The sequence below is a fragment of the Equus asinus genome, chromosome 25 (genome assembly GCF_041296235.1).
Source record: "Equus asinus isolate D_3611 breed Donkey chromosome 25, EquAss-T2T_v2, whole genome shotgun sequence".
NCBI classification, from domain to species: domain Eukaryota; kingdom Metazoa; phylum Chordata; class Mammalia; order Perissodactyla; family Equidae; genus Equus; species Equus asinus.
In genome coordinates, this window is record NC_091814.1 from 24,492,459 (window position 1) to 24,563,743 (window position 71,285).

At 47.4% G+C, this 71,285-nt stretch overlaps 1 protein-coding gene, 1 long non-coding RNA gene and 1 pseudogene across 4 annotated transcripts; 2 read left to right on the plus strand and 1 right to left on the minus strand.

The window, feature by feature from the left end:
• Window positions 1–1,395: 1,395 nt before the first annotated feature.
• On the minus strand, window positions 1,396–37,546 carry OLFML2B (olfactomedin like 2B). 3 transcript variants are annotated; one of them, XM_014841143.3, is made up of 8 exons: window positions 36,913–37,546; window positions 34,160–34,423; window positions 32,006–32,113; window positions 20,800–20,976; window positions 15,666–15,897; window positions 13,342–13,866; window positions 3,064–3,240; window positions 1,396–2,493 (listed from the first exon to the last, which is right to left on the minus strand). In XM_014841143.3, the coding sequence occupies exons 1-8, from the start codon at window positions 37,084–37,086 to the stop codon at window positions 1,892–1,894; spliced, it is 2,259 nt and encodes a 752-aa protein (XP_014696629.2). In that variant the 5' UTR covers window positions 37,087–37,546; the 3' UTR covers window positions 1,396–1,891. The 3 variants fall into 3 exon arrangements, with proteins under 3 accessions (XP_014696629.2, XP_014696632.2, XP_014696630.2); XM_014841146.3 differs by having other exon boundaries at window positions 15,666–15,891; window positions 36,913–37,533; XM_014841144.3 differs by having other exon boundaries at window positions 15,666–15,894; window positions 36,913–37,524.
• Window positions 11,146–13,355, plus strand: LOC139042019 (uncharacterized). Its single transcript, XR_011498210.1, has 3 exons — window positions 11,146–11,267; window positions 12,823–12,901; window positions 13,236–13,355. It is a non-coding gene; the product is annotated as an uncharacterized lncRNA (long non-coding RNA).
• A 30,168-nt stretch (window positions 37,547–67,714) lies between the features above and the next one.
• On the plus strand, window positions 67,715–69,544 carry LOC123280766 (voltage-dependent anion-selective channel protein 2 pseudogene; annotated as a pseudogene).
• The last annotated feature ends 1,741 nt before the right edge of the window (window positions 69,545–71,285 follow it).

Sequence of the window (71,285 nt, forward strand, 5' to 3'; positions counted from 1 at the left end):
ATAGATAGAGAGTTAACATTTCCACAAGATGCAAGTTCCCCACCAGCGACTCTCCTGGAGGTGACCCCATTCCCTGAGAGCAGCCTACTGGGGGCTCAGGCTGAGTCTCTGCTATGGTTTCCCGCCTACAGCCTGGCAGAGGGACCAGGGTTTTGGGAGGGAATGCCTGCTCCCTCCTCTGGCCGGGCAAGGCCTCTGAACATGGGCAGCCCTCCTATCACCATCATCAACCAAACCCTTTTGAGCCCTGGACACATCATCACCCTGCCTCCAGCCCTTCTGCTGCCACCAAACCAGACAGGCACTTGCATTTGCTCAGGAAAATTTGACCAAACAGCCCCAAGACAAAGGGAAGTCATCTGGAGATTTATTTGCAATAGCGTAAGTGGAGGAAGTAGATAGCAGGGTGGGGGTGGCAGCCACCCCCCAGGCAGGAAGCTGTAAGCAGCACAGGGGTTGACAGGGCAGCATGCATGGGAGGGCATCTGAGGTCTGGGCGGAAGGACTCACCACACAGCAGCTGCTCCCTAAAGGGGGGGCAGTGGGGACAGTGTGGTGACATGATGTGCTTGTCCCCCACGTCATCCTTGGGTTCCTTCCTCCTCCCACAACCTCAGGAGACACCTCGTGAGGATTTTTCTGACTTTCTGTCTCTTGTTTTGGATAATGTGGAGGAAAGGGCATGCCTGTGGGAAAACATTTCCCTCGGGGACCTTGTTTCAGAACCAGGCCCCTTTCCTGGAGGGGAGAGTGCGAAGGAAAACCTGGCAGCATGCGAATGTCCAGCATGAGATAGAGGAGAGAGAGAGAGAGAGAGATTGTAAGCTGCTCAAGGAAGTGCAGGAACAGGGTCACACTCAGCTTCATATTTTCTTTTTTTTTAAAATTTTATTTCTTTATTTATTTAGAGGAAGATTAGCCCTGAGCTAACTGCTGCCAGTCCTCCTCTTTTTGCTGAGGAAGACTGGCCCTGAGCTAACATCCATGCCCATCTTCCTCTACTTCATATGTGGGATGCCTACCACAGCATGGTGTGCCAAGCAGTGCCGTGTCCGCACCCGGGATCTGAACTGGTGAACCCCGGGCTGCCAAAGTGGAATGTGCACACTTAACCACTGAGCCTCTGGGCCAACTTCAGCTTCATATTTTCAAGAGTGCCTCCCACCAGGCCACATGAAGGAGCACCAAGGAATGAACAGGTTCCCACATCTTGGGTAAAATGACCAGAAAACAGCAGAACAGAGCAAGGAAGCTGGTGTGACAGTGGAAGAGCAGTGAACAGATCAATGCCACAAACTTAAAGCCAGCACGGGGATGCTCATTCCAAATCCCCCCCACCTCCCGCCCCTACGAGACTCCAGCCAGAATAGCAGTGCTAAACAAAAACGCATTTGCTGGTGATTTTAAATTTCTTCTTTATTTAAAAAAAAAAAAAAAGCATTTTTCTGGGTTTTTAAAACTTCTCCAATACATCAATTTTTTTTCCTGCCCCTTAGAACTTCTTTCTTGCCTCCCTCACTCCTGCTCCTGGTGCCGCCTGCCTGCAAGACCCAGATGAAGGACCCTTCTCAGTGGTGGAGATCCGTGAGCTGGAGGGGTCGAGGGTTTGAAGGAAGGTGGTTACTGGTCAAAAGGAGAAGTTCATTTGCACAAAAATATAAACCGTGGAGGATGAGACCAGCACATACACTTATGGATTGATCTACAATCCATATAAAAAAAATAGACCCAAATTGTCATTTTACGTTTGCAATATTATACAAAATAATATATATATTTTTAAACAAAACATACCCATCTACACACACACACACACACACGCACACACACACACACACAAACACAAGGTGCCAGTAGCCCCTCTGCACTTCTGCTTGTGGGGACAGGGGTGTCAGTAGGCAAAGATGACATGGTAGGTGACCTGGTGGCCATTGTCCCAGGCATAGAGCAGGCGGTCCTTGGGGTTGTAGTCTATCTGGGTGGTGTAGGAGTACTCATTTTCAAACAGCAGCCTGGGGACGATCTGCGTGTTGGTGTGGGTGTCGAAGGCGTAGGAGATGTTGGCGTTGCGCTGGTTGTAGCTGTCCACGGCGTACAGCACCCCGCAGATGACGAAGCAGTTGCCGTAGAAGTTCCGCCGGAGCCCCGTGCGCCACGTGGTCTCCTTCTGCGTGCTCAGGTCCACGGCGTTGAGCTTGCTCAGTACGATGACCTCCTGGCTGAAGCCCTCGTCATCCAGGGCCGGGTAGATGAGCCACAGGCCATTCTCGTCCACAGCAAAGTCCACATCCGAGTGGCCCTGCCACCGCCAGGGTGTGGCCTCCTCGTAGGCCACGTCATGGAGCATGGCCCAGGCCGCCACGTAGCGCTGCTTCAGGTCATACTTGATGATGTTGCGGGTGAAGGCCCGGTTGTAGTAGAAGGCGCCATTGTACACCACGTGGCCCGTGCCGATCCAGCTGTAGGGGAGCTTGTAGGAATTGCTCCAGCGACCTGCGGGCCGTGAGAAGGCAGGAGGCTTCAGGGCAATGGTGCAGAGACAAGCTGCCTGCCAGGACGGGGGCAGCCCCGTGCGAGGGGACCAGCAATCAGTCAGGGGTCACAGGCCCGGGCTTGTGTCATGGCTCTGGCACTTTCTAGTTTTGTATAGCAAAGCGCTTAACCTTCCTGACCTCTGCACCCTCCTCTGCCATATAGAAATCACAATTCCCACTCAGCTCACTGAGCTGTTTCAAGGATCCAGGCGCTAAGCTACCTAAGTGTGGTTTGTAAACTGTTAAGGGCCATGAGAAGGGAGGATGTTTCACTACCGTCTTCTGGACTGGACTCCAGGTCGTACCATGACCCAGGGGCTGGGAAGGAGGGGCAGAGCTGAGAGATGAGTGAGCAGAGGATGTAAGGGAGTATGCAAGGGGGGTGTCCCGCTACCAAGGACAGTCCTTTCACCATCAGAATAAGGTGTCGCCTTTCTTGCCCACTGTCACCACCCAAAGAGATCTGGCCATAATTAAAACAGAGGACAGTGGGGAAGGAAGAAACCCCAAGTGGACCCAACACACCTACCTTGTTTGAAGTTCTCCAGGTTCCGGAACTCTACCAGGGTGTTGCCATAGTAATAATTGGTTACATAAATCCGCTCGTCCTTGGCCAGGGGGTCCTTCATCCAGGCCCCTTCGTTCCGCCCATATGTGTTCTGGGTGGTCGGCCCCGTGATTGTGGACAGGGTGTCCTTGCACCTTCCTGATGGAGAAGAGGTGGATGGAGGCGTGGGGATGAGCCAACAATGTCCCACCCCTGAAACCTTTGCTGGCTCCCCCACCCCCACTCCAGAGTCTGAACTCCCCGGCAGGCCCCAACAGCCCTGTGTAACCTGACCCCAGACATTTTCTCAGCATCAACTCCACACTCCCCTCACCCATCCTATACTCTACTCCTACGCAACCATCCGCTGTCGCCATCCTGGGCCTTTTTTCAGCCACCATGCTTTGCTCCTGCCATCCTCTGACTTCTCAATCCTACAGACTCATCCCTCAAGGATCCAAGCTCCAATGTCCTTTTCTGACACCACATCCTCCTCTGGAAAACCATTCTATCCTCTATGGGATTCCATCCTGCTCCCACAGTACTGTGGATGTGCCTGTCTTACAGGATGTGCCAGCTTACATCTCAACGATGCTGGTGCATCTCTCTCCTCCCTCCATGCCCATCCCCAGCCAGAGCATAAGCCCCAAGGGAGCAGGGGCTGGGGCTTTCCTCTTTGTGTCCTCAGTCCTCAGAATACACAGTGTCCACCATGTCGTAAGCACCCAGCAGATGTTCTGAAACTTGGATGAACACACGGCAACATGAGGTGAGGACTCTGCTGGCTGTGACCAGGAACAGGCAGCTCCACCAGACGCTGAGCTGTCCCGAGGGGCTTGGCCCAGTCTGTCTGGGGCCCAGGCCACCAGCAGAGACCAGCCCTGACTGAGCAGTGGATGTTCATGCCCCTGAAGCCCACCTGCCGGGCCCTAGAGAGCTGAGCTCAAGCCTATGCCCCTGTCACCACTGTGGGCAGGATGCCAGGGCCCCCTTCTGGGGCGTGTCAGAGGCAGGGGACCAAGGTCCCGCATAAGGAACTCACTCTGGCTGTAGGAGCCTCCTTCAAAGGTCGAGTCTGCCTTCATGGCACAGAAACTCAGCAAAGTCCTCCTGAGAGACCCTTTGTAGTGATCTAGAGTTCAGGAGAGGCCCTAAAAGGCCACTAGAACTACGCTGGGTTCTAGACCAAGTTAGGAGTCTGCAATGCTTAACATGCACCATTATTATGGAACATGGCTGTGAACAATACTGAAACCACGCATGAGCACTGAGAGCACTGCTCCTCTGTCCCTGCCTTAGTGGGTTAGCGAGGAGCCAGGAAGAGGGCAATGGGAGGGCTGGGGGAGAAGCAGATGCATCCAGCTCTCCCACTGCCCCCACTCCTCCTGGGAAAACACCCCCCACTTGCCCCCGAGATTGGTGCACAGATGGGCAACAGTGATGAGAATAATTGGTCCCTGACATTCACCTGAGACAAGAGAACAAAGGCCTACAGTTCAGATTTGGGGTTCTCTAAATTCCAGGCCACCCCTACTCCCAAACTGTGCTAATCTGTTCCATCCGTGCTGCTCCCCTATTAGTGGTCTGAGGAAGGAGCCCAAACTGGCAGGACAGGGCAGGCGCTGTGCCCTTGGCTGCGGGCCTGAGGCAGCCGGGCAGCTGGAAGCGGGATGAACATTGTTTCCCAGGCAGGCCCCACAGTTGGGTGCCGTTGGCAGGGTTCAGGCAGCTCTGTGTGGGGTTTATTAGGTCCTGGTCTCACAGGGCGGGGAGGGATTCAGACCCCGTAAGACAAACAACAGAACCTACCCGCCAAGGCCTCATTCCCCCACAACTGAGCTCATCAGTTCAGGACAATAAATAGAAGGCTCTGGTGGAGCCCGGGCAGCAGAGGTCTGATGGAAAATATCTCATTCCCTGGCGGAGAGCGGGGCCTGGCTGCCAGTGGAGAAGCCATGCTCCCTCCGCACTGAGGTGAGCTCCAGCGGACCATCCCCAAGAAGAGGCATTTTTATGTGCCCCCCTTCCCCTGGCAAAGCCCAGCCAGGACACCAACTCCCTGTCCCAGAGCCACCCCCAGCCCATGCCCCAGAGCCCCAGCAATGGCCATGGGAGCAAGGGGTTTCTGTCAGGGGGTGGCTATGGCTATGCCACCTCTCTGGCCAGACATGGAAACTACAGATGAGCTCCTAGAAGCCAGGACTCATCAGTTTGGATGTGCTGGGTCACCCCGGGCAGTGCCCGTAGCCCTACAGGGTCCTGTCTCAGCACTGAGGCTCCGCAATGGCAGGGCCCTGATGTGGGGTATAGAATGTGCCCGGGGCTTGCAGCCAGAGGCCTGGCCATGGTCTTGGCCCTGCTACTGACTCCAAAGTCTGTGTTGCCTCTAAAATGTCAGAAAGTTTTCATTTCTTCTGCAGTGAAATGAGTATAATATATGCCCTACCTACTTCACGAGAGTGCATGGGAATCCACTCTGATGATGGCACAGTAGGCTGAGTAATGGCCCCCAAAGACATCCAGGTGCTAATCGCTGGAACCTATGAATGTGACCTTATATGGCAAAAGACACTCTGTAGATGCCATTACCTCAAGAATCTTGGGATGGGGGAGTCCCCTGATTATCCAGGTGGGCCCTAATTGCAATCAGAAGTATCCTCATAACGAGGAGGCAGAGGGAGATCTGACTAGAGATGAGGAGGCAACGTGACAAAGGAAGCAAAGACAGGAGTGATGCAGCCACAAGCCAAGGAATGCTGGCAGCCACCTGAAGCCAGAAAAGGCAAGAAATGGATTCTCCCATGGAGCCTCGGGAAGGAACCAGCCCTTCCGACACCTTGATTTTAGCCCTGTAAGACTCACATTGGACTTCTGGCCTCCAGAACTGTTGGAGAATAAATTTCTGTTGTTTAAGTCACTAAGTTTGTGGTAATTTGTTCCAGGAGGCATAGGAAATTAATACAGATGGAGTCAGTTTCTGGAGTCAGGCATCCTCATTTCTGTGGGAGGAGGGGAGTCCCAGCTTGCAGCCTTGAAGTCCTGATACCCAGAACCTCGGGACGGATTTCCACTTGCCCTCATACAGAGCAGACGCTGGTGGCACGAAGGGCTACCAAGCACAGGCAGGAACGTGGGACAGACCCTGGTGGTTCGAGAGCCTTTGAAGACAGGTTCAAGGGAGCAGGTCAGGAAACCATGAGGCCCAGACTCATCATCACTGTCTGAGAATCTGAGGTCATTTGGGTGCTCCCACCCTTGGCAGCGAACTGTCAGCCTTGGAGAGAAGACACTGCATGTGGACTCCTCTTCAAGGGCAATGAGAGAAAGATGGGAGACCGTTCAAAGGAGCTGCCGAGAAAAGAGAGCGAAGAGTGTCGCCTGCAACTCATCTCAGAAGTTTTCTCCCAAGGCCGGGGGCGGCTGACGTTTACTGAGCACTCTCTACATATTAACTCATTTAATCATCAATAGTCCTGCGAGGCAGCTGGCCCTGCTTCAAAGGCTCCCAGGGTCTGAAAAGAAGGGGTTCTTCCCCTCAGCATATAAACCTGCTCCAATCTCGCCATCTTGAAAAAATAAATCAGCAAGCAAGAGGCTCCCCGCCATTCCTGGCTCTCAGCTGCGGCGCTCACCGGGCAGGCCTCCCCCGCAGGGTGGAGGGGAGCCCACATACTCATTAACCCTCAGACCCTCAACGTGACTGCTACCTTAAGCGCTCACACACAGCCCCTCAAGGATGCTCTGCGTTCCTTTTATTCTAGTCAAGCCCCTTGTTGGTCTGAAACCATGCACCGTCCCTGACACCCGCCCACCCACCTCAGGAGACGGTTCCCTCCCTCACTTGGCTTTCACAGCACGCTCTCATGGTCCCCGCCCACCTCCCTGGTCATGCCTTCTCCAGCTCTTTGGCTGGTTTTTTTCTGCCCACCTTTCAAATGCCATCCTTTAGAGGTCCACTTTAGACTCTCCTCATTCCTCCTGCATTCATTGGGCAAACTCAGCTCTTACTGATGACTTGCAGCCCAGAGCTTGTTTCTGAGCACCGTCCATCCAATTGCCTACTAGACATTTTTCTCCTGTGTGTCCTCCTGGCTCCTCAAACTTAATGAATTAAAAATGGAGTCACAAGTGAACTTCCTCCTCCTGTACGTCCTGTCTTGGAGAAAGGCATGGCACACCACCCATCAACCAAGCCGGGAACCGTGCTCATCCCTGATGGCCCCTTCTCCACACACGCTCCCATTGGTCACTGCGTCACACCTAGTCTGTCTCGCACCTCTTCACCTCTCTGCCCTTCCCTCCACCTCTATGGCTTAGCTTAGACCTCACTGCCTCTTGCCTGGATCACTCCAATTACGCCCTTGGTCTCTCTGGCTCATCTCCGCCCTCTTCTAACCTACCCTACCCAGTAGTCCTGAGCTGCTTTTCTGCTTAAACCCTTGGGTCACCATCACCAGCCACTGCGCAAAGCCCAAAGTCCCTACCCCAGCACATCAGCCCCTCCTGTGCTGACATTCTTACTTCCTGCCATCTCCTTCCTTCAGAGTTCTCAAACTCAAATGCCTCCGGGGGCCAGGTGGGAACTGAAAAAGGTGAAGCAGGCCCAGTGTGAGACATTAGGCAGCAACAGAGACTGGTGGATTGGAAGAGCAGCTTGGCCCGAAGGCATTCAAAGGCAAGACTGTAAAAACATCTTGGCGTGAATTCGGCCCTCAGGTGGCCAGCTTGAGCTCTCTTGCCCATACCTAATTGCCTGGACTCCCTGTGGGTGACCTGCCCAGGGCTGGCCTCATGGGCATGTGACCTGTGCAATCATACAGGGCTCTCGCTCCGAAGGGGTCACCACTGGTTTAATGCTCTGCTGTTGCCATCTTGAAATTCTTAATAATTTTACCTTCGAACTTGTGTTCTATAAGTGAAGTCTAATAGGACAATGGAACGTGTGTGAACACAGGAGAATGCACCCTGTGTGTGTCCGCCTTCCTTGTCGCCCATTTGCATGCAGCATTTGCTATGACTAATGAACACAGAATTCCAGGTGGACCCACTGTGTGGGAGTTCCATCACACTCAAAGCAAATACAAGGTAAGTGTGTTGTCTCTGGGACTGAGTAAGTGGACCTGCCCACCCCAGAGGCGACACTTCCCGTTCGAACCTGAACTTGCTTTGAAGGTAGAAAGAAGACAGTGGTGTTTTAAGAAACACGAATAAACAAGTAACTCTATCACATTCTTTCTTTCTTGTGTTACTTCCCTGTATCAGCCAAGAACTTATGCTAAAAATGATGCAGAAGAAGAGGGGAAGATACGGTTCCCTTCCTTTTTAGTCCTTCCTTACTCAATAAGCCGAAGGTAGGGAGTGTTGGCAAAATGTACGTATATCAAGAAGTGAAACAAGACAGACGAGTGAGCTTTGTGCTGCGTTTCCCCTGTTCTGCTAGGAACAAATTCCTAAGTACAGAGGAGCTACGAGATGCAAATTGTGTCATTTTTGGTGCATTCCACATATGAGCTATAAGATCTTATATTTGCATTTAAAACGGACATTGCAAAACATAAAGATGAATGATAAAATTCATGCTAATAATTTAAATTTTTAATATTTCTTCGCTTATAATGACATGAAGTAGCAAATAAAAAAACACGATAACAAAAGAGACAGACACATGCACACCACAGAAGAAAGGAAAAAGCTTTATATTCACCGCCTTTCATGGAACTTCCCCCTGCTTTTTGAACTCGGGCCCCACACTTTCCTGCTGGATGGGGTTCCACAAAGGCTGGGTCACTTCTGGTCCTCTCGGTGGCTCTGGTGCTTCCCACCGCAATGCCACCTTCCTTCTCGGCCCAGCTAACTTTTCCCCATCCTTTAAGATAGCAGGATCAGCACCTCCTTCCAGAAAAGAGTCCCTCTGAGCCCAAAGCACACTGTGCGTTCCTTCACCACAGCGCTCAGCTCCCTGAGTCGCGGTTATGTTTATGTGTCTCATACACAAACTACTGTCTATATTGTGTCTATATTCCCAGCACCTACGCATCATCAGCGCTCAACACTTTCCTTTAACTGATAAATCTGAATATTGTTCCCTGCTTAGAACCTGCTCACCACCTTTAGAATTAAGTTCTGACTTCTCATGCCCTTTATCATCAGGCCCCTCACTCCCTATTCCAGAATCCCATCCCTCTCCCAGGATGTGCCAGGATGTGTGGGCTTTCTTCAGTACCCCCTCCCCACCTGGCTCATGCTTTCGGCTCTGCCTGGAGGGGTCCTCGGAGCCAGTGAGCTGGTGACCACCCTTGGAGATGGCGCTCCATCGTCAGATCTGACAAAGCCCTTCACTGGACCGTGTATATCACTGTACTTCCCACGTGCTTGGCCTCTTTAGTCACCTGCCCCCCGCCACCCATGGTTAGCCATCTGTGGAAGTGACCACATCTCCCACACTTTCACAGCCAGCACGGTGTAGTACTGAATGAATGAGGAATGGACTCTTTATCCTTGTAGGGAGGCGTAGATCTTATTCCTTGTCCATTTACAAGGAACGTCTCTAATTTATGCTCTTGTTTCTAGGGCCAGAGGCCCCTGTGTTATGACTCAAGTTCCCATGGGTTTGAGGGGGCTGGTTAGGCGAGCCAGCAAAGTGACTCAGAGCACAGTGCACCTGTGGAGCTGGGGGTGGGGAGCTGCCTGTCAGGTGACTTAGGGTGGCCAACTGGGAACACTCTTGGTCCTGAGTCTGAGCACTGTGGAGGCTCTGGCCAGCACTGCCCCTGTCCTTGCTTAGCTGCCTCAGACCAGCCCGCTGACACGAGGTGGGCAGGCAGGCCCTCTCACTCCCACAGCCAGAGGGGCCGGCCAGGCCTCAGGAGGGTTAAGGTCATATGCTTTGTAGGGGAGACATTCTTCAGAGATCGTGATGTTTCCTAGATTCAATTATGAGACAGGCTTTCTCTGGGATTGTTGTTATCCTGACTGTTCTCTTTGTCTGCTCCTCCCTGCTCCCCACCCCTGCCCCAAACCAGCCCCTTCTAAAGCACGCACCAGGAATTGTAGTCATTAAAGTCTGGGACTCCGCAAAGCCTTGGCCATGTGGCACAACCATTTTCTTCCCCTGCAGTAGCCTGAGCAGACTTCCCCAAGCCAGTCGCGCATGGTGACCGGTCCCTACCCGCCGCCAGCCCTGGCTCCCATCACTGACGGGATCTTTCCTCTCCCCATCCTAGAGCCACACTCTGGCCAAATGCTTGTTTTCACAACCAAAAGTAAATTCTAATTTACTTGTTTTTGGAATTTTTCTGAGAGTTTTACAGTTCTCCTGAGGATCATGGTAGACATGTTAGGACATCACAAAATCAGATTGGAAAACTGTGGCATAGGATGTTCCTTTTAAAAGGAGCCCGATTTACTGGCCCCGTGGCTGAGTGGTTAAGTTCGTGTGCTCAGCTTCAGCGGCCCAGGGTTTCGCCAGTTCAGATCCTGGGCACGGACATGGTACCACTCATCAAGCCATGCTGGGGCGGCGTCCCACATGCCACAACTAGAGGGACCCACAACTAAAAATACACAACTATGTACCGGGGGACTTTGGGGAGAAAAAAGAAAAATAAAATCTTTAAAAGGAGCCCCAGTTAAAACCACGCCTCAAAATCAAAATTGCCAGACTCATTAAACAGCAAACAACCTTTCACAGGCAGCAAAGCAGTGGCCTGTGTCGGTTTCAGCCAAATGATTTTTATTTAACTGATGACTAGGACGTGCAGCACATCACGCTCTTACTCAGCCAGGTACAGGCAAGTTAGGGGGTCCACAGAATAGGTTCCAGAAAGGAAATCCTATCCACACGAACAGTAGCCCGAGAGAGGCACTTGATGGTGATAAACGATTAAAAATGATTCCCGAGAACAAACTTGCCAAGACTGCATATTACCTGAACAGCCAAACCTTTCCTCTCACTGTGTCACCCTCTCTTTTCACTCCTCGGTATTTGAAGAAAACGCTACATCTGTGTCCATGTCCTGTGTTTTTTCTATAGTAGACTCAAGAGGCAAGAACCCCAGCTCTTCTGAAAAACCCTAGAGGCCAGTCTTTAAGCAAAACCTTACTTCCTCTGTGTGACGACGTCATTCTAGTTGAATAGAAAATTGAGCAAGAGAGAATGTATCCCCACCTCCAGCTCCTACCACCAGGTAAATGGCTGCCAGGACACAGGGTTTCTCCTGTCTGGGTACCAGCTTCTCAGTCAGGCTACTGGAGGAGGACAGAGTCCTAAGAACCCCAAAAAGGTGCATGTTGGGAGTTACACCAGAACAGCCCACAGATGGCAACCCCTGGGGGAGGAAGGTGGGAATAGGCTCTGGGTGCTGGGACCCAGGCTGGAGGGGGCGTGGAGTCAGTGGAGAACTCCACTCCTGGCTAGGAAGTCACCGAGGGAAGAGGCTCCCAGGCTGGCAAACCCCATCTCTGAGGACGCATAAGGTGTGTGGGTCTGCCTGTAGCAGGTCTCCACTGTTGGTATTCCAGCTGCCTGCGGAGAGGTAGTGGGGGCAGACTTCTAAGTTTCCAGAGGAACTGTCCCTCCCACCCAAGGGAGCGGTGTGGGAGGTATGGGGGCCAAGGGGAGCTCACTAGCATGACAGATGGGGAGACGGAGTGCTGGGCTCAGGGGGCGGTCCCTAGAGCATGGTCAAGGCTGCCTAGTGCTGATGTGGAAGCAGGACCTCTGCTCGGACCCCAGGGCATTCTGCAGAAATTGAGCAGGACCTGCAGCTTCAGAACTGACAATCCACGCAATGAGGAATCAGCCTTCTACTCTACGGGCAGCCTGCTCCCACCATGGAAGGAAAAGAAAGGAAAAGAAAAACATTCTCTCCTGCTCCCACCAAACTCCTATGGCCCAAGATTTGCCTTCTTGCTTAGCGTCCTCCAGGCCAAGGTTCATGAGATTTTGCCCTGGGGTCCATTTTGACCGGCTCTTTCCCTGCTCCCAACTCTGCCATTATTCCGGGATTTTCACCCAATAAGAATCCCTTGCTGGATCACGGCCTGATAAACTTACTGCAGAAAACCACAGAATATAATGGGAGAAAGAGTCCTTAGCAAAGTTCTAATTTCAACTGAGCCCCACAGAGGGCAGGGGTTTGGCCAAGGGTCACACAGCTGTCAGCGGCAGCGACCAGCAGCACCCGGCAGGTGCTCCCTCCACCACCTTGCCTCTAGCAGTAGCGGGCCCCTTATTCTGAGGAAGGATTGGGAATGAGGCTGCCAAGGGAGCAGAAAATGGGAAGAAGGCAAAGATAGGAAGAAGGCAAACCGCATCTTCTGCCAATTCACATATATTTTTCAACAAGCATTCTGATGAAATTATTATTCAATAGTGTTATTTTTCAATCACTGTCGGCAGTGACTTGATGAATGTTTGGTTTAGTTCTTCTGGGACTAGAGAGCTGTAGCTAGCTCCCACCTCTCTCTCTGGTTGTCTTCCCCCCACACTCTCATCTTTCACTGTTCTCAGAGTCATCTTGTGACCACGGAGCTCTCGGGCACAGAACAGGGCTGCATTCTCTGAGCTCCTGGAACACCCCTACAGCCAGAAGGCTTCCCTTCTCTGCTTAGAAAAGTCCTGTTCATCCTTCAAAATCCAGCTCGAATAAAACCTCCTTAGAAAAGCTTCCCTCGCCTTCTAAGCAGCCACCAAGCTGGTGCTCCCGCTTCCATGTCTGTTTCTCCACTCCTCTGTTCCAGCCTTTATCACACGGTGCCACAGTGTTCCACGCTCTCCAAGCCCGCCTCGTGGGACTTTGCCCTGGGACCCGTTGCACCGGTTAGTCCCCTGCTCCCACTCCTCTATTATTTTGGGATTTCTCCCCCACCTCCCATGAGAATCCCTTGTTATTTCGTGGCCTGGTAAACATACTGCAGAAAACTTGACTTAGCCGTTGCCAAATACCCAATACGCATCACAAAGCGCAGTCCACAGAAAGACCTTGACACATGTTCGTAAAACCGCTGATGAAGTGAGTGCTTGGCTCCACTGATGTATACATGCTTTAGAAAGGCAGTTCCCCCTCTTGTCGCTGGCCCACTGTGAGTACATAAACTGTGGACGTTAAAACTGGTCACTGGCCAAAGGCGCACCTCCGCTCACCTTTCTTTAGGAAGAAGGCTGACCATCTGGCCCCTCCCTCTCCTTTCAACCTGTTTCCAGGCTCAGCCTTTGACCTGAACTGACCAGGAGACCAAGGCAAGGTAGGGTGAACTCACCTATGACATTGCGGATGTCATCTTCTTCTTCAGGGCTCAGGGTGGGGCTGGCAGGGGCTGTGCCCTGCCCAGCGGTAGCATCTTCTGTCCTGACTGTGGTGGGAGGCACTGGGGCCAGGTGCGTAGCCTCCACAAACAGGTCCTCAGGAGCCACTGATGGAGAAGCTGAGGCCGGAGGTTGCTGGGTGGCTGTGTGGGCCACGGTGGTGGCTGGCACCTGAGTAGAAGGTTTAAGGACTGCCTCCTCCATGGGATCTGGCAACACTGAGGTGGTTGGGAGTGGGGTTGAAAACTGTTCAACTGAGGCAGAAAGTGTAGGGTCGGGGACACCGGGAGCTGAGGTCGTGGCCTGTGGCTGTGCTGAGGACAGGGGTGTGGTCTGAGTGCCAGCATCAGTTGTCACAGCGGCACTGGGAGGGGGGGTTACTGGCCTCCGGCTGGCAGTGGTTGGCAGGTCGTTATGTCTCAGAAGCTGATCTTCAACCAGCAGATCCACTCCGTTGTCACCGCTGAAAAACTCGTCTTCTGGGAAACAAACACAAGGTCCATTTGTGACTCGGGGAGAGGAACCACCGTTTGATGACCAAGGGCAGGCAGTATAGGGCAGGTTAATAGGAGGGTTTCTTCCCTCAACATGATGCCCTAATTGAGAGATGGAGCCCAGCTGGGATTCAGAAGAAGAAGGTGAAAAGGACCACAGATGGAAGGATTTCCTGTAGGATCTCTCTCAATAGCCTGCTGCCATCCTCCACCCGGGACTCAGGGGCCACCAAGGGAACACACAGCCATGGGCTTTGAAACCTGGGAGGAGGTTCGTCTCCGTCCATTCATTCAGGAGAAATTTATGGAGCATGTACAGCGACAGGGCATGTATGTACATGTACCTGTACAGTACAGTATGGAGCATGTACAGCAAAACAGAGATCCCTGCCCTCACAGAGCTTCTAACTAGTGGTAGAGACACTAAACAATAGATGGATAATTCACTTGAAGGTGCTATGAAAAAAAAGACTCAAGGAGAGTGAGGAGGGTTCAGAGAGCTGGAGAGAAGGGAAACTTGCAATAATGGATAAAATGGTGAAGATGGGACTCCAGGCTTGAAGGAGGTAAGGGGGTTAGTCAAGCAGCTATGAGGGAGAAAAGTATTCCAGGAGTAGCAGTGCAAAGGCCCTGAGGCCAGAACATGACAGCTGAGGAGCAGTGAGGTGGCCAATGTGGACAGAGCAGAGGGTGTGAGAGGAGAGTAACAGGAGTGAGGTCAGAGAAAGCACGGGAACTGAGTCATGTAGAGGCTTGGGTGCTGTTGGACCTCAGTTTTTATTCTGAGTGAAATGGACGAGTCTGCAGGGTTGTGAGCAGAGAAGGAATATGCAGAGGCAGAGATTTCTTAGAGAGGAAACGAAGAGGCCTAACCACAGAAGAAAAAATTGGTAAATTGGCTTTTTCTGCTCATCAAAAACACTTTTAAGGAACTGAAAATACAAGCCACGGGCTGGGAGAAAATATTTGCAGTACACACAACTGACAAAGGACCTATTCCAGAATATGTGAAAACAAACAGCTCCCGCATATCAGTAATAAAAAAAGACAACAGATAGTTAAAAGCGGACAAAATGATTATGCCAGTGGATGGGTGATCATAAACTGGAAGGAGGCAGAGGCCGGGGGGGCGGCGGGGGGTCAGGAGGCTGCGGCGCTGGACCAGGCAGAGCAGGGAGAGGCGAGGTTCGGGGCTTCTGAGGGGGGCTGGGCAGGGAAAAGAAGGATGAAAGGGAAGGGGGCAGGGGGCAAGGAGGAAGACAGGAAGAGGAGACAAGATAAAGATGAGACAAAAGGGAGCATCTACTTTCTGTGAAATAGTAAGAAGGATGCAGATAAAGGGGGAGGTGCTGGAGACTCAGCTGGGAAGCCCAGCGACCCTGGAGGGAGGAACAACCTGGAGAAGCCCACTATGTGGCTCTGAGCCAGTCACTCCCCCTCCAGGCCTCAGTGTCCTCATCTGCAAATGGGGAGGACTGGACTGGAGGACAGTGAAGTCCCTTCCAGCTCAACCATGCTCTGTCCTGTGGGATTCTGCAAGCCCAGAGAAGTCAAGCAACTTGCCCAAGGCCACTTGGCAAACTGGGAGGAAGTGCATGAGAACTCTGGAGGATTCGTAATCACAGGGAATTTTCAGGTGACCCAGCTGGCTCGGCAGGGCCACAGCAGTAATCAGACTGCACAAGGGATGTGCGCTCACAGGAAGTGCATCTCCACAGATGGACACGAATGGTGACCCTGCTCCCTGCCCCGCCCCTGCAGTGGCCCTGCTGACCGCAACTCACGCTGCTCCTCGATGTCGTTCTCCTCCTCAGGCTCCTTGGCCTTGTAGTAGGTGATGCCCCGAATGACCGTGGGCTTGGAGGCTGGCCGGCCCCGCAAGTGGACCTGCCTCTGTAGGGGCCGCTGTGGCTTCACCACCTCGGGCGGAGCCAGGGGCCGCGTGTGCAGGAGCTCGATGGAGTTGATCTGCTGGGACACGGTCTCCTCCTGCAGAAACCGCTCCTCATACTGCTCCTCAGAGGGGAACAAGGGAAGGTCAGGTCACTGGTCAGAGAGGCAGCGGTCAGGTGGGGCCAGTGCTGGAGCCCAGGCCATACTAGTGACGGTGGCTAATCATAAAAGCACTTCCCAAGAGCCAGGCTCTGGTCTATGCGCTTAAATATGTTCACCAATTGAATCTTCTCAGCAGTCCTAAGAGATTGGAACCATTTTTATCATCCCATTTACAGATTAGGAAACTGAGGCACAGAGAGGTTATGTAAATTGCCTAAGGTCCCACAGCAGGTAAGTGGTAGAGGCAGGATATGAACCTAGGCAGTCTGGCTTAAGAATCTGTCTCTAACCTCCACGCTATACTTCTCAGTGCCATTCCCCTCTCAGCTCTGGCCTAGCGATGCTGGGTGACCTAGAGCTGGTATCATTGTTTCCAGTGAGATCCACGCGAGGGCAAGGGTGCTGGGTGGGACATGAAGCCTGCGGACTGAGATGCACACCTCAGGATGGAGCATGATTGCTTTTACTTCTGCTGTCAGAACAGACTGCCCCAACCCCTCCCTAACGCATCCAGAACAAAGTCCAGAGTCCTTGGCCCGGCACTCAGAACTCTTCTCTCGTTTGGTGCCCAGCCCCCATGCCCTCGGGACTCCAGGCACTTGGCTAACTCCTGAACCTCTCGGTTCTCCTGAGCTGCTGGGTCTTTGCTCACACTGAGTTCTGTCTGGAAGGCCATTCTCTTCCCCCTATAGAGCTCTTACTGTCATCTACCCTTTGCTCAAGGCCTGGCTAAAATCTCAGGTCCTGAAGGAAATACTCCTAGAACTTCTCATTCAGCAGTAATCTTTCCTTCCCAATCCTCACTGTGCACTCTGTGGCAGAGCCTTCTAATTGACTACCCACATCCCCTGTGTCTTTGTTCCTTACTGATGGGAAACTGGTTTTGTGGGAGTGGTCATGGGACTAAGTTCTGGCCGGTGGAGTGTAAGTAGAAGCTGGTGGGAAGAGCTTTCGGAAAAGTTTCTTAAAAGGGAGGCTGAGCCCAGGCATCTTTTGCGCTCTTCCTCATTTCTCTGGCCTGAACTGTGGACAGGATGGTTGGAGCTGAGCAGCCATCTTGTGACCAGAAGGAGATTTTGCAGATGGACATCTTATACCTAGCCACACCAGGCCTGGTCCGCCTGGTCCAGAGCTCTTCTTCATGAACAAACAACAAACCCCTCTATTGTTTATGGCACTGTATTTGGGTCTCTTACTCAAAGCTGAACACAACTCCTAATGGATACAAGCCTGTACTGCTATTAGGGCAGCTCTCCCAGCCTGCCTTCCACGAGCATTACGGAAGGATGCCTCCGTAGACTGTGAACAGCTGGAGGGGTAGAGACCATCTCTTCTCCATCTTTGATTTCTCTGGGTGGATGCTCCTTAATATTGGTTAAATTGAATTTTTGAATCATGAAAAATCCCAAGGAACTGTCTGTATTTGTGCCTGGCACTGAGATTTTGTCAAATCAAATGATGCTTCAAAGTAGGTAGCTCATGACCTGGGCATCAGGAGAGCACCGCTATGATGGTGCTGGTCACATCGAAGGACCACCCAGTCCTCCACAGGGCAGCTGCCCAGGGACTGACCTCTTGTGTCCACGGTGTGGCAGGGTCTCTGGGTCCTGCCTTGGTCCATCTAGTCATGTCCCCCAGCCAGGATCAGAATTACCCACCTTTGAAACCAAAGGACCTTGGGTGCAGGGCCTGTGAGCCGGCTGTGTTCAAAGTCAGGGCCACCCCACAGCGGGGTCCAGCTCCTGAGGGGCAGTGGCTCCATCAGGGTGGTGTGCGGGGACCTACGGGGGAGTGTCGCCCAGCCCTGCTCTCAGGAGTCCGTCAATGGCTGAATAAGAAGAAACAGCCTCCTGAAGGCGCCTCAGCCATGAAAGCCCACTTCTCACCAGGAAGAAGTGAGTGAGATCCCTTACCTCCTGGAACTCTCGATCTGGGTGAAATCCACCCAGGGACCAGTGCCCACTTGGAAACAAAACCTCTGTCCTCAGATACCCAGAGCCCTGAGGGCAGAGCAGGACCTTCGTGGTCACTGAATGTGAGCTGGCAGGGACCCAGCTCTCATGGCCAACTTTCTCACTTTGCACAGGAAGAAGCAAATCTGGTTCTTGTTTTGACCTTTAAAATCTGGCCTGGAGAAAACCCGGAGTCCTCACTCCCAGCCACACCCCCAAGTCTGTACTGGTTTTCCCGTAACAAGAGAGTTTATCCAGATGGTACGACAGACAAGGCAGTTCCTAAATGTGTGCTTCCCGCTCCTCAGCACAAATGGAGATTGACTCCTGGGTGACGGGGGACACCTTTCTGCCAGCTTCCCCTGGCTGGGACCAGAGAGTTGCCCAGAAGAAGCAGGCAGACGTGCCCTGGGCAGCCCTCACTCCTGCCACCTGGCCCTCTCTCACCTCCTATTTCTTGCCAGTGAGGTGACCTTGACTAGAGGTACAAGGGATACTTGGCTGGTGGGGATGACATTTTAGTGAGCACCTATTACGGCAGACATGTCCCTTTATGTTATTTTTAACGCTTAGAACAATGGGGCAAGATAGATATTCTTTACATTCTATAGATGAGGAAAGAGAGGCTCAGAGTCATTTTGCAACTTGGTTGAAGGTCAATGAAGTGGCTGAGAGTGGCGCTTCTTAAGCCACAGCAGGCCTGCCTGCCTTCAGGACCCGTGCTCTTCCTTACAGTAAGCCACACTGCCCCCAGCCGTGACCACGGGACTAACTCGTTTGCTGTCTAAAAACTCATCTGCGTCCCCAAGCCCTCAGGGCCATGGTCTGGCTAGTGCCCAGCAGACTTGGGGATCCCTCATTTCCCACTGGAAAGAGCTGCCTGGGAAGCTGACAAGAGGCCCCAGCCCTTGACTCAGACGCTGTGGGCCATCTAATTGCAGGCCCCTGGCTCCCTCTGCATTGCAGAAGCAGGTTGTCATTTCTTCGTGGCAAACCCCAGGAAGCGTCTTTAACTCCAGGCTCTCAGGGACGGGTGGGAACAGCAGTGTTTTCTCCCAGCCAAGGAGATGGAGCAAGACCATGGACAGCCTCTGCCAGAGAACATATAATTTCCCTGGATTCACTGGCGACAGGATGCACTGGGCCTCGGCAGCCGCCACCAAGCTTTGATTTCCTCTCTCTGCTAATCCAAGAGTCTGTTGTGTGACTTCAGCTCCTGGCATCCCCGTGTTCCCACTCCCACCCTGCCCTCTCCACTCTTCACACAGCCCCCAGAGCTCCTTGCCAACCCTCCAGGCAAAGACCTTCTTGGAGAGAGGCCTCCAACAAATTGCCATACGCCATTCCGAGAAACTCTGACATCATCTACAAGAACCCTGAAAATAACTAAACTCAGACACCGCATTTGCCCCCTTTCCAGCGAGGGGTTCACCAAAGAGACAGAGGGATGAAAAGGGACAGAAAGATCCCAACCTCAGGCCTCCTTTACCACTTCCCCCTTTCCGGCCCCTCCCCGGCGCAGGATCTCCCCCCACCACCCTGGTTTGGGTGGATTGTGCTAATGTCAGCAGTGTGATGAATGGGGATTTCAGGAGGGGAAAGGGCTTTGCTGAGCAAGGAGAAAAAGTTTGGTGTGTTTGATTTGGTTTGCTGTTTGCCCTCAGGAAATCTGAGCTGGGTTCCTGAACATACCACATAATGTGTCATCAAGACAACAGATGAATTCTCAAGCTCAGCCGACCGGGAAATTGGAAGCCAGAGACGGTGGGGAGCGCCTGACTCCACTGGGCAGCCCGGCCGGTGGAGGATGCCAGATGGGCTGCGATAGGAGCCACTGGGCCCCTGGTGTGATGATCGGAGGGCCTCCAGGTTCCCTTCCAGCCCAACTGTCCTCTGGCTCTTTGGTTTACAAGCTCAGACCTGCTCAGGGATGACCCACCAAACAGACTAAACACATGCTCAGTAGCTAGCATGTTGGGGACACCCAAAAATGAGAATAAAAATAATTTTTGAAGGACTATGATATTTCCAAAAAAGCATCAAAGTAGTCATCATGGGCAAAGCCAGAAAATTATTGGCCTTCCTTCTAATTATTTTCTGGTTTGAAATTGCTTTATTTTGAGTTACATATTGGCCAGGGTATAGGCACCATACTCTCTTCAGGGCTTGTTGTCTCCGAAGTCCTAACCTGCCCGCTATCCTGCCTTCAGAACACATGTGCCCCAGGCTCCCCAAACCCACAGGTCCTGCCTGGTTGGCACCACCTTGATGAGTTTCTCTGCCCAAGAGTCCCAAGCTCACATACCCAGTCTGACTTCCTCTTGTACCCCAAGTCTTAATGACCCAGGCAACAGAGTCCTAGGTGATAATGCTGCCCAGCCCTTTTTCCCATCACAGCACACAGAACAACAGCTCCGGGGCCCTGACTGTCGCAGCCCTGCTCTGTCTGCACCCTGCCAGACTGCCCCAGGCTGAGGGGATCCCTCAGGGCACACCTGGAATCCACACTGTGCCATCCACCACCAGCCCCCGGCAAACAGTCAAAGTAAACAAGGCCTCTCTTAACTGCTGCTATCCCCCGGTGTCCGGGGAGCCCTCTTACAATACTTCCTCCAGAGCTGCCTCGCTAATCGCATCCCTCACTCTTCAAGTCCTGCCAACAAAATGTACCTGCTTCCTCCTCCACTCTTTTGGGTTATCTCCTCAATTAATGTCTGTTTCTTGGGCATCAACTTAGGAGATAACCCAACACATTAAATGCCCCATCAGACCTACAGAACTACAGACTGTTGTAGGGAGGAAATGGGGCCATGACAGTGAAAGGACCTGAAAGCTCTATGCACACGGGAGGTGCTGGCAGCAGGCTTCCCAGGGGGCTGTGGTCAGAGGCCCTTGGAGGCTGGGGCTGTACCTCTGGGTGGGCGTAGGCTGCTGCCGCGTCCCTCTGCAGGGCCGAGCGGATGTCCGGCATGCTATCCAGGAGGTTATCGGAGCAGTTCTCTTTGCCTCGTTTGTTCATCTCAGTTCGAATTTCTTCCATGTCCTCTTTAATTTTCTCGTTTTCCTTGGTGAGGTTTTTAGAAACTTCCTGAGAAGAGGAAAAAGGTGAAAGTGCTCTGAAGACAAGCAGGAAGCAGCTGGCAGCCATCTTCTGCTCAGAGCACGGACACACACAGACAGGCTGAGGAATCGGCCAAGGAGCAAGTGGGGTCCCAGAGTGTGCCCAGCCCTGTGCTGAGGACAGTGCCAGGTCCCAGGCAGCCTTTAGGGACGGCTCGGCTCTGTTATGTCCCACTGCTGGAAATAATGCCTCAGACGGCCACAGCTTTCCTAATAATAACACTGCCATGTCCCTGGGCCACCAGGACACCTGTTCTTTCTCTCTTGTTTGTACATAGTCTGCCCTTATCCAGTGATGAGTAACATTACAAAAAAATTCCACTCACTTGCACCCCATACACCTGAACCAGTAGCTCAATTAATGAACGAAGGGTTTCCTAAGCAGTTTTAGAAGGGGTGCCCAAAGAAATACACTTAGTCTGCTTTTCTAATGAGCACAAACGATTCCCCAACACTTTAAAAGTATCATTTATGTAGAAAACAGATAGGCTGGCTTTAAAGTTTTCTATTTACCCACAAAAACAGTTTTCTAAATCACTCCCACTTGGCAAATTAGCTGTGTTCCAGACATGCTTCATACCAGAAAGGACCAACCTACGCTTCAGTCAGCCAACACTGGTGAGTACCTCCTGTGTATTTAAGGTACAGTGGGGCAGAAAGAAAGGCTCTAAATATGCCCAGGGTTCTTGTCCTGGTGCAGGGGAGAGGGGATGACAACTGTAACTGGGGAGAGAGGTCCACACTGCAGGGAAAAGATGACCAACCACATCAGGTTCTGTTAGTGGCAAACGTGAGGTTTAGTGAGTTCAGAGGAGGGAGGGAATGGACTCGAGGCCTGAGAGGCGCATCCTGGAGAAGGTGATGCTGCAGGGGATTTGAATCACGGACAGTTGTGGACAGGCTGAAAGGTGCCCCGTCTCCTCTAGTTATTTTTAGAGAAGTCTACTACACTGAGATCCAACATTGTCCAACTCTGGCCCTCATTCTAAGGTTGCCATGGGGATCTGAGTTTTTAAACGTGATGTTCTCCTTTGGGCCTAGTTTATGAGAGGGGTGGAGGAAGCAACCATGTAAAACAGAGGTTGCATTGGCTTTCCATCTTTGTTTAACAGACAGACATGGGAAGCATAAAAACTGAGTCATTGCCAGGCACAGCGTGCAGCCTGGTAGGATGCTGCTGATGTCCTAGAGGGAAGCCATGGTGGCTCAGAGCCGGGGCGGGGGGGGGGGGGGGGAGTGTGCATCTATCCAGGCAGATGGTGACACCCTGACACTGTAACTCTGGTGGCTCCTACAGGGGCTGCCCAGAAGAGGCCACTAGTTAAAACTCGCTTGTTAACACCAGCGAGGCTCTAGAACCACAGGCCGTGCTAGTCCTACAGCATTTCCCTGCACGCCAGCTACTGAGCACTGGAGGGGCTCGATGTGTCCTGGGGGGCTTGGGCCCAGCCAGCCTCTCTAAATCTCACAGAAAGAACTGTGGGAGCTAAAGCCCGCGAGAAAGAGGTCCTGTTTCAAGAATCCCCGGAAAGAGTGGTCTTACCGGGTGTGTCGTCATTCCCCACAGGTGCCATGAGGGGCAGTCAAGTGCAGAGGTTAAGAGCATGGATGTTGGAGGAGACGGTCTGGGTGACATCTCAATGCTGCTAGTGCTGAATCTGTGATCTTGGACAAATTACTTAAACTCCCTGTGCTTCAGTTTGCCCATGAGTCCAATGAGGTTAAGAGCAGCACCTGCCCTCTGGGTTGTTATGAGGAGTACATGACTTATACACGTGGAAGTGCATGGACATACTAAGTCGTTGCTATTTTTCATAGAATCTTACAGCTGGAACGGACTCCAGAACTCAAGCCTAACCCTTCATTTCATCTGTGAGGCCCAGAGTAAGGGTGTGATTTGCCCAAGATCATAAAACAAGGGGCAGAGCTGAACCCAGCACCCAGCTTGCTGGCCCTTGCTTCTTCACTTCCCTCGCTGGGTCACTAAGAACACGAGGAGAGGGTCCCGGCATTCAGCCAACTCTCAAGCAGCACTGAGCACATGAAAGGGGCCTGTGAATACCTGCACTTTGGTCTCAGGATATATGAGAAGATTTGCATATGCAAAGAAATATAGAAATGTTGGACTCCCATAAGTCCTTGCTACTCAAAGTGTGGTCCAGAGACCAGCCACACAGGCATCACTCCATCACACGGGAGCTCGTTAAAATGCAGAATCTCAGGCCCCACCCAGACCTGCTGAATCAGAATCTGCATTTTAACAAGATCCCAGGTGATTTGCATACACATTAAAGTTTGAGAAGCACTGCCTTCAATGTAGGAAGCTTGGGATACAGCTGCTGGAAAGGGGGCCAAAATGCGTGAGAGGCTGTTTTCTGGGAGCCAGCTTCTTTCCGGGGGCGACAGGGAATGTTAATGTTCCCGATGCCTTAGTGAGATTCAAGCATTTCCGTCCATCCATAAGCACCTGCTAAGAGCAGTGCCTGGTGTCTCCCCCTGAAACGCTCATGTCCTGACACATATAATGAGGCCCAGCAGGGCCAGGGGTTCAATATATTACTTCTTCATTAACTCATGGATGTGTTCAGTTCTGGGCGTTGAGAGGTCGAGTGTAAGCCAGACTGGTGAGGACCCTGCTCTGATGAAGACCACCGTCCATGAGGGGAAGTAAGCAATAAACAAGAAATAAACAACAAAGCATTCACTAACTGAAAGTCAGTCAGGGCGATGGGACAGATGCAGGTTCTGACTCCTCGGCAAGGTCAGGACAGGACATGTCTCTAAGGTGGGGACTGAGGTGTGCCCACATCTGCTGCCCGGCCACGGCCCTAGGACTCCACTCTGGGCCTAAGTAGCCTTGCTATTAAAATAAGATGCTGCCCGATTCCTGAACACCTTGAAAGAGTCATCGGCACTGGCCCATACATTCCCTGTGAGGCAGAGGGGCAGCTCCACAGATTTAGGTCCTGCCTCCCAGATTTTGGGGTTTCTAGGCCCCTCTTCTCATTGATTAATAAATCTCCAATCCTCTTTCTGGTTTTAGTGAGGAGTCATTATTCTAGGTTTCCATAGAGGAAGGTTTGAGGCAGTCCTGGCCCTGAGAACCCAGAGGAGCAATATAGTTTATTCCCCTCACGGGAATGGCAAAGCCCGCCAGCCACCTGAATAAACACCAGGCTGGCAGTGGCATCACCCTATTGGCCTGCTGGGCCGGGCCAGCTGGTGTCCCCCAGGTCAGCAGCAGCAGGCCCCTCCTTGGCTACCTCCCATTCAGCCATCTCTAACCTGGAGGTGCTGGCCTTGCAGGGGTCCCCACTCGTCCCTAGGGCTCTGCTTTCCTCACACCAAGAGGCTTTTGTGGGGCACTTCTCAGAAGGCATGGGGGATGCCACCCACACAGGGCACTCTCGTTCCTGCCCTGGCAGAAGGGTGAACGCCATGACTTCATGCTTCAGGCTCTTCCCTTGTGGGACAGCTGCAACAGTGACATTTACAGTGTGTGCAGCGTGGCTTGTGGGCGGTGACGGCAGTGTGGTGGAGGAGGCGGGAAGGGTGCCTATCTAGCAGGGGCAAGCACACCACATGGCCCCTGCCAAGGATCCTGGCACTGTGAAGAGGAGGGAGGGGGGAAGGGAGGAAGAGCAGGTAGATAGAGGCCTGTACAGAGCCAGTCATGGCAATTAAAGATCTGGGAACTCTGTCACGGGTCGTTGGGCCAGACAGAGCCAAGGAACTGAGAGGTGTTCACAGAACAAGTGTCATGTGCTGGAGGGGCATGCATTTGGGCATCAGAGAGTGCTTGCTGAGAGCAAGCCTGCAGTGCCAAATGGGGACAGGTGTCCCATGCTGACTACAGCCAGATGCACAGATACCAGAAGGGAGAAGTGTGCAAACTAGGCAGGGTCCCTGGGAAAGAGGGAATTGGATGTAGGTGGAGTTGGGGATACAGCTGGCAGTCAGCACTGGGCAGCACAGTTGGTCAGAGCACAGCTTTAAGGATGGTCAACACAACCAGGTGTGCAGGCAGGTGAAACGGGCATGGGGGGTAAAGCTGTTCCATGGGTACAAACTGTGTTGTGGCTTTGTCCAGCTGTTGGGCAAGTGTGTGTGTGCCTGGGTGAGAACACGTAGCAGCTTAAGCCAAAAGCGTTGGGACTCAAGGGAAAGATGACCATGGTGCAGAGCCCTGGCAGCTCTCTGTGGTCGTGTTCTCCCCACCAGAACCAGGGACAGGGGTGTGGTGGGGGAAGGTGCTGGCGCTGGAGACCAGGTATGAAACCCACACCACGGTCCCTGCCTGGTTATGTAACCAAAGAAGGCAAGCGATGGGACCTCTCCAGGCCCCAGGTGGAAAAAGGAGGAGTAGTGATACCTACCTCACCGGGCTTGGTATGGAGAATGGATGAGGGGCTGCGTGGGGCACAGTGCCAGGCACAAAATAGGGCTGGACACATGTAGGCGAAGCTGGAGTGGGACGGACCCTTGGGATCTCAGTAGCAGATATGCAGGTAGAAAAGAAAGGGGAGCTAAGGTCTGGTGTGGCTCGGACACGAAGGATGGCGAGGACCCAAGGCTGGTGTGTTATAAAGAGACACACTAGATACTTGTAGGAGGAGACTAAGCTGGACTGCAGCTGGGCCAAACCTGGGCCCAAGTCATGCGGCAAGCATGGGCTCCCACATCTGTGGAGGCCGCCTGACCCCCACCAGTAGACGGCTGGATGGGCACAGGGCCCAGATACAGATGGCAAGCCTGAGGGCAGAGGGACAGGCTCCGTTGGTGGAGTAAAGTGTAGGGGTAACTGGACCCTCGGTGGGAGGGCTTGAGGTTCCCATGAGCTCGCCCTATTCTTCCCCACTCTGAGCCCTCCAGGACACAACTAGGACCAGGTGGCCTGGGACAGCCGCTGCAGCCGACAGGTGTCTCCAGCCCCTGATAAGAGAGCTGGAGAGGGACAGCAGCTGGGAACAGCCAGTGCTCCTGAGGACAGGACAGGCTGGACGTGGCACAATCCCTCTGACCACAGCTGATGGAGACAGGCAGCCGGCCTGCGTGCAGGGGGCCGCCAGCTGCCACATTCTATCGCTTCCCCAACCAAACAGCTGTTGAGCGTCTAGTCCACACCAGACGCTGGGAAACAAAGATGACTTAGACCCAGCTTGCCCTCAAGAAGTCCACAGCCTGGAAGAGAGTCAAACATATAAAGAGCAAGACATTCCAGGCCTCTGAGGATGAATTTCCATATTAGGGAGAACCCCACACTTTAACTACAGCCACGTGCTCCCTCACATCCTGGCAGCTACGAGCTGTTCCTAGGCCAGCAGGTGGAGAGCTGACTCACACCTTAAATCCCTTTAGCTAAGAAGAAAATCTTTCATTCCACAGTAACAAATTAGATGTGAAGTACATATAACCCCAGGAGAGGTAATATATTGACTTGAACTCATATTAAGATGTAAACTGAATTAAATAATGTTAGAGCTGAAATGTATCTTAGAAGTATTTATCTGCAACCCTTTCCCTTTTCACAGCTGATGACACTGTGGTTAGACAGGCTGAGTGACACTCGCTCTCCAAGGATGCACCTGAGTCAGGAGAAGAGTAAAATGACTTAACAGCAAACCCTTCCCCGGAAGCCGATTTGGTCAGGAGAGACAGTGAGCGCTGGGGGCGTCTCAGTGGGAGTGGACGGTGGGCAGGAGGGGAGGCTTGGAAAGACACAGCTCCCTAAGTCACAGCCAGGCCTGCACACATGAAAATTACATTTTCCTAGTAGTTGGTGAAAAGATATATCCCCCAGGGTCTGGAATGCTCCTTTGATCTTGCCTTCCAGACCAGAAACACAAAGGCCACCAAATCCTTAGGTTTGGGGGAGAAGCCTCAGCAAGGTCTGTGCCAGCACATTCTGGGGAGCAGGCCAGTTCTGGGTCTGGTAAATCCATCGTAGACTGTAAAGCTTACGTGGACACAACGCTATCAGGAGAAAAGGCTTCAGAAGATACACAAGGTTCCACACAAGGTGTCCATCTGTGCTCATGGACAGGGTTTGTGAACTCCAGCGGGTAGAGGCGAGAGAAAGAGAAGTCAAACACACTAGAGGGGACAGGGCTTTGCCAACAGAAATCACACTTTGGGAAGCTTGTGGGCACACATCTATTTTAAGAGCGCAGGATATGCACCCATTCACACAAAGGCATACACATACACAGCCATATGCACATCCAAGTACTTATAAATGTTGACAGGTGTCTGGCAGCTAAGTAGAGGCGGGGCATTTCTTCACAAAGCTTTGCAATTTTGATTGGCATGACTTAATTCAACTAAAGCCTTGATGCTAGAAGAGATTATTTTAGTGATCTGTCCCTCAGTTTGTCTTTTTCTCCACTTTGACAATAAACCTCCTCCTGAAAACAGTACTTATACCCCTGCCTCTTGTCCTGCTGCCTTCAGAATCCATTTTTAGGCCTGGGCAGCCTACAAGTCTTTGGGTCCCTGGATGCACTGAGAACTCAGGGGAAGAGTGTCCTTGAGCTGAATCAGGACCCCTGCCAGGTCTACATGCAAAGGACAGGGTTCGCCTTTGCCTTTGGGAGCTATAGATTTCCTGTCTAGACTTCTAATTCCCATCTCTTCTGGCACCTATGCCCTGTGCCCACCCCCACCCCCAACTCCAACACATTCACCTTCTGTGTATGTGTCCCCCTTCCCAGGCACTCCCGGAGAGGCTCAGCCTGGGTCTACCACATTAAAGCTTCTTGGACTGCTGACCACCTTGGATGCTACTTCTCACTTGGACCAGTTCTAGAGGAATGCCTGTGGGACTTCAGGCCTCCACCAGGTGAACAGGAAAGATGTTTTGAGGGTTAAGTTTTTGGAACACAGTGAAATGGCCCTACTGAGATACACACTCCAAACTGACACAAAATAGAAAGTCTACCAATCCCAAGTGTTGGTGAGAGTGGGTGTGGAACTTTCATACCCTGCTGGAGGGACTGTAAACTTGTACTACCGCTCGGGAAAACAATTTGGCAATTTCCCCTGAAGTTGAAAAAAGCATAACTAAAAGCTCAGTAGTTCCATTTCTATGTATATACCATAGAGGAATGCACGCGTGCGTGGGCCAGGGTACACGCACAGGGACGTTCACGTAGAGGGGTGCTCCTGGGGCTATTATGAATTACAAAACAGAAAACAACCCCCATATCCATCATCAGTAGAGCTGATCAACAAATTGTGGATATTCATACAAGAGAATACTACACAGGAATAAAAACGAATGAACTACAAGACATAAAAACAACATACGTAAGTATCAAAAACCAAAAGTTGAGTGAAAGAAGCCCAACACACACACACACACACACACACACACAGGATTCTGTAAGATTCTATATATTTAGAGTTCAAAAACAGACAAAACTATTGTCCTTAGATGATGAAACTAAAGGAAACTAAGGAAGATGATTAACATAAATTAACATAAAAGTCAGGATAGAGGTTCCCTTGAGGGAGGGGGTGTGAATAGCAGAGGGCATTTTGGGTGTTAGCCTTGCTGTGTTTCTTGAGTGGGGTGATACTTACACTAGTATTTGCTTTATAATAATTTGTTAGGCTATACATTGTTTGTGCACTTTTTCCATGCATGTGTTATTTTTCACAGTTTAAAACAAAAGCTTAACCAAAACCACGCCACTAAGCAGAGATCCCACAGCTGATTTTACCAAGAGGTGAGACTCTGAACAGCTCAGATTCCATTTCTCTCTCCTTCCTTCCTCTTTCATCTGCAAATGGAGTTTCCATTCCTACAGCCTCCTACACACCCGAGGTGGATATACACGTGTGCCCGCTTCTACCGCCAAGTCCTGATCTGACGCTGGGCAAAATGCCCCTCCAACTGACCCCTTTTGTCTGGTCTGACCTCCAAAGAACTCCTCTTGGGATTTCAGAATATCCGAAGACGGGGAGCAGAATTGCACTTCCATTCCTCCTGCAGAGCCAGGCTGCAGGAGTGTTTTTTCCATTTACCCAAGATTCTGCCTTTTCGGTGACTGCAGACGGCAGACAGACTTAGCCAGCACAAGCCAGGAGACGAGTGGCTGGACCTCAAGCCAAGAGACATTGCTCTGCTCTATGGGCCCAGGGCCCAGACCCATCTGTGACTACTGCCACACCACAGCACCCTGTCGCTTTGGACTGCCTGGTTTGGGGAACTTCTCACTGCATGGGACCTTCCCTAACTCAACTTTAATCCTATTAAGGGGATTTATGGGATACAGTTACGGTTCTGCCTAGAAATTCCCTTGGAAGGGTTATTGTTTTAAGTTTTGGTTAGGAAAAACTGATGCTTCCAGAGCAGACAGCGATGATTCAAAGAAGCTTATGGCGTTGATTAGAAAAAGCCCTGGACCAGGAACCAGAAGGCGTGAGCTCCAGCCTATACTGTCCTAGCACCACAATCACAGGGAGAGCATCTAATTTCCTTAGGTCTCTCATCCTGTCCAGCTCACAAATGAGCTAAATGTATACAGAAGGCTTTAAAAACCGTAAGTGCTATACAAATATAAGGGATTATTATCATTATTATAAAGGTCCAGTTTTCGCTGCTAAACATATCACAGTTTTGAAAAGAAGAGAACTCTCATCAATGTAACTAAGATTCGTTTTGGCAAAAACCCAGTTATTGTGTGACTGCACAGAAGACACCATCCTGCTGGGGTAGTGGCATTGCACCAAATTCACCCACATGCCTACCCTTTGCCAAGCAAGGAGGGCTCAGCTGCTAGACCAGGCTGGAAACAGATTATGGCCCTTGAACAGAGCTGGCCTTCTCAGAGGCTGAGTGTCTGACCTTGGCCTCAAGAGCACTGTGCTCTACCCCCGGAGCTATCTTTCCCAGGCTGTGTTCTCCAGACAGAATAAAAACCATATGGCTGCCAAGGTCAGGTGAACACAGAAGAGGTGGCTGTCAGCCTGTTCCTATAAAAATGCAATCCTTTTTTTTAAAGGGGTATTGCACATTTGGATGGTTCTGGGGGCCAAGAGAAAGAGAGGCACTTTCCAATTTCCAAAGTCCAACTGGATCCTGGTTTAATTCCTTTTGAACTCTTTTGGAAGAATCAGAAAGTGGTTTTAAATAGGAGAAAGAATCCCAAGGCTGCATGAAGTCCATTGGTTGTAGGATAGTGTTGACCATTCCCAATCTCATCATTCCAGCTGTCAACATTGGGGAAGGAGAGAGCCAAGATGCTGAGTGGCCTAATTCTCTTAGGGAGCCCCTCCAGGAAGAGGGGGCTGATGAGAGTGGGCTGATGTGGTCCTGTTTGCCACTGTGACCTACCTGCAAAGCTCGGGCTCCGGTACCCTGATCCCACTTATCAGACCTTGTAAAGTGATTGTGGCCCCACCAATCCTCCCAGAGCAAATGGCCACATGCAGAAAACACTTCATCACAGCTCTGGGGGAGCCAAGCCTAAGGGTGGGTGGAGAAGGAACTGGTGTTCACCTTCTGGGAACATTTTTAGGAGTGCAAGGAGAGTGCTGAAACCAATCCACGCAACTACAGTGTTTCATCGTCCTTGTCCCAGCTCTCTTGGCAGAGTGATGGGGCGAAGTTTGCCACAACCTGAGTGCCCTGTTGCATTTAATAATTTCAAAGTACTTCCAAAATGCCTAGCTCACCTTTCACCCCTCAGCAAACATACAAAGTTGGTAGGGTGCCTTTCCCACTTTACACATGGAGAAAGTGAGACATGGCTGCTTAGCAGCTGCTAACAGAGTAATTCACTCTGTCCTGACTCCTAGTCCAGGGAGGCTCTTTCCGCCAAACTAAAGAGCACTGCTTTTTTCATATCTTAACATCTACTAGTCACCCATCTGGGAACCTCAGCTCCTCCATGAGAGACCCCCCCCCCCAGTACCCACTTTTTCATGAAGAATATTGATATGTTTGCATGTTTACACTGTTATTAAATTTACCACTTAGAGTAACATTCTGAAAATTACACAGATGGATGTTAACTAGACTTATTGCAGAGATCATTTTGTAATATATACAAATATTGAATCATTATGTTATATACCTGAAACTAATACAGTGTTGTATATCAATCATACCTCAACAACAACAACAACAAAATACCTAGCTTTCTACTTGAAGCAGCAGCTCTGGGAGTCCCTGTTTCAAGTATCGGTTCAAGAACTGGATGCCAGGCAAAGAAACATATCCGTCAGCTTCTTACCAATAAAGATGAATGATGATCATTACTCTTCTGGTGACTAAATGATTTCTTATCTATATGTTCAAGCATCACAGCAACAAAACAATGTCACCATTATTACGTCCACAGCAACTTCTGTCTCCCACTATCACATCACATACCACTAACTGAAAACCATGGCACCAACTGTACATCTCTCTGGAGCTCAGCCATAATAATGTGGTGTCTCTACCTATGGAAATTACTTTACTAGTCCATTCTTCCTGGGTGATCAGCCTGAATGTTTTCTAGTAGGGAATATTATTTATTAGTAATCATTTTTATGTCTTCTTTCTCTAAAATGGATTTGAGATGGATTACCACACACACACAGAGGCAAGCACTAAAACAGTTAAAAAAAAAAATAAAAACCAGAACAAGATATTAACAACCATCTACCCAGGAGGGAGACGACTCTACCTTAAAAGCAGAAGTAAGATGCTTATTGTACTTTGACATTTTATTTAGCTCTAAGTTCCCTGGAAGTCAAAGTAAAAATAGAAATACATCGGTTATGTGGTTCTTACGTATGAAAAAAGAAGGTATTTCACTGATTCTCTTTGTCACCAATAATTTGGCATGATTTTGGATGAACGTTTTATGAATATTTTTTTCTTTCCAGAGAATAGAATGGGTTGAGTCTAGTCGGGACACGTGCTTTCTGAAAAAGTACTGTGGGAAGTTTGATACACTTTTGGGCCTTATCGAAAGAAAGATATGGAAACCCAGAATCTTCCTTACCTCCTCCAGCTTATCCACTCGCCCCACCAGTTTGGTAGTGACCGAATGCAGCTTCAGGAGATCCAGGCCATAGAAAGCTCCTTCCAGCATGTCTATGATGGTGGAGAGCTATGAAACAAGGGTAGGGGTTAGTCCAGGGCTGGGGCAGACAGACCCGGGGGAGATGTTTCCTCTTAGACCTCTATGTTGGAGGCTCGACAAGGAAGCTAAAAGCCAGGACGTGAGAGGTGGCCCTCAGAAACTGGCACTTGTGTAGCCGGGCACATAAGCAAACACAATGGCGTCAGTATATTCTGCCTACTGGAATACTTGGGTAAGGAAATGGGAGAATCCTACAAGAACAAGTAAACCTGAGGTCTAGACATCTTCACCAAACTGTTTACACCTCTTTTATTAAATCTGTCAGTTGCACGCACATCTGTCTTCCCTACTAGACTGTGAGTTCCTTGAAAGCAGTGCCTATGTCATCTTCATCTTTGTTGCCCCAAGACCTGGCAGAGTACTTGGCCCATAACAGGTCATCTTTAACTACTCAACAAAGTGGCTTATAAACTCCAATGCCTTGAGGATATGCTTCTGAAACACTCAACTTCATTGTCTATGGAAGGCCCTGGAAGACACCAACAAGGTTTTTTTTCCTTAGCACCAAAAGCTAAATGGACTGTAGAGTAAAAGAGATCCAAAGACCCCTCTTTGAGGTGGAAAGCTGCCATAGGGCACCCAGCCTTCCCAGTTTTTTCCATATTGGCCCTTCTGCCAGTACAGAGCCACTAGGAAGAAGGCGGCTGTGGCTCTGGTGGCATTCCGGGCATGCAGAGTGCAGGCAAAGGGGCAGATGAGAGACACTGAGCTGAGCCTCCCTGCCAAGGACCGATCCCCAGGAGAGTTGGCTGGATACACTTTTGCAGTCTCTGCTCCCCACTCATTTCCCAGCCTTGCTTCCAAATGAAAAATTCCATGTATGAAATATTCATTTTCAGAAGCTCATTTTCCTCTCCACCAGAGGAAGACAGCTGAATCCCAGGTAAGCACCATGAAAGCTAGCTGATGAGCAGCATGCACTGGGATGGTTTTCTGACTCCTAATAGAAAATGTTGCCTGCTGTTGTTCCGGATGCCCCTGAGTCCAATCCCTCAACTGGGCGACTGTGCCTTTGGTTCAGAAAGTATTTTCACGGCAGAGCTGCAGCTCTGAGGGATGTGGCTGGATCCTGAGACATTCACTGTACTGATAAACAAAACTCTACTTACAAGGATATCAACGACTCCCAGTTACTGAGCGTGTACCAGGTTCCAGGCACAGCAGTGCACTGTACATGGTCATCATTAATGGAACTAGTCTCTATCAAGCCCTGACTATGTCAGGTGTGGTCCCAAATACTCAGCAGTTGTCATCTCACTGATTCTCAAAATGACCCAGAAAGTAGATGTTATTATTCCCACTTTTCATTCAAGGACACTGAGGTCAGAGAAGTTAAATCACTTGAGTAGGATGCTACAGTAAGGAATGGCAGAGCAGTGATCTGAACCCAAGTCTGTCTGGCTCCCAAAGCAAGCCCATCTCACTACCCAACACTGCAAGTGGAGTGGGGCAGGCAGGCATCAGATGAAACCCTCAGCCAACCCGTGGGGCTGCCCCAGGTAGGGTCTGAGCTTCCCCACCCTGTGGACCATGATCACAGGATCGCACCTTGACGACTGGATCAAGCACAGACCCCAGGCCTCTCCTTCCCTGGGTCGCCTAGACCGTGTGCTGAGGACTAAAAGACTCCCTGCTCTCTGTGTGTCTCTCTTCTCTTTGAGGTGCCTGCTGGGCTGACAGGAAATCGTGGCAGTAACTCTCCTGAAGAAGAACACAGAGTTCTTTTGGCTGGTGGGGCCTGGCAGCTGCTCCAGGCCTGTCTCCTTAAGGAGAGGTAGGCACACTCCGCTCTTGGTGTCCCCTTTAGACATCAGGGTTGCAAATGACCAATTTGTCAGATCATCAGCCTCGGATCCACATGCAACACTCTAGGGCCCAGGGCCTGACCTGCTTTAAAGGTGAAAACAGGTTCCACTTATTCGAAAGCCTACGATCCCCCGCAATGGCCTTGCCAGACTCATGGGTCCCTAAAGCGCCCTCTCACCCACGGCATTACCCCACACCGGGTCCCACCTTCAAGTCCCGGCTGTCCGCCTCCCGCAGCTTCCGGAGCCTGAAGTCTCCCTCACAGGGATTGAGGGCCGACGGTGGTGCGACACAGGCACACTTGCAGGACGAGCCTGAGGTGATGGTTTCCACGGTGTAGAAATCTTCCTTCCTGGAGGTCCCCTCGTTGACCCTCTGGCAGGCATCTCGGCCCAGGGGTCTCACTACACACTTGCACTGACAGTCTGAGCCCTCAGACACGGCCTTGACCTTGTCATAGTCACCCAGCAACTAGACAGACAGACAGAGAGAGAGGGAACAGGTTGGGGGTGTGCAAACACAGGCCTCAGTCAGGGTCCTGAAGAAGGCTCTCCATTCACTTTGTCGAATGTCCTACGCTGATGGGAGACCTCAGACAACTCTGAGCTGTGGAGCAAAGAGGTCACTGCCACACAATTTGCTGACTCTGACGTTTCCTTGAGGCACTCAGAGTTCAGTTCTCTCCATTTGTCTTGGAAAGCTGTGCATTTCTCAGGGGGCCTTAGCCTTTCACCATTTAAAGGAAGAAACAAATGAGCCCCATCATTCTTTCAATAGTCCTTGCCTTAGCTAGAATCCAGATTTAGATTAAATAAGGAAAAGGAGAAGCGATGATGGAGGGATTGGAAAGCTGAGATGCAAATCTGAAGATGACTTGCTTCTATCCTCATTCATTCCTTCAGCATTTGTTGAGTGCCTACTTGGGACTGTGCTAGGTGGTGTCAGAGGTGAAGGAGAGGGCCAGAGAGCCTGCTGCCAAGGAGCTTACAGTGCAGGAGGTATATAAATAATAGTCACACCAAGGAGAGAGCCATCAGTGCCCCCGAGGTGGCGAAGTGCAGTGGGAGCTCAGAGAGAGCCACGGAGAACGGCTCCAGCCATGCACCAGGGAAGACTTCCTGGAGGGAGCGGTATTTAAACTGGGCCTCGAAGGATGGGTTAGATTTGGAGAAAGGGAATTGGGAGGAGAGAGATAGGTCCAGAAGTCAGCAAGGTTTACTCAGCCTCAGGGTTCACTTGGCTCCTAGAGCAGCTTCTGCACCCAAACCCTAGGCCATAGCCAGGAAAGTGAGCTGGCAGCGCTTGCTGCCTCTACAATGCTAAACATTTCCTTCTGAGCGCTTGCCCCTGCCAGCATCTCCAGGCAGGAAAACACGCAACAGCAGGCTTTCTGGAGCCACCATCCTGGGCACTTGCTAGAGAAAAGGCTCCTCCCAGCTCCTCCCCAACAGATCCTGCATCCCCAAAGCCGGTGCTCCCTTTCTAGGCATGGAGAAGGGCTCCCTTCATTTGACTAATGACCCCGGCAGGCAGGCACTGAGCTCGCTGGAGTGGAAATGCTCCTGGGATGCTGTTTAGGGGGAAGAAGGCTTGTAATGTTTTTCTTGCAAAGGTTGGGTTTCTCCTAAGACTAATATTTGTATTGGGGCTGTTGTCAAATACAGAATGGATCAGCAGAAAAAACAGCTGTAGTTCAAGGTGACTTAAGCGGCTGGTCCTTATGGGCTGACAGTAAATTGTAGCTGTCTGCTCTCTGAAACTCTGCCTAGATTCCTACGGAACCCTGCTCTGAGACCCTGGGTGGATTCCTTCCTTTCAGGGGGCTCGGGTTTCAGGAAAGCTTTTGTTGTAGGCCCTCCAGAGCCCCCATGTGAAGGACATTTATGTCTTTTCAATTGAGGGGTCAGTGCGAGGTTATGAGTGGGTACAGGGCATACATTAGCATAATTATTAAAGGGAGGGGGAGGAGACTAGTGTTTGAGAAATGTCAAAGTGGAGCTGATCGTTCTTTCTACTGGAAAGAGACAAGACCCAGTCCGAGGGCTTCGTGAAGCTGCTGGCGGAGCTATAGGGATCCTTTCTCAGCCATCCCTCATCCTCAGGATATGGTGACACCCACCACACATCATCATGCCAGCTCCGGAGAGCACGAAATAAACACTCCAGAGAGACTATCCCTTACAGTCATGAGATCTGGGCTCAAGATTGTCAGAAGACCCAGCTGTACCCAGGTCTTTACTGTTCCAGTACTCTTTACTGTTCCAAGACTTATAGCCCTCATCTAGAGAATGGAAATGAGGGTGTGTGAGGGTTGAGTCAGATAAAGCAAGTGAAAGTACTCTGTAAAGGGACAGTTACAAAGCTGTCACCATCAGCTGTCACTGGCCCCCCACTGATGATCTGCCAGACCTGAGTGGATCTGTATTTCCACTCCACCTCCCCAACACGGGCGTCTTGTCGTCAGTCCCTCAGTTTTGGGGTGACCTCACATTTATCACACACGTTGCTGCTCTGTCTTCACCCCATGCTTGTCCCTGAGTGTCTCACTCTGTGCCCTGAAATATCTCCCCGGGGTTACCCAGTCTGCCTCTTGTCCAAAATGCCTGCCTGTTTTCCCATTCCAGTTCTGACAAACAGCCACACAGACAAGAGATGGCCATACTTTCCACAACCCTTGAACCAAAAGGTTTTGGTGTTGCTTTTTTCCCTTCTTCTTAGGGAGTTCTGAGTTTCCATCTCCTCTCCTTTCTCCTGATTTGGTAACCTTGAGAGAGCCCATGAGTTTGGAAGGAGGACCCATGTCCTTTCACTTAAGAAAATATTCTGATAAATGAAGTCAATGCCCCTCCCTTCGGTAATGGAGGGAGAAACAGCTGCCTCCCAGCGCTTCAGTGAGGACGGTCTTCTGGCTCTTGCCACCACCCAAGGCAAGAGGAGTGGGCATGGGACTCGCATCCTACCTGAGATAAAACGTTCTCCTGGTTGTCCGCTTCGTTTTGCAGAGTCTCGTCCTCCGTGGGCGCCACCGTCTGTACGTCTGGGAGCTCGCTGGTTCCTGCATGAGGAGTGCTGGACCCCCAGTCCGCAGCTACCACCAGAGCGAAGCAGAGAACTAGCAGCAGAGGCTTGGCCATGAGGGACGCGACAAGAAGGGGCTCGGCCCCCTTGGAGAAAGGCTGGGGTCGGGGGTCTCGGCAAGGACGGAGGCGATAGGGTGTCTTGGCTGGAGCCCAAGGGTGGCTGCTCAGAGCGCCTTCTAAAGCTGGGTGCGGCTGAGCGGGACAGGAAGGTGCGCCCCAGAGACCCTGGTCATCTCCTTCCCGACGGGAGCAGCCCTCGACTGTGCGGCCCCCGTGGAGAGCGGGGCGCAGGGAAGGAGGAGGTGACTGGGAAGGTGGAGGTGGCACGGGCGGGCCGCGCGCGCCGTCCTCTGCAGAAGGGCTCAGCGGGAGGAAAGGGTCCGCGCAGACGCGGGCGGTGCGCGGGGGGCGGGCGGCGGGGAGCCTCGGGGCGCACGGGGACCAGCGCGGGGCGGCGGCGGCGGCGCGGCGGCGAGAGCTGCTGGGCGAGGGCGGCGGAGCGCTCGCGCGGAGGGAGGGGCGGAGCCTCTATTGTGCCGGGGCCGCGGGGATGCAGCCAGTGACGGCGCGGAGGAGGCGGAGGAGCGGGCCGCGCGCGGCCGCCGGGGGCACGTCGGCAGAGCGCCTCTCTGCTTTCACCTTCCGTCGATGTTGAAGGGAGAGAGTTACCCTCGGTGGGGTCCCTGAGGCTTGGGGATCACTTGTGCCCATTCTCGCCGAGGGGAGCGAGTTTGCTCTGAGTGGGGAGGCAGGCACCGAGCGCTCGCCCCAAGCCCGAGCCTGCAGGCATCCTCGGCACACTGCTTCTGTTGCTCCCCGCGAGAGAGAAGGAGCGTTTGCTCTTGGGCATTTCTTTCCCCCCCGACTTGACTCTGAGCAAGATCTCGGGCAGCTTTGAACTTAGCGCCACTGGTCGTTTGCTTGCCTGCCACAGCTTTAGAACCTGGTAATACCTCCACCCAGAGGATGACTATTGAACTCCCTGCTGGAGTGCGTCCGCAGTGGTGTAAATATTAAATACAAAGAGAGTGGCTGTAAATCTCTAACACTCTTTGAATGTCCCTGTGGGGGAAGCTACTGCCCGAGAAGCAAATGATTATCAAAGGGAACAGCTCTGACTATCTTCGTGGTCTGGGACAGGTCTCAGGGTCTCTGTTAAACTAGATGTTCTCTAAGAGGGCGTCTGCCTTCAAGAGTGTGCAATTATGTTACAATGTCCCTTAGTGTCCCTTTTAGACACCTACTGTGAAGATTAACAGGGTATGAATTTAAGGAAAGGCACTATACCTTCCAGAACAAGTGCCAACCTGAAAATATTGAACAGAGCCAGGCCACTTCAAAGATGTGAGAGAGATTATTATGCATCCTTGGGAAATTCAAACACCTTGCCTCTGTTATGCTAAGCAATGAGGGTTGTAATCATCTAAGTAATAAACTAAGGCGACTTCAGCTCGTATAATAACCCTTATTAATATATTTTAATTTTTTTAAATCGCGGTTTATGGACAAAATCGAAGGTTCTGGGTGTCTGGGCTTGAGGAAGTGTCACACACACACACTCAAGACTCTATGTAAGCTATCAAATATTTTCCTAAACCAGTTGTGTGTAAACATCTATAAAATATAGTTTTAAAATTCAATTAAAATAAGTGTTGAATGTCAGCTAGATGCAAGATAAGCTAGGTTGTTAGATATTTAATGGGAAGATGAGATAGTCCGTGTCCTCCAGAAGGAGTAGGGGTAGGAGAGGGGTGGTAAGCAGAATAAATACTCAAATCATAGGGCAGAGCAGCAGGATATTCCATGGGGCTTCAAGGAGGAATAGGTCCCTTCTAGTTGAAAGGTCAAGGTTTCATGACACTGGAGTGACACTGGAGATGACTGGGATGATGGGAAGCTTTCAAAAAGGCAGTAGATAAATCAATAAGATGTAGGCAAGAGAGAGAGGCCATTCGGGGCAGACAGACCAGCCTGAATGTGTGTATTCAGATGGCAGACTGCTGCTCACTTCTCAGGGAAGACTACTTGACTCCACCCCAGGGTGATTCCCCTATTATATGCTCCCATTATACCACGTGCCTCTTCTTCACAGAATTATGGGAAGTACGTTTTTATAGGCCTTTGTGTGTGTTTCAGTAGTGCCTGTCTTCCCCACTAAACTGTAAACTCCATGAGGGCAGGGCTCTTGTCTGGTTTTGTTCATCATTACAGTCCCAGAGTTTAGCCAGTGCCTGGAACTAAGCAGACACTAAATAAAATCGGTTGACTGAGTGGGAACTACAAATAGTCCAGCTGGATGTATTCCCAATGACCTTCATAAATACGATCTTTGTATCCATCAGTGTGCATTTGACTGCAAGTAGCAGAAAATCTACAATGGCTTAATCAAATATGAGTTTATTTTTCTCCCACTCTCAGAAGAATTGGAGATTGGCTGTTTGAAGTTTGGTTCGGCAGCTCAGTGATGTCATCAAGGACCCAAGCTCTTTCCATTTTCCACTCTATTATTCTTAAGGTATTGCCTTTTTGACCTAATCATTATTGGTTTAAGCCACTCCTTTGCCATACTCTTTTGCCACACATTTAATTTCCCAATCTCTCTTGCAGCTAGGGGTAGCCATATGATTCCGTTCTGGCCCATAGAATAAAATAAGTCTGCGGAGAGTTTCTAGAAAAGATATTTTGCTTCCTGATAAAAGAAACAAATAGGGGAGAGGAGCTTTCTGGTGCTACTGTTCCCCCAGTTCTTGTCTTTGAGTACAATCATGGTGCCTGGAGCTGTGGCTGCCATCTCATGACCATGAGTCCTTTCTCCTGTTGAACTGAAATCTATCTCCTTTTAAAGTCCACTTTTAAAGTTTCCTTTTAAACTTCAGTCCTGTGGTCCTACACAGAATAAATCTAAGACCTTTCCCACAAGACAGCTTTTCTTCCACTTAAAGATAGAAGGTAAGTACCTTCTAAATCTCCTCTTTCTCAAGCTAACTACACCCACTTTCTTCACCTTTATCTCCATTTTATTCACCTGTTTCTCAGATCACATGGCTTTCCAGACCTTCTGTTATTCTGGTTATTTTTTTCTCTAGAAAAGCTCCAGTTTGAGTAGATGTTAGAGCATCTTGAAACCATTTCTTCTCTTCTTCTGGGCACTGTTACTTTATTAACGCAGCCCAAGATTGCCTTAGCTTTTTTGGCAGTTACATTGCACCAGTGATTCACATTGATTTATTTTTTTACATGTAGTTTTTTCCTTTTCTTTCTTTTTTGTTTTTAAGGTGGATTATATGCTGGTTTCCTCCATCCTGTGCTTTCCAGCTCTGTTCTTTTTCTTAACCCGAGTACACGCCTTTACATTTTTCCCCACTAAATATTATAATGGCCTTGGCCCATCTTTCCATCCTGTCGAAATCTTGCTGGTTTTGCTCTTGTCAAAGTTTAGGGTAATTTCCAAATTCAATAAGCATAGTTTCTGTCTTAATTCAAAGCATTAATTTTAAAAAGTCATATTCATTCAGGTAGTACCAGATTCTAGAGCCTACCATTATAGGAAAAGTCTTTCCTTATTGATAGTAACCCTTTTGGTGTGACTTCTCAGTCAGTCAGAGGTGTTGGTGCCCAGCCCCCACATCTTCATCATGTCTACAAGCATTTCTCAAAAGACTCTTGTCACCTACCTTTCAGAAATCAAGATGCACTGTTGGTGGCATTCCTCCCACCTGCCAGTCTGATAACCTGACCTGAAGATCCTGAGATGAGCTCGGTTTGGATTTAGAACATCCAAGTTGACGCCCTGTAAACTCCTTGCATCCTTTGCTAAGTACCTACAGGTTCCGCTTCACTTGATCCTCATCATATTGGTGTAAAATAAGCATTACTCTCTCTGTTTAACAGATGAAGTCACTAAGGCACCAAGGCAATGAGATGTGTGACGGCTACCCTGTACCATGTGCCAGGCATCATTTTGTGTTCAAAAAATCTCTTTTTTCAATGAGGAAACAGGCACAAAGAGGGACATACTTGCTGTGGAAATGTTCAAAGAACAGGGGCTCAGAAAGCTATGAGCTTGCAGCTTCAGCTACCTGAGACCCAGGACCAGTTTCGGCTGGCCAGCCTGTTGCTGGATTCTGGGGGTCCCCCCAGCTGCTGCATCCACCAGGCCTCCCCAGCCAAGTTTGCTTCTGGCAAGAGCATCTGCTTTCCAGTTTATCTGGGAGCCTCTTGGCTTTGTTCTGAAATTCATGTCTGTTGAAAACCAACACTTCGTTTGCCAGGTGGGGCCGGGCTGGCTAGAAATGACCTGCCACCTTAGTGTGTAATTTAGAAAATGCACCTGCCCCGCAGCAGCAGAATCAAAGAGCAGAGCAAAATCCCACGAGCAACATCATTCTGCCATCCCCCTTCCCTGGCTCGCTACGGGGTGGGAGCCCTGCCAGGGAACTGCCATAAAATGTTGGAAAGGGATGATGGAAAGCACGGCTGAAAATGAGGTCTTTTTTCCCCTGTTCACTCTGCTTTGCTGTTTTCTCGGCTTCTTGTTTTGCCTTTGATCTTCTGCATTTTCTCTCTCCTTTAATTCAGTTTAACTCATTTGTTGAACGTATATTATGAGCCAGGTGCTCTGCGGCCTGCTGAACACACGAAGACAAAGAGACAAGACCCCTGCCTTTAGGAGCTCATGTTATAAAGATTATAAATGTATAATCCTAGGGAGGCATACAAAAGAGCTTTTTTTTTTTTCTCTCCCTCAAGATATTTTAGTAAAGAAAGAAGGTTTTCTTAACTGTGAGAGAGCTGGCAGGATGTCTTGCAGGCAATGAAGAGCCATTAAAGGATTTGGGCCAGGAGAATGCCAGTCAGATTTGCAGATTAGACAAGTTACTCGGGTGGTGAAGAGTAGAAAGCAGAGAGAAAGGCAAAGCAATAACCATAGTCCTCAGTTTGCAGACCACCTGGCCTCCTGAGCTGGTTCTGCCCGAGCCCGAGTCCAATGCTGGATGGGTCATTGCTGTGACCCAGAGGGGGTTCCCCTGCCCTCTATGACACATGGTGACCACAGAGGGATAGGCAGGCCGAGGCCCTTTGCCTTCCTAAGGAGCTTCCCAGGGCTGCTCCAGGGCACAACTCCAGGAGATACCGTTCACATCATAGCCACGTGAATGGACCCCCCGAGAATCGTGCAGCACAACCTGCAACCACCAAACGCTATCCTGGGACCGCTCAGAAACACTGAGAACAGCCTGGTGCTTTCTACACACTGTGATCTCTCTCTCCCTCCCCCCCTCTCTCTCCTGGTTCTAAGAGACCTCCGCGCTCACAAACAGAGCAACTATGTGCTATCATGTGGTTTGCTTTTTCAGGATATTCACCTGCCTCCTCGCCTTCTCACAGATGCCTGATGTCACTTTAATGAGTTCTGCCTTCAGTGACAAGCCTTTACGTGCAAATACACTTGGTAGGGGGAATGCATTGCCTTAAGTCTATACCGGGGAATAAATAACTGATAACAGATTTTGCCTGGGAAGTAGCAGTGGGAAGACACTGTGAAGTTAAAAAGACATGTTATAGGACAAACCCAGAGAGGGGGACGTGGAGAAAGGGAAGGCCTGGTCCATGTTTTACTCCTTGTTAGACTAGAAATGAGGTCTAAGGACTCATATTGATTCCTGATCTTTAGAGATGAATAGAAACTGGTTCAGTAACACCTGGGAGAGGAGTAAGCCAGCTAGAAGACTAGAGATTCTAAAACTGTGATGAGTTTTTGGGAAATGCAAGCAAAATGGGAGAACAGGGGTTACAATGGAGGGAAAAGAAAAGGAAATAGGGAGAGGTGAGAATGGAGGGCCAGATCACACAAGGCCTGTGTATATGCTGGGAGTCTGGATTTTAAGCCAGAAGCTATGGGGAGGGGGATGCCAAAATTGTTATAAGCAAGGGAATGAAGTAAATAAACTGGAGTTCCAGCTGATGGTCCTGGCAATAGCATACAGAATGGATTGGAGGGAAGGACTGAAGTCGGGAGACCTGTTTGGAGCCTGTTGTAGAAATCCAGGCATGAGATTGGAAGGCTCTGAGGAAGGAGTGGCATGGAGAGAAAGAGGTGGGTATACGACAGATTGAAGAGGGAGAAATAATAGACGTGATGCCTCTCTGGATATGGGGCTAGAGAAGGGTGAGGATATTAGTAAGAATTCTTGGTTGGAAGTAACAAAGCAACTTTATCCAGATTAATTAAAGAAGGGTTGGGGAAGGAGCCTTTATTATAAGGATATGGGAGTGTCTCATAGAACCCAAGGGCCGTAATGTCACTGGGGTCATTAGAGACTGACTTGAACTGGGGACTTCTCCGGTTCACACAATAGACAGAAAGTGTCCAGGCCACAGTTGCTTGAAGAGAGAGTGAGGCTTTCTTTTTCTCAGGCCCACTTCCAAATGCCCAGGGAAGGGACAATGGTCCAACATGGATCAGGCACCGAATCCTGAACTAACCACCTAAGGTATGTGTGGAGGGAGTCAGGTAACTTTGTACAAACAAAGTGGGAAAAGGGGCAGGTCCCGGGGAGGGGCTGCTAGACCAGACAAATCAATGGGAATCCAGTGTACTCTTGCCCATGGCTGGCTGGCTGTCTCCCCTCTACTTCCAAAGATGCACTTACTTAACGTAAATTAATCATCTTATAGAAAAGCAAAAGTATCTCCCTGTAAGAGACAATCCAAATTAGTATCTAGGAATGTCATAGGTAACACTTCTGTGAGTCCACATCTCCAGGTGTTATCTTTTCCAGCTTGACTTGAATCTAGTTCAGATGTGACTTCTCACCATCCTACAGCCAACAAATTACATGATAAATTCAACCTGTTGTATATACATGTAGCTTTCAGCTCATAGATATTTCAGTTGGTGGATTACCCACTAAAAACATTTAATCCATACATCTTCTCTCCAGGATACTCCTTCCATTGCCTGGCATGCATGAATGTCATTTAAGTGTAGCCTTGTCAGGTAGCCTGGAGCCATGGGGAAGCCTCGGCTTTGGGGTCAGACACACAGGCTATGGAATCTGGCTTTACCATACTTACTGTTGACCTTGGGCAAGTCACTTCACTCTGTGAACCTCGGTCTCTTCATTCTAACATGAGCATCACAAATCTCCTCCTCTGCTTCCTATATGCTCACCACACGTTCCTTTTGTCACCCTCACAGGAATGAACCCCCACCCCCAATTCTAAGGGTAAAAACAATGAGGAATATAAAGATCACAGAGGGCTTAACAAAGGGTAAGTCTTAGATTCAGTATTGAGAGGAAACCCAGACAATGAGGCAAAGATGAACGTTTACTTGGGAGCAGGAGAGATCATTGTAGTCTGAGCTTTGTGGGGGCTTCAGAACCACATGCAGACTTAGGCTCAAATCTGAATTCTGCTGCCTATCCCATGGGTGATCTTGGGTGCTTTTCCCTTCTGAGCCTTAGTCTTCCAATATGGCTAAGTAGTTGTAGAGATTAGAGATGTCTAAAAACGCCTGACCCACTGCTTGCCACATTCACAAATATTTATTGACCATTAAATGAATGATAAAATAGTGATTATTTGCTAAACGAGTATATTATTCTTCCTGTTTCTGACTCACTATGTGCGCTTAGTAGAAGCTGTCTCTGTGCCTCGGTTTTACGCTCAGGGTGATAAAGGAAACCATCATTTTTGATTCTTTGTTCCTTCCATCTGGCAATTGTGATTTAGGTAAACAAATTTTTCCCTTTTTTTAGTTTGCTTTGTTCTGGGGACTAAACTTTAACAAGGTAACTTTTAAAGCTCGAGCAATTCCTGAGGTGTCCTCAGAAACTGGGCTTCGGAGCCAGCTGCCAGCCCCTTGCTTTTGTTGGCGGGGTGGCCCCCACACATCCGGTGGCTGCAGCTACCCAGGGAGGTGCTGCCTCGAATGCGGGTGGGGGTTGGGGTAGAGGTGAGGGTGGAGGTGGGTCGGCTGCGGGCCTTCTCTGGGAAGACAGAAAGCATAGCATGGAGCAAGGTGGTGAGCAGAGCAAGGCTGCCACAGGCATCCCTGGCCTGAGTGGAAACCCAAGGGACACCTCACTCCAGACAGGAGGAAACCCAGCTATGTGCTCCGAGAGCCAACGCTCCCATCCAAGGAGACACCTAAAATAGCAGCAACATGATTGAGACGGAGTGGCACTGCCCCAGAGTTCCAACTCCTGCCGACATTCTTTCTCTAAAAAATTATGTTCTTCCTTTTGAAAACCCAGTTCAAGCTTGTTCCAATCAACCTTGGGAGTTCCCCCTGTTACCAAACCAGGTTCACTTCTGCCCGCCGCCCAGAAAGCCAAACACCAAGACAATGAGATTTGCAGCAGAGAGGGCTTACTCACAAGGCAGCCATGTGAGAAAGCGGGAACACGAGCCTCAAATTCACTTCCCTAAAAATAGGGACTCAGGGATATTTATGGAATGGGGGGCAAGGTGGTCTGAAATGTGGAGAGAGGTGATTGGAGGTGAGGTAAGGTGAGTTAATTGATGACCTGTGCAAGCGTAGTCAGACTTCATGGCTCTTCACAGGATGCAAGCTCACAAAATGGTGGCATTAGCATGATCTGAGGGTGGAGTTTTTAGCCTCTTGATGTCAAAAGGTCGCCCATTGGACATCTGCTTGGGCCCAGTTGATGAGTTGGTGGTCTCAACCGGCCTGAAGTGGACAAGGAGTTCTAATTCCTGAAAAACAGCTCACACGCCCATTACCATGGTGACCCAGGCTCCAGGGAGATGTTATCTAAAGGAACCTAGTGGGAGTCAGATAGCATATTGCCTAAACAGCACAGTTATCAATAGGTGGGTTAAACAGCTAAAAGCTATAATCAGTAATTGCAAAAAGGAAAAAATCCTTTAGTTTCTAGCTACTTAATCATCAATGGCTAACTCTTTGCCAGTTTCACCCCACCATCATTCCTAACCTTCCTTCATCTCACTGACATCACCCTGCTTTCCTCTCATTCTCCTTTCCTCCTTTCCTTCTTGCAAAGAAAAAACCATTAGAGCTCTGTTATCTGAAAGTGATAAGTGTGGTTCCTGAACAACCATGCACCGTTCAAGTTTTCCATTACTTCATAGGAGATTTTCAGAATGTCTGAGCTTCACTTTTTTTAGACCTAGAATTGTATGTCCAGTAATACAGGGCCTTTGCATAACTCCAGGGGGACTATACAGTATATATTAGTGTCCCCTTGGGTTAAGGACAGTTTGAACACCTAATATGGCCAGGTGCAAGCATCTCATTTGATCCTCACAACCATCCTGCTGTGTAGGCGCTGTTACCCCTAGGCTGCGGGTGAGGAAATTGAAGTAGAGAGATTGACTAACGTGACCAAGGACAAACATACACGACTTATAAGTAGCTAGCTAGCTTCGATCTCAGGGCTGTCTGACTCCAAGCTCATGCTGTTAATCACATCCCATCCTCCAATATTTAACTTTTAAAACCCAACTTCAGCCCCTCACCCACATGCCATCTCTCCTAGAATTTCATACTTAAGGTTCTCCAACCACTTATGCACAAAATGGTAAACCTACAGAAAAATAACCAACAGCACAAGTGGCAGGCAGTGAGATTTCCCATCTGGGAGACCTGGCATCTTGTCCCAAATGCTGCCACTCTGGCTGTGTCTGTGAGCTTGGGAAGTCATTGGCCTCTCTGGGAAGTCATGGGTTTTGGTTTTGTCTATTTGCCAAGAGAACTGGTTGGACTGAATGATTTCCAGGGTGGTTCCTTTCAGCCCTAATATTCCGAATTCTTTGGTTCAAGCAGCTTGATTTATTGATTCTTCTGTAGTGTGTTCCGGAACACAGTTGGCTTGAACATAGCTACGCACAGAAAATAGTTGTTTTGCATGTTTCTGTAAGGCCATCAGTCACTCTAGAAAGTGTTGAAAATTTGAAATGTGAGAAGAGTAGACATTCTCTTCTTTTCATGACACATTCCTCAACATCTGAGCATCCTGATTTCCTCAAATTATAACATGGTGATTGCATAGCCATCCTGTGAAGGCAGGAGGGAGGGCCAGCAGGGCTGCCCCAGGGCTAACCACCAGGAGAATTTGGCTGGTCTGGTCAGAAGCGGTGGATCATTCCCTGTGTGTGGACCATGTGTTCTGGCCCAGGCAGCTGGTTCTAGGCCTGCCAGTGGCTCACTCTGGGATGGGGGCAGGTTGAGCAGTGATGGCAGCATTCACAACAGCACCATTTCTTGAGTGCTTTACACGTACTGTCACTAATTCCCAAAGCATTGTTGAGAGTCAGGTGTAGTTTTCTCCATTTTATAGATGAGACTCAGAAAGTGTGAGCAATTAGACCAAGGTCCCAGAGTCTGGCCTGAAACCTGGGACTTACTAATTCAGAGCCAGCTCTGAAACACCATGCTGCCTTCAGGCTCTCTTATCTTCTTCATCTGTGGAATGAAGGGCTTGACCTAGTGCTTCCCGGCATATGACCCGCATACTGCTAGGGGTACTTCATCATATCTTAGGTGGTGCCAGATATTCACTAATTGTAATGATCATGTTTTTTGCTTTAAAGTGTGTTAGAAAAAATATAACATAAAGCTTGCTATTTCATAGATATTGCTTAGGAAAAGTCTAAATAAAAAAGTGAATTGATTTAAAGTTTATTTAAAGAAAAGTGCTAAGTCAGGCCAAGTGATATGGCAAAAATTGTGAAGGTGGGGACCTTCACAAATGCCTGAGGTTTGAGGGTTGTTGAATCAGATAATGTGCTCCAATGTTCACTGGTTCCATGAGGACACAGGAGGACTGTGGTCTCTCTGAGCCTCTGGCACTGTGTCTCCAACTATTGGACATTTGGAGTCCTTTGAATGGGGGAAAGAAACAAACTATGTATACAAAAGACTTAATAGGCCAAGGCCCAATTTATCCCACTTCTAATATCTACCCCACCCCCACCCCGTGTCTCTGATGTCTCCAAGGCTTTGCTGTCAGATGTCTGTCAACAGATCCCTTGAGTGAGAAGCTTAAGGCATAGGTTGCAAAGTAGCTGGCTGCAGATGTATTTGGTTAGGCCAGCACAGTGACTGACTGTTTGTTTTTAATTTCTGAATTTGAATGTCTTTAGGGAGGTCACACAGTCTAGTTTGCACAGACCTCATTTCTCCACATAATATCGTCCTTATTAGGCCCCTAAAGACGTATGAGTCTGTGACCCCTGGTTTAAAGTCTTACCATCCCCAAAGTCAAAATCCTTAAAGGCGCAAAGGACTGGTTCTTCAATGGTGGGATTTCAGAGCACAGAGCTCCCAAGGAGCCGTCAGCAGTGCGGATGTTGGTAACACACCATGAGTCTCTAATGCATGTGGAGTTTGTGTACCAGCCCCGCAGGAGAGGAAGTCAGGACAGGAGCCCGTGCAAGAGGTGACAATTGTCACAGCTTTTTATGATCCTTTGGTAGCTCAGTGGCTGCTTTGCAATTTTTAGACTGGGAGAAGAGTGACACCTGGTGTCTGGCAGCATTTTTCAAACCCAGCAATTCCAATCTGAGCTCATCTTCTCCATCCCCAAATCGGCTTCTCCTCCTCCCCTCTTCTCCCGTTTGTACCAGGCTGAAAACTTCACAGTCATCACCAAAAATTTCTTCTCTCTCTTCTCGCACAACCCATGCATTGCCAAGGTCTATCAATTTGACTTGCATTGATTTTATGTATCTTGCCCCTTCTTCCACTGCCTCTTCTTGGTTCATAAGTTCATCTCTCCCAGTGCAGTAACTTTCTAAGGGTTCTCACCTACACGGCACTGCCTGATTAATATTCTTAAAGTCCAGTTCCATTGGATCACTCCTCTGCCAGAAGTCAATAGCTCCCTGTGACCCGCAGGGTAAAGTCCTACACCTCAGGCTGTCTGTGACTTGGCCCCACGCTACCCTTCTGGCATGTTCCACTATTCCTGTGTTCTCCAATCATATTCCAGGCTTTCTGAAGCTCAGGTTGCTGCTTACACCCACGTGAACCACTCTTTCAAGAGGTTTGGTTATGAAGAGAAGTAGAAAGAGCAAATGGTAAAAGAGATGATCAAAGAGGGAGTCTTATTTTGATGGACAGAAGTGACTGGGACACGACTTAAGGCAGAGATTCAAGAGCCCCATTCAGGGGAGGTTAAAGATACATTCTGGTGCCCAGTGAACACCTTCTCTGGGCCAGAGACTTGACTCTGCTTTATAAGGAATAATTCATTCAGTCCTCTCAACAACCTTACAAAGTAAGTACTATTGCTGTTTCCATTTTACAGATAGGGAAACTGGGGCCCAAAGAGGGAGTCTATTCGTGTTACAGCTAGAAGGAAGGAGAGCTGAGGTTTGAACTCAGGCTGTTCAACTTCGAGTGCGCTCTGTTAACAACTTCATCTAAGAGAGAGGGATTAACAAGCGGAGCCACGTCCCTTGAGAGACGGAAAGAGGAGCAACCCACCTTGGGGTGGGCGTGGTCATCCATTCGTCTTCCACGGGAGAGGAGCACCTCTTCCCTGAGCCAGGGGAGAAGGAAGCAGGGTCGGATGAGGGTGACACGGTTGGCCTCACAGAGGGAGGAAAGTAGCCAGAAACGTTCTTGCTGACGGTTCTCTGTTAAGAATCAGAGGGAGGCGGTGGGGTAAGGAGCTTGAGGGGAGCGAGCAGGGTCTAAATTAGTTGCTGTGGAACTATTTTATAGTGAAAGAGGAATTGTGAGGACCTGGGTCAGAGCTGCTTAGCTGAGGTTACAGACCGTGCATTCGCAAAGGCCTGAGCCACACAGCTGTGTGGACTCCTTTGTCTTTTCTATATTAAATCTCAGCATCACTTGAACACTGTCTCCTTCGCAAAAGCTTCCCTGATCCCTCGAACTAGATGTGGACTTTCCTTTAACTTCCCACAACATTTTGACACTTTTGTACAGGCCTTATATTAACATGCCTTATAGTACAGTTGGATGTTTGAATTTCTGTCTTCCTAGATGGAAGGCTCTCTGAGGGCAAGCATGATGTCACACTTGTCTTCTTTCGCTCAACAGGGCCTGGCACGTTCTGTCGTATTACGCTTGCTTATTAAATGCTTTTTCACTTATCAGTTGATTGTTCCCCTCCACGTGGGGCTATTTCTTTCCTTGATTTTTCCTCCTTTATTTTTCTCTCCTCTCTTTCTATCCAGCTGTGCCCCAGCATCTTTCTTTTTGCTTTTCCTATTTTTTTATCTCACTTACACTCTCGGGTGACTGATGGTGGCCACAGGCATTGCCTTGCTCATCTAGATTCTCTTGAGGTTAAGAGGCTGTGCAGAATAGTTCTAGAATAAATGAAGATCATGGACAAACAGGGATACTAGTGTCACCTAAACACTCTCTGGGATATGTCACAGTACTTCTTATAGATGTAGGGGAACCTTGACTAGAGTGGGCCCAAAAAAGGATGAAAAGAAAAATCTTTAGTTACTTCTGACAGAAAGGGTATTTAACTTAATTGTGTTAAACAGAGGCCCCATAGCATCCATATTTCTACTCGGTTCATTTTTCCTGTTTTTTTTTTTTTTTCTCCCTTTAGATGTTACTCCCCAAATGCCACAGCATGGCCTGAAGACTTGCCTCACAGAATTCAGCAGCCATTGAGGGCATACATGTAGACGAGAAACAGAATTCCCCATGTGATGGGCTGAAAAATGCCCCCCCCCAAAAATATCCACATCTTAATCTCTGGAACTTGTAAATGTTATCTTATTTGCGAAAAATAACTCTTTGCAGACGTTATTAAGGATCTTGAGATGAGGAAATTATCCTGGTTTATCCAGGTGGGCCCTAAATGCCATCAGAAATGTCCTTATAGGTGAGAGGCAGAGGAAGAGTCGATATACCCAGAGGACAAGGCAATGTGAAGAAGAAGCAGAGAAGGAGTTGAAGATGCTGGCCTTGAAAATTGGAGTAATGCAGCCCCAAGGCAAGGAGTGCAGGCCTCCACCGAAAGTTGGAAGGGACAAGGGACAGATTCTCCCCGAGAGCCTCTGGGGGGAGTGCAGCCCTGTCAACACCTTGATGTTGATCCAGTGAAACTAACTACCAAATTCTGGCCTCCAGAACTGTGAGAGAATCCATTTCTGTTGTTTTCAGCCACCAAGTTTGTGGTAATTTGTTATAGGAGCCACAGGAAAGGAACAGACCAAACTACTAAAAAGTCAAGCTGTTCCCTGATGACAAGTAACCACTGGGAGGCATTTGGCAGAGCACATTGGAAGAAAGAAAAACCACATGACCATTTTGGTTGTTAAAGACCCTGACATCCAAAGTATAAATGAGCAATTTTAGACAGAGGTTGAAAAAGGGTTGTGCATCTGGTAAGAAAAGCACTGGTAAATAGATGCCTCCATCTCAGCACAGACTCCTGTGGAACGAGAACAGCATGAGACACTCAGAAGAGGATCAGCCAAGCCTGGGCAATGTGAGAAAAGGGAAATCCAGATTATACCAGAACAGACACGAGCCCTTGAGGCATACTTCGCAAAGCTTTATTCTACTTTCCTCATAAGAAAGAATTTGAAGGTAATATTTTAAAAAATCAAATGTTAAGTGACTGTTATTTTATGCTTAACTAATTATAACAAATTGCACTTTATTCTCGTTTGCTGATGTGAATTCAGTTCCTTTTAATTAGTCCTTATGCTATTTTCATAATCTCCTAAGGTAAAGAACTCATCCTGATGTTGTTATGGATAATTGTGGACCCAGCGGACCCCACCCGAGTATAGCAGGCTAGCTCTGTTGCTCAGAGAGTGCAAGTCAAATGAATGGTACTTTCAGAATGCCGCTTTCCCAAGGCTTATTCCAGGGGGTGTGGGCAATTCATTTTCTAAAGCAAAGTAAGGTAAAAGACCAGCAAGCTGTTGGTTTCTGTGAAAACTGAAAAAAGATAAGCTCCTTCTTTGTAAAAGGGAAACAGGAAATCAGAAATACGATATCTCCTTGTAAGAAGGAATCTGCTTTACTTAAATAGAAACTGAGGATGACTCCCTCTTCTGGCTGCAAGGGAGTAACTGATAACAGACTTTCAATTCTCACTGTAAACAGCTAGAAAACTTGACAAAATGTATGAAACAACTGCTTCAGACCTTGCACAACAGGCAGCACAGAACTCTGACCTCTGAGAGAAAGGAGACAAATAAGGTGAGACCTGTGATTAACACAGTTTCCAGCCTGGAGGCACTTTCTGGAATGTCATGCAGAGGTGGGAAACCCAAGAGATCGTAGCAGTCTCACTGAGTTGAGGAGACAGAGTTCAGGGAGGCCAAGCCATCTTGAATATGCAAAGCAGAGTACCAGAAATAAGGGAGCCAAATAGAGAAAGAGATTCAGAAATGTGCATACAGTTTTCTTTTGAATTCCTGGCAGAACACTAAGCTGTACATATGTAGAATAAAGCTCCATGAAGGTAAGAAAAGCACTGGTAAATAAAATTATGAGAGAAGGAACAATTACTGGAGAAATATAAGATGAGCAATTCCCAGAGCTCACATAGGATGGGCAGATGTTCAGTTTCTGAACTTTCAGATTGGAGGACCCTCTTCCAACACCCGTGCATTCAGTAGAGACCCCAAGATAGTTATGCTTTAGCATTAGGGCTAAACTAGACCAGAGTAAAGGCAGTGGTGTGTCAGAGCTGGCTCACACTAGTTTGTGAGAGCCAACTGTGCACATCTCTTCCCAACTCCACCTTCAGTAACATGTTAGTAGCTAGAAATCAGCCATTATGAAATATTTACACCAAGAAAATCAGCATACACTACAAATCAGGGTTGCTGTTTTATTTTTCCCTGGAGATTTGGTTGTCAAACATTTACCAGCATACCCTACGGTATCATAGAAAGATATTTGGTCTTTGTCCCTGGTTACTAGCCCAGAGCTCCTAAAACCCTTGGAATTTCCTGTGTGATAAGGGTAATAGGAGCATCCTTTCTTCTAATCAGATGACTCTTGACAGGACCCAGTCACGACTCTTGACAGGATGGGGCCTGGTTGCCCAAAAAACCAAGCCTTGATTAGAAGCTTGGTACTTTCAGCCCTACCACCCAACCTCTGGGGAAGGGAGAGGGGGTGGAGATTGAGTTCAATCACCAATGGCCAATGATTTAATCAGTTGTGCCTATGTAATGAAACCTCCATAAAAACTCCTAAACAATGGGGTTCAGAGAACTTCTGGGTTGGTGAACATATTGACGTGCTTGGAGGGTGGTATGCCTCCCCCTCACTAGGCTTCAATACATTTCCATAGACATCCCTTACATTTGGCTGTTCCTCAGTTTTATCCTTTATAGTAAACCAGTAGTAGTAAACAAAGTGCTTTCTTGAGTTTTGTGAGTTGTTCTATCAAATTATCAAACCTGAAGAGGAAGGGATTGTGGGAACCCCCAACTTTGTAGTCAAGTTGAACAGAAGTGTGAGTAACCTGGGACCTGATACTTGTGACGGGCATCTGAAGTGAGGACAATCTTGTGGGACTGAGCCCTGAAACCTGTGACATCTGACATTAACTCCAGGTAGTTCATATCAGAATTAAATTGCATTGTAGGACACCTAGTTGATGTCAGAATTCATTGATGTCAGTAGGAAAAAAACCTCTCAATACCACTGAGTAAAGCCTATTCAAAGTCTACCCTTAAAAAGTTTAAAAACAAGTCTCAAAAGATTCAAGGTGGTCTGAAAGTGACTTAGCTGCCTCTCAAAACAAAATTAAACTTTCTTTAAAGGGAGGCATCAAAATAAAACCAATGATGTGATATACAAAATGTCTAGCATCTAATAAAAGATGACTAAACACATGAAGAAGCAAGAAAACAGGATCCATCACCAAGAGAAAAATCAGTCAATATAAACAGGCCAAGATGGGAGTAGTAGACAAAATTTTAAAACAGATATTGTAAATATGTTCAAGATTTAATGGAAAAAATTTATAGATTGTCCCATACAACAAACAAATAAAGCAAGTCTTAAAAAGATTTAATGTAAAATATGAATATGCGAGGAGAAATGAAAACTATGAAAAAAAGAATCAAATGGACTCTCTAGAGCTGAAAAATATACTATCTGAAGTGAAAAACTCACTGGATGGACTTAATAGCATATTAAAAACTGTAAAAGAAAAGACTGGTAAACTTGAAGACAGCAATAGAAACTATCTAAATGGAGCTTCATGGGGGCGGGGGGGAGGAAGCTGGAAAAAACCCCACAACAAACAGCTACAGTGACCTCTGGGACGATATCAAGTGGCCTAATACATGTGTAATTGGAGTCATAGAATAGGGGGAAAATATTTCAAAATGCAATGATGCAAAAACGTCCATTTTGATGAAAACTACAAACCTAATTATTTAAGAAGCTAAAAGCACCCCACTAGAATAACACACAGACGCACACACATAAACACACAAACCACACAAAGAAACATAATAATTAAATTGCTGGAAACCAGTAGTATAGAGAAAAATCTTTGAAGCAGCCAGAAAAACAGAAAGACAAACTATAGACAGAAATACAAAGATAAGACTTTCCTGACTTCTTATCAGAAACAATGCAAGCTAGGAGATAATGGAATGACCTATTTCAAGTGCTGACATTTTTAAAAAGCCTCTCAGCCTAGAATTCTATATTTGGCAAAAAATATTGTTCAAAGATGAAGGCAAAATCAAGACATCTTTAGAGAAGGAGAAGCTGAGAAAATTTGTCACCAGCTGACCTGCATTAAAATAAATGCTAAAAGAAGCTCTTTAGACTGAAGAAAAATAATACCAGATGGAAAGCCAGATATACAAAAAGAAATGAAGAGATCAAGAAATGATAAATATGTAGATATATATATGACTTTTTCTAACTTAGAAATATCTTCACACGTAATTATTTAAAGCAAAAACTTTAAAAGATACAATGTATTCTGAGGTTTATGACAGAAGTAAAAATAAAATACAAGGATACCACAAAGAATGGCAGGGAGAAATTTTAAGTGTTCTGCTGTTTCTTAAATTATATCTTAGATTGTACAATATTTTGAAAGTAGACTGTGATGAATTAAAAATATTGTACACTCTAAAGCATCTCCCTAAAAAAAAGATTAAGAGGTATATAGCTAATGTATTAGTTTCCTAGGACTGCCATAACAAACTACTACAAACTGAGTGATTTAAAACAGCTGAAATTTATTCTCTCAGAGTTCTAAAGGCTAGAAGTCTAAAATCGAGGCATCAGCAGGGCCAAGGTGACTGAAGGCTTAGGCAAGAATCCTTTCTTGCCTCTTTCTAGCTTCTGGTGGTTGCTGGCAATCTTTGGCATCCCTTAGTTTGTAGATGCATCATTACACTCTCTGCCACCATCATTTGGCGTTCTCCTGTGTGTCCGTGCGTCTATTTTCTTTTCTCATAAGGAGACCAGTGATTGGATTAAAGCCCATCCTAATCGAGGATGACCTCATCTTAAGAAATTATATTTGCAAACACTCTATTTCCCCAAAAAAGTCACATTTTTATTTTTTAGTGAACATGAATTTTGGGGGATACTAGTCGACCCAGTACAGTTAATAAACCAAAAGTAGAGATTAAATGGAATTAAAAAAATATCCAATAAATTATTTGATTATTAGAGAGTAGACAACCTCCCCAGGTATGAAAAACAATATAGTTAAATTGCTATAGAGCTAAATTGTCCAACTACTCTTTTCATGTCCAGTTTGGGCATTTTGATGAATGGAAGACATGAGATGTTTGTGTATTTACTTCTGCCCTTCTAGTACTCAATTCCTTCTTCTTTCTTGGTCACAGTGATCCATCTCTTACCCAAGTGACTCATCAGAAGGTAACCCCATCCCCTGCTCAGAGTTAAGTCTTGATTGTTTTAATCACTTACGTTAGTCCCATTTCCCCTGCCAGTCATCTGTTTAGGGGTGAGCATGTGACTCAGTGTTGTCCAATGAGATGTGTGAGTGCTACTAAGATTTTTCTGGGAAAAGTCATTCTCACTCCTAAGGAGGACACATTCACATTTTTCTATCTCTGAATATTGTTGTTTTTGAGTACCACGTTTAGAACTGCTTCAGCCATTGCTACTGGGAGAATCACAGAGAAGAAGAGTTGGAGCCCGGTGAATCATACATGGAACTTGCCAACTTCTGAACACCTTATTATAGGGAAAAAATATGTCTTTTTCTTATTTGAGGAAGATTAGCCCTGAGCTAACATCTCCCTCCAATCTTCCCCTTTTTGCTGAGGAAGATTGGCCCTGAGATAACATCTGTGCCCATCTTCCTCTACTTTATATGTGGGATGCCTGCCACAGCATGGCTGGATAAGTGGTGTATTGGTCCACATCTGTGATCCGAACTGGCAAACCCCAGGCTGCCGAAGTGGAGCACATGAACTTAACTGCTACACCACCAGGCTGGCCCCATACAAGTTTTTTTTTTTTTTTAAGTCAAAATGAATGAGGATTTTCTGTTGCCTGTTGCTAAAAGTATTCAAATTAATAGAGTGAGTCTGCATAAGGCCTAGGTAAATAAACCCAGATTATCATTAATCACGGCTGTATGAATGGGACATGCTTCCCTTTCTTGGGCTATAATTATATATCTTTTGAGGGCCAAGAATGAATCAGTAAACTCCTACCAAAATAAAGATGCAGATTGCCTACCATCAACTAGTATTATCTTAAAGATCTGATATCTAATTGTAATTTTCTGTATTAATTTTTTTTGGGTCACATATAATTAGCCTACTCCTTATCTGTACTGGTGACTGTATCAACCACATATACTTACATATAAATGTCTTATCAAAACATCTTACATACAGATGATTGTATAAATGGAAGAGTAAGATGAGGGTAAACCTGACATGATGGTACTGACGTCATGATAAGAGAAAATCTGACAATATGTAAATCTTCCCATCAGAATTTTTTAATCTTATATTTTCATTTTGAAACTATTTTTAAAGTCAGATAGAAGGATATTCTAGAACAGGTCTCACATTTACATTTGTGTTTTGATTGCATTGTCACCCAGTGATCCCCTAAGTGACAGTACTTGATCTTTAATGTGCTGTAATAAAGTCTGATATACGGTAAGGTCAAAATGCTAATTGGCCCATAGCTGTTACTGTGATGGTGTTGAATTCTTTTAACAGTTTAAGGATAAAGCTTTTCTTCTGCAATGATAATTCATGATGCAGCATCATCCAGTCTTCCCTTGGCATGAAGGTATTAGTTGTATTTTTAAAGAAGTAAAATTCCTGAATATAGTGTTGCTGCCTAAAGGGGAGATTATTTTGAGTTCTGCATGCCTGTGCCCTGTGACTCAGTTCTCCCCCTATTTTTCTCTATATGAACTACTAGGAAGGTTTTATTCACCAAGACTGTGTTGGACTCCACTTGGCTTATATGCAAATGCAAGTGCAAAACACAAGCTTTGAAATATGAGGCAGTATTTGGTTATATGATGGTATTCTGGATGACTCCCAAATATGCTTTTTATTGCATATTTTCCTTTTAAAAATGAAACTGGAGCTTAGAAATGCTAAGTAACTTTTTTCAAGGTTGTATAACTACTAAGCAGCAGAACCATAATTTGAATTTAGGTATTTTGGTTCCAATTATAGTGCTTTTCCCACTATTCCAGTGTTTCCCAAGTTGATATGCATGCCACTGGTGATACATCTGATAATCTTAGGTGATAAATGGGAAGACATTTTTATTTTAACAGTTGTCTTAGTTAAACGTGTTTTTGAAAATATAATTAATGATACATCAAAACTTTGATTTCTCAGAGTTTTGCGTAAGACAGGGTTAAAGTAGTTAGTACCATGAAAATCCATCTTAGAGCACATAAAACACAGGATATGCTCAGGCAAGTATATGAATGGTTCCAGATTCCAGTAACTGAATCTTCTGTTATATAAAATTATTGATGTTAGAGATGCTATCGATCACTTGTATGGCTTCTCATATAATGAATTCTTGCAAACGTTTCAGCAAAATATTGAACTCTTTCTTCCATAAACTCTCAGTTATCTGAAAAATCAATAGGAAGACTTGTTTCTCATATATAATCTATTGCAGCAATAGGAAAATTTACTTACTGATGTAAACGCAGGGAAGTCTTTCCTGCCAGACAACTGCATGAAGATTTAACAAATCTGTCAAAATTGTCAATCACACTAAGAGCAGGCCAATTAAGAAGTGGCATCAGCATCATGGGGGAGTGTGTTGTTGCCTTTGTCTCTCCTCTCTAAGTTACAACTAAATGGACATTCATTAACAAGCAGAGGTTTCCATGCACAGCACAACAGGGCATCTGAGAGATCCACACAGCCGTGCATCTGAAGGTGGGTGAACTGGATACCTGGGAAGCAGTGGAACAAGGGAGCACACCCCTCCCACTCCCTGGCAGCAGCAATCCAGGTCTTGGGTTCTCATACAGTGGCCGGCATGACTGTAAAAGGAGGCAGGGGCAGCCCAGCCCACATGAATGCTTTCAGAGTTCTAGCCTGGCCCATGGGAGTGCCCATTGTGCCACAGCAGCCCCATCTGTGGGAGGATTCCCCACTGAGTGGTGCAAAGGAGCCCCCACCAAGCTCAGCAGCTCAAAGGAGCCAACTGCAAGCACAGAGCCAGCCTGTGCATGAAAGAAAGCACATCACCCTTCCCCCACCTAGCACACCAGCTCAGCCAATCCCCTGCTGAGCATAGTGGTCCTGCATCAGAGCAACTTGCTGGTGGAGCACAGAGGCCCTGCTTGTGCATGCATGTGTGACCTGCCAAACAGCTGTGGTCAGCATGCAAATGTACAGAAGCCCTAGTGGCACAACTTCCAGCAGACCAGGCAGGATCAGAAAACACAGCTCCTGTCCTCACCAGTGGTGGCAGGTGGAATCTGCAAACTTTGGGAATCTGTGGTAGAATCTGCAATACTACCACAAATGTGCTGGCAAAGGATCACTTCATCAAACACCACTAAGAACCAGGTTAACATTTCAGAACAGAAGGAAAATGACAAGTCTCCAGAAAACAATCCTGAACTCACAGAAATTTACAATCTAAGTGACAGAGAATTCAAAATAGTTATCGTAAAGAAACTCAACAAGTTACAAGAAAACTCAGAAAGACAGTTCAAGGAGCTCAGGAATAAAATTAATGAGCAGAAGGAATACTTCACCAAAGAGATTGAAACTCAAAAACAAACAAACAAACAACAAAAACAGAAATCCTGGATATGAAGAACATTAATTAATGAGACAGTCTCTCTTCTTTGAATGAGTTTGGAGAAGAAATTCTTTCCTTTCTTTCCCCCCAAAAAGGTGAGCTGGAATTGATAGCAAGCCAAACAGCTTTTTCTAACAAAGTTCTCACTTTTAGCTTTAATAACATTCCTTGCTGAATTTCTTGGCCTTTGCTTACAGAGCTGGAAGGTGGTTAATGGTTAATGTTGGCACAATTGATTTTTGCAAGTGCTCCTTTGCTGCTGGAGCTCCAAGCTGCTGCTGCTGCTTGTAAAAGTCCACTTCTCTGTTGTGGCTTGTTTGTCCTGCCAGAGTTCTGTATGATTAGGGTGATGCTTTTTTGTAGGATCCCCAGTAAGCAGACATTTTTCCCTTCAACAGTCTCAGTGTGGTCCTCTCATAATGTGGTCATTTTTTTCTGCTCTGTTATGTGGCCAAGGCAATCACAGACCCAGCCATTTATCTTTAGAATTTTGAGGTGTCAGTCAAATACCAGTTGCTATGTCTCTCACTGACCAGGGGACTTCTGCCATGTGAGGACACAGTAAGAAGATGGCCATGTATGAACCAGGAAGCAGGCTCTCATGAGACACAGAATCTACCAGGACCTTAATCTTGGACTTCCCACACTCGAGAACCGTGAGAAATAAATGTGTGCTGCTTAGAAGCCACCTGGTCTATGGTAATTTGTTGTAGCATCTCAAACATACTAAGACAGGCCCCAACATGCTAACGACGTTAGACTCATTCATTCCACTCAGCCAGTTAGAATCAGATGAAAGGCAGCTGAGCTCCTTCCTAAAATGTCTCAATATCCCTTGCGTCCAGAATCAGTAGTAGGTATCACACTGTAATGTCATTGCCACAAATGCTGCAACAAGAAATTATAGTTCCATTTAAAAGCTCTTGAGATTCCCCGATTCTTTCAGCTAAACAGACAAACAAATGTGCTTACCGTTTTCTTCAAGATCCCTGGGCAGTCAGTGCAATGGCGTTGCCTTTGTCCCCAGTGTCTCTCAATCTGGCCACTGTGTAATCATCATTCCATCTTCTGCCCTTCTCTGGTGGTAGATAGGTGTTCCTCCTCCTTCTGTTCTGTCCTCATTCATCCTGACAGCCTGTTTTTATTTGCCATTAAACGTCAAGGTCTCCTGTATCCTTGGATACTAGAAGTCCACGTATCTTTGCAAATCTATAAAAAAGATTTGGATAGTATGTATTCTATTTCCTGGATACTCTATGCTTGTCTAGTAGGTAGATGACCTCTCACCAGCCTCTTCCTCAATTCATGCCTGCAAGTGGGACTCAGTAATTTTACTCTCTTCTCTCATTTAAAAGGGCCGTGAGGTTTCTAAGGAAAAATTACAATTTTGTTTGGCATGAGTCTCTTTCCTGTGACATGTCTTGTCATGCAACACCCAATACCTCCCAAGTAGAAGCCATTCCCAAGGTCCTGAGGATAACTGCAATTTCACCAAACGTACCTTTTGAGACATGGCTGGCCATTATTCATAATAAACATTGGGATATTCTTCAACTGCTGACTCTTTAATACAACTAATTGGAGCTTGGCTGCTGGAAACGGAAGAATAATTTTCCCTCCTCCAGTGGAGTTCAGCCAGGTCTTCCCAATTAGGATGAGAACTTTCCCTCTTTTGTCATGAGAGGATAGAGTTACCTTAGGGGCGATAACACTAAGTCATGGAGACAAGCAAAAGCCTACTGCCTGACACACAGCCCTCCTTGGAACCGTGCAAAGCCGGGCAGCCGCCCTGCCTGTGTACTATGCCCATGGCTACAATTCCGGTGGAGGGATCACTTTCTCCTAGAACTTTAGTCACAGGCTCCTCTTCAGCTTGTATTCATCACAGATACCTGGACCTCAAGATTTTAAATGTTGCCAGATTTTTCAAGAGTTCTGACTCTTTCCTTGCCTAACATCAAAACTGCAGGAAATACTAAAGTTGAATGAAAACGAAAGATACTTTCTAAACTAACAAAATAGTTGAACAAGTTGAGTGTGATTTTTGGAATAACAACAAATTCTCAAGAAGTTTCAGGGAGATGTCAACCTCTGGATATGAACAAATGGAGACATTTTTCTTGATTACAAATAACAGTTTGTGCCCAGAATGAGGATAGGTTATCAGGTTAGAAGATGACATTTTGTTGCAGCTTGTCACTCAGAAGCTTCTCTCAGAGGACCTTTGCCGCTTACTCTCTGTCACTTAATGAGCTGAAGAGCTCTTGTAGTTCAAAATTTTATTATAAGAAAAGGTATAACAGTGGTTTTCTCTGGGTCATGGGGCTAGGGATCTGGGGTCAGTGGTAAGAGGTGGATATACTCCTCACTGTATATTTTTTATGCCTTTGGAATATTGTACTATGTGCATATATTAAGTAGTGAAAAATTTCGAACTATATTTTGCAAAAAGTGATAATGCATTGTTTGATAGCATTATCAAAAGAACAACCATTTCTTACCCCAGATTTCACCTATGTTTTAATTTTTTCCGACTGACTACTCTTGAAACTCCATGTTACCCTTCTGCTAGATCAAGGCCCTCATATCGAGGAAGAAGTCTTGGGGACCGAGGGCGTCTGTTACCCACCCACTCCATGCCTGTTGCACATCTTCTGTGCCATGGCCCAGACTACCACTTGGTGATGCCAAAAGATGTTGCCCCAGTGAATAAAGAATGGAGAAAACAGAACAGCGAAAGGAGATGTTGAGGTGGGAGAAATAATAAGACATGGTTGGCCCCAAAATGTTCCAGGGTGACTCAGATCTGCCCAATTTTCCAAGTATATAATGTCAACGAAGCTGCTACTGAAAAAAGAAAAAGAAAGACAGCTCACTGCCTCCCTTGAAATCCTTTCTAAATATTCAGATAGATTGTTTTCGGATAACACACTATTATTTAGATGAAGATATCTGAGTAGTTGTCTGTACATATTCAGGATGGGAAAAGCATATCTTAACAAAAAACTAACCCAGTTACTGTTGGCAAAAGATTTGAAGGAGATTTTATTCAGAGACTGGGTATACGTTTGTCTATCCGTAGTGCCTAATACACACACCGCATAGACTAGATCGTGAAGGACATTGTCAAGACCTGCAGAACCAGCAACCCCTTCATTGCTCACATCACCTAAAGTGAAGGCATATTTTATGGGCTCTCTTGCCTACCCTATTTCACTTCTCCATTCCCTCACCATATTTTCTGAGGTCACTTCCCAAAAAATCCTTTTACCCAAATGCCCATCTCAGCATCCACTTCTGGAAGAACCCTAATTGAGACAAGTCTTGATATGTATTTTGTAGCATAAGTTCTCCAAATTCTTCTTTTTCTTCAAGACTGTTTTCACTATTCTTGGCTCTTTTAATTTCCACATAAAATTTATAATTAGCTTGGAATTCAAACACCTGCTTAGATTTTGATTGGAGTGGCATTGAATCCATGGACAAATTTGAGAGAATTGACATCATTGTAATATTAAGGTTTCTAATCTATGACCCTGTTTATACCTGCATTTATTGAAGTCTTAATTTATCCCAGTGAGATTTTGTAGATTTTATTCTGGAGATACTGCTCATCTTCCATTACATTTATCCTTTGGTATTTGATTATGATGATGTTATGGTAAATGGTGGTTTATTTTATTTTCTAGTTATTTGTTTCCAATAGGTCTTAATATTTGTGTGTAGATCTTGTGACATTCCTGAATTCGTTTATTCATTCTAAAGCTTAGAGAGACTTCAGTATTTTCTACAAACACAATCATATCTTTTCTTGTTCTCACCTTATTTCTCTGGCTGAGGTCACTTATAAATGTTGACTAGAAATGGTAGGTTTAGCCATCTTCACCGAGTTCACAGTCTCTAAATAAAAGCTTTTTTTTTTTTTAAAGATTGGCACCTGAGCTAGCCAGTGTTACTAATGTTTTTTCCTTTCCCCCTGCTTTATCTCCCCAAATCCTGCCCCTGGGTAGATAGTTGTATACCTTAGTTTCAGGTCCTGCTAGTTGTGGCATGTGGGACACTGCCTCAACGTGGCCTGACGAACTGTACCATGTCAGTGACCAGGATTTGAACCAGCGAAACCCTGGGCCGCCGCAGCGGAGTGCACAAACTTAACCACTCAGCCATGGGGCCGGTCCCATAAAGGAAAGCTTTGAATTTTGCCATAGACTATGATATCTTCTGTAGTTTTCCAGAAGATACTATTTATCATATTGCGAGGTTTCATCATATATAAATTTTGAATTTCATCAGCTTCTTTTTATGCATCTATGAGATCTTTGTTTTTCTCTTTCATCCTGTTAATGCAGCCAGTTACATTGATTGATTTCTTGCATTCCTGGAATAAAGTTAGCTTTGTAATGATGCATTTTTAATTAATGGATTAGATTAGTTAATATCTTCTTTAGGATTGTTACATCTACGATCATCAAAGTGATTGGCTTGTGACTATCCTATCTTGTGATATTCTTGTCTGATATTTGTAGTATGGTTATGCTGAGTGCAGAGTTAGAAGAATGGGGCACAAGTCCACCCTCACTTCTGACACCAATTGCAAGTCTAAGGCTCCCCCAAGACCACCACCATCACCTCTGAAATTAATTCCCAGTTTGAAGGGCCCCACGACCACTCTTAGGTTAAACAATTGTATAGAATGACTGTCAGAACTCACTGAAAGCTGCTATATTCACAGTTATGGTTTACTGCAGCCAAAGAATACAGATTAAAATCAGCTAAAGGAAGAGGTGCATGAGGAAGAGCCCAGGAAAGTTCTAAGCACAGAGCTTCCAGGTGTCCTCTCCTCATAGAGTTACAGACACCGTTGCTTTCTTGGAATCAAGGTGCAACAATACACACAGAGAATTGTCAACCAGGAAAGCTCACCTGGTCCTTGCTGTTTAGAATTTATTGGGGCTCAACCACATAAAGCTGCTTGGCTGCCCTTGGTCTCCAGCTCTCCAGAGGTCAAGCTGTTATTGCAGCTCTCTGACTCATTTGAGTCAGATGGTGGCTAAGGTTGGGATAATCTTTAAGGCTCCTTCACTCACGTGTCTGCTGCTGGGTAGGAAGACTCAAACAGTTGGAGGAGGGAATACACAGAGCTTCTTGGACATCCCTCTGTCTCTATGTGGTATTTTCACAGGGTCTCAGAAGTCACACAATGTCATTTCTGCCACATTCTATTCATTGGAATTGAGTCACTAAGTGAGCCCAAATTTTGAGGGACGATTATCAAAGAATTCACAGAGTATATGCGGAATGTGCCACATCAGGGAATTTCCGACATCTGAATCTCCTTCCTAAAGTGAGAAACAGCTTTCATCAGCTATTTTGAAGAAAAAGACACAATCCCAGGTCAGGCTAGTCTCTTCGGAATATGGAAGCAACACATATGACATTTGAGCCTGCTGCTCTTACTCAGGCCACAGGGGTACCAATTGTGAGTGGACACAAAACAAGAAAAGGCTCTACAACAGGTCCGGGTACCAGTGAAATTTTGTTTCCCACATGGACCTTATTGTGGAGCATAACAGATAAGATTTCAGATGGAAAAGAAGCTATTTGGAGTTTCTGGCAAGCCCCAGTGGGAGAACCACACCACATACCCCTACAGTTTTGGAGTAAAGCCATTGTGTCTCCTGCCAATTATTCTCCATTTAAAACAGCTGTTTTAAGATAACCTGTCTTGCTACTGGGCCCTGGAGGGACTAAATGCACGACAAAGGACCATCAAGTGACTGTGTAACCCAAACTTCCCATCATGACCATGAACTAGGTATTATCTAATCCATCAAATCATATAATTGTGAAAGGAAATGGTGTATTTAAGGCCAAACCAAGGCAAGTCAAGGTGACAGAACTACACTACATGAGCAAATGTCTCAGACTCCTGTATTATCCTCTCCAACTCTTTGCTTCATCTTCCTAAATCCACACCTGTGGCCTCACATGAATTAACCTATGAGCAGCTAATGAAGAAGGAATGGAGGGAGAGTGTGATTTACAGATGGATCTGCTTGATCTGTTGGCTCTAGCTATAAGTAGACAGCCACGGTATTACAGCCCCAAGCAGGGGTGACCTGAAAAGTGATAGTGAAAAGGAATTCTCCCTGAGGGTGACTTCAGGTGATTCATCTGGCTGCTGACTTTGTGAGGAAGAAAAGATTGCCTGAAGTACAAATCTACACTGCTTCATGAGTGGTGGCTTGCACGTTGGCCCTTTGGGGAGGAACTTGGATAGAGCAGGACTGAAAGAATGGCAACAAAAAGCTGTGAGGGGAAGTACATGAATTTACCTCTACATGTGAGCACAGAGAATAAGGAATTTGCCTTCCATGTAAATGTGCACCAGGGGGCATCCTCTGTAAGGAGGCTCTGAATTACCAGGTCAGTAAGATGCCACAACCTGTGGATGGCACTCAGTGTCTTTCCCCAACCACCTCAGTGCTCATTTATTGGGCTCATGTACAAAGCAGCAATGGCATCAGGGACAAGGATCTGCACAGACTCAATTCCACAGCCTTCTCTTCACCAAGGCTGATCTGGTTGACACCACTCCTGAGTATCCAACCGGCCAACATCACCAGACATTGTGGAGCCTCAATGTGTCACTATTCCCATGTTAGGGGACCACAAGCTACCCAGTGATAAGTTGGGTTATTTTGCAACGTTTCTATAAGGGAAAGAGTAATGACTGGCCTTCAAAAGGATAGATACATTTTCTGGTGATAGGTTTACCCTCCCTGACCATGATGCTTCTAGTAACACCAACAGTCACCGACTTGCAGAATATCATGGCATCTCACACAACATTGCCTCCAGCTAAGGGGCACATTTTATGGAATTCATCATTTTACCACAAGCCCCATCTTTCAGGAGGTATAGATAGAATGATGAAATAGGCTACTAATGGCTCAGTGTCATCCTGTCAAGGTGAGACTGCTGTCCTACTGGACACAAACTATAAATGATGCCAACATGTGGTTGCCCCCTATTATGGGCTGAATTCTGTTCCCCCCTCCCCCCCAAATTTACGTATTGAAGTTCTAATCCCTATCACTTCAATGTGACTGTTTTTAGAGATAGGATCTTTGAAGAGGGAATTAGGGTAAAATGAGTTCATGTGGGTGGGCCCTAATCCAGAAAAATGACTAATGTCCTCATAAGAAGAGGAGATTAAGACACAGATAAACACAAGGAGGGAAGACATTTGAAAAATGTCATCATTTCAAGGAGAAGAAGGCCATCTGGGAGACAAGGAGAGAGTCCTGGAACACATCCTTCCCTCACGGCCCTCCACAAAAACCAACCCCGCCAACACTGTGATCTTGGACTTCTAGCCTCTAGAATTGTGGGGAAATAAATTTCTGTTGTTTAAGCCCCGCAGCCTGTGATGCTTTGTTATAGCAGCCCAAGAAAACTAATAAACCAGCCACATCAAACAGCCTAAATGCACAGGTCTAGGGGTCCAGGGGTGGAAATGAAATAGCTCCTATTACAGTTACACCAAACAACGTACTGAAGGAATTTTTGCTTCTCATTCCCCACAACCTGGGGTTCAATGGGTTTGGAGGTCCTAGTAGGCTAGTGGGTTTGGAAGAATGCTTCCACCAGGGAATGCAGTTATGGTTCTTTCAATTTGGAAGCTGAGTCCACCCACTTGCCATTTTGGCTTCCTTGTGCCAATGATCCAGCAGGCAAAGAAGATGTCACTGTACTGGCTGGTGATGTTCCTGATTTCCCAGGGGAAATTCCCTACTGCTTCATAATGGAGACAAGGAGGACCACGTCTCAAAACATTGGCCAACAGTCCTGGTCAAAGAAAAAGTACAACAACCCAGTAAAGGTAGAACCACAAAGACTCAGATCCAGCAAGAATGGAGAATTGGGTTACAGGAGGTTTTCCAGCCAAGATGTTGGTAGAGGGTAAAGGAAACAAGGAATGGGGGAAGAATGAAACTAGGATTATCAACTAAGGCCTCATGAACAGCTACGGAAGCAATAACTGTGGCAGTTCTTTTATATGTTTTAGTTCCTTCCTCATTCTTTTTCACTTGCTACCTGATATGAAGACCATTGGTGGTGACTAATGTGTTAAGGTTTCACGTGAGTATATGACTGAATTATTATCAGCCCACAATGACACAAGAGCTAATGGGATGATTGTGTGTCCTCTGATTGGAGATATCAATTTTCCATCTGGACAAAGAACGAAAATGCATGCTGATGGGCAAAAGGAGTGGAGCATATCGGATTTTTCTCATTTTCCCTTCTGATGCGTTCTTCACCCTATTCTGTTGCTCAGGAAGCTGACCTTTATTGGATTCTTTCTTGGGCTTCCAGATGGATTTAGCCAATGAGAGGCACTGGAAGAGTTCTAAGGACAGAAGGATGAAGGTAACCTGCTAGGTTGCCATGTGCTGGCTACATCCCTCTACCAAGTGTCAGTTCCTATCTGGCAGACTTCTGCAGGTGTTCTTTCCTGGGGATGCAGGTAACTGCTCTCTCCCCGTGCCCTTCAATGCTAGCCTTGATAACTGCTGCCTGCTGTTGCTGACTCTGGGAAACTACACATCTCTTATTGGTTTCCCATAATGCCACCTAAACCTTTACAAACTGACTCTGTTAAACTCTGTTCCATTACCATTTGAGTGTACTGTGTATTTCCTCCAGAACCCTGACATTGGGGGAGAGAAAGAAAGAAGACAAGAGGTAACAAAAGTGAGTAGAGAAAGAGGGAATAAAGGAGTAGGAAGAAAAAGCAGGCATGAGCTATTAAGGGATAAAAGTTTATTAAAGAGGGAGAAAACAATAGAAGATACTGGAAAAAAACAAAATACATTAACAGTAGCTGACCATGTACTATATCAATCAGGTTTAGCCAAGAACAACACTGGGCTTTCACTTGGCCCTCTGGCCATGGCAGCTGTGGCCCAAACCAGAGCAAGCCGAGCGGCCCCAGATGCTGATGCGGCATACCTCTCAGGAGACCACCCGATCACCTCTTCTCACGGCCTGGCCATGGCGACCTACAGACAGAGCCATGTGTGGTCAATGGATATTCCTCCATCATATGCTGACCTTGGCAAATCTGCCAGAGATATTTTCATCAGAGGATTTGGTTTTAGGTTGTCTGGATGTGAAAACAAAATCACGCAGTATCACGGATTTCTTGGTATCTGGTCCATCTAAAGCAGACACTGGTCAAGTTACTGGGAGCTTGGAAACCAAATTCATACAGTGTGAGTATGGTCTGACTTTCAAAAAAAAATGGGACACTGACAAGAGTCTGGGAACAGAATTGAATCAGACTTGAAGACCAGATTTGTCAAGGGTAGAAACTGACATTCAATAGATACTACCTTCTCACCAACAAGAAAAAGAAAAGTGGTAAACTCAAGTCTTCTTATAGGAGGGAGTGTAAAATCCTTGGTTGTAATGCGGACTTAGATTTTGCTGGACCTGCCATCCATGGTTCAGCTGGCTTTGATTCTGAGGGCTGACTTGCTGGACACTGGGTGACTTTTGACAGTGCCAAATCAAAGCTGACAAGGAGTAACTTTGCCATGAGGCATAGGAGTAGAGACATCCAGCTACATAATATGGTCAATAACTGGACAGAATTTGGAGAATATTTATCAGAAAGTATATGAAGATCTTGATGCTTCAGTGAATCTTGCTTGGACATTAGGTACCGACTGACCTTGTTTTGGCATTACAGCTAAGCATCCATTGGATCCCACTGCTTCCATTTCTGCAAAAGTCAACAGCTCTAGTTCAAGCGGAGTAAGCTGCACTCAGACTCTGAGGCCTGGTGTGAGGCTGACACTGCCTATTCTGGTCAATGGAATGAGAGTTAATGCTGGAGGCCACGAGCTTGGGCTTTCTCTGGAGTTGGAGGTTAACCCAGCAGGGTGGGAACCCTTGGGAATGGGTCTCAGAAGGTTTGGTCTTAATGTATTTCCAGTGTGAGCACAGGCTCCCTCCAACTCCCCTCCACCCCTCCAGTGATAAAACAAAGGATGATCTAAATGAGAGCTGTATTTTAAATGTGGAGTCAGTTTCTTGTTAACTAGGTCCTAGTTAAATTGTTTATCTACTTACCAATGCTGCAGTAGGGCAGTCACTTGCGCATTATCTAAATGTATTTAAGTGTTAGAGTGCTATCCACCAATAATGAAATGGACAAAAATGTAAAACAAATAAACATTGGGTCTATATTTTTAATTAACCACGTCATTGAAAATTTTCTTCTTTGGTTTCAGCTACCAATGGCCAGGGCCTCAGGACTTTCACGCTATACATTTTAAACAAAATCCTCTCATCCAGGATTTCTCCACTGCAGCACTGCTGACACCTCAGATCATATCATTCTTTGCTGTGGGGAGGGCGTCCTGTGTAGTGTCAGACGTCTCACAGCATCCCTGCCTCTACTCACTAGATGGCTCCTGTCATCCTCCACACCACCTCTCAGACATGCCAGTGTCCCCAGATATTGCCAAATGGTCCCTGGGGATAGGGCACCCGAGAAAATACTGCACAGGAGATACTTATAGTAAAAATATTGTTATTGTTTATCTGAAATTAAAATTCAAGTGGACATCTGTATTTTTATTTGCTAAATCTATCCAGCCCTACTGAGAGGCGAGATTACCCCTATCTCTCTCACCTCTCACCCCATTTGAGAACTGTTGCTCTAGTCCACAGGCAGCAAAGGAGAAAAAGGATGGTGATGGGAGGTGGGGAGTGTTCGAATCAGACTTGCATTTTGAGCAAAACTATATAAAACGTCTGAGCTCTGCTCACAAGCAGAACTGCTGTTGTCAGCACCCTGTTGACACAGATGACACAGTGAGACTTCACTGGCAACCTTGGCTCTTCTTTTGAATATGCAACTGAAGATGGGAGCCCAGACCTTGCCAGTCACATCCACCTTTGCAGAGTGGGGTATTGTGATCTATTACAAGTATAAATTTAGTCTTTATCCTGTTTCTGGCATAGAGCTCTTCAAACCCTGGGAATTTCCTAAGTGACCAGAGCAACAAAGGTGTCTTTTGTTATGTTAATGAGGTGACTTTTGGACCACACCTAGAAATAGGGGCTGGTTGCCAGGAGAAGCCACCTGATGATTGGAGGTTTGGAACTTTCAGTCCCACTCCCCTGATTGTCAGGGAGAGGAGTGGGAGTGGAGGTTGAATCAATCATCCATGATTTAATCATCATGCCTTTGTAATGAAGTCTCCATAAAAACCCAAAAGGATGGCGTCTGGAGAGTTTCCAGGTTGATGAACACATGGAGATGGGGGGAGAGTGGCATGTTCTGAATAGGGCATGGAAGCTCCTTGCCCTTTCCTCATACCTTGCCCTATGCATCTCTTCCTTCTGGCTCTTCCTGAGTTATATCCTTTTATAATAAACTGGTAATTTAGTAAGTGAAATGTCCCTCTGAGATCTGTGAGCTGTTCTAGCAAATTAATCAAACCCCTCGAGAGAGCCCTTGGAACCTCCAATCTATAGCCAGTTGGTCAAAAGCACAGGTGACAATCTGGTCTTGTGTCTGTCATCTAAAGTGGAGGGGGTAGCACTCTTGGGAGGACTGAGTCCTTAATCTGTGGAATCTGATGCTATCTCTGAGTAGATAGTACCAAAGATGAATTGAGTTCTAGGACGCCCAGCTGATGCTGGAGAATTTCTTGGTGGCATAGAAACACACACACGTGCACACACACACGTTGGAATAAGTACTAGAATCATTTTCGGGAGAGTATCCTGACTGTGGAAGGAGTAGAAAGTAAGGAAATGGGTACTTGTGCCCTCTGTTTCCTCTTTTTCTATTGAATCTAAATAATAGTCATCTTTTCTTCTTTAAAATGTTTATATTGAGGGCTGTATTTGATTAGCTGATAACAGTATGGAAGGAAGAATTAACAGGAAGCATTTCCCCTGC

Excerpts from the sequence above, each read along its gene's own strand:
- OLFML2B (XM_014841143.3), bottom strand. The coding sequence starts at position 37,086 with ATGGCCAAGCCTCTGCTGCTAGTTCTCTGCTTCGCTCTGGTGGTAGCT. Across the intron at positions 34,424-36,912 it reads AGGAGAACGTTTTATCTCAG|TTGCTGGGTGACTATGACAA; the intron begins GTAGGATGCGAG and ends CTGTCTGTCTAG. Across the intron at positions 2,494-3,063 it reads CCTGGAGAACTTCAAACAAG|GTCGCTGGAGCAATTCCTAC; the intron begins GTAGGTGTGTTG and ends CACGGCCCGCAG.